Source organism: Diceros bicornis, chromosome 4, assembly GCF_020826845.1.
Source record: "Diceros bicornis minor isolate mBicDic1 chromosome 4, mDicBic1.mat.cur, whole genome shotgun sequence".
NCBI lineage: Eukaryota > Metazoa > Chordata > Mammalia > Perissodactyla > Rhinocerotidae > Diceros > Diceros bicornis.
In genome coordinates, this window is record NC_080743.1 from 71,956,969 (window position 1) to 72,029,057 (window position 72,089).

At 42.4% G+C, this 72,089-nt stretch overlaps 2 protein-coding genes and 1 long non-coding RNA gene across 5 annotated transcripts in view; 1 reads left to right on the forward strand and 2 right to left on the reverse strand.

Annotated features, from left to right (window-relative positions):
* Positions 1-16,823, forward strand: part of MGST3 (microsomal glutathione S-transferase 3) — a 22,183-nt gene extending 5,360 nt beyond the window's left edge. The window contains exons 2-6 of the mRNA XM_058539719.1: positions 10,640-10,763; positions 11,988-12,061; positions 12,929-12,986; positions 15,227-15,299; positions 16,583-16,823. Coding sequence (XP_058395702.1) covers positions 10,647-10,763; positions 11,988-12,061; positions 12,929-12,986; positions 15,227-15,299; positions 16,583-16,719 — 459 coding nt within the window. The 5' untranslated portion in view covers positions 10,640-10,646 and the 3' untranslated portion in view covers positions 16,720-16,823. The remainder of the gene's footprint in view (positions 1-10,639; positions 10,764-11,987; positions 12,062-12,928; positions 12,987-15,226; positions 15,300-16,582) is intronic.
* A 6,248-nt stretch (positions 16,824-23,071) lies between these two features.
* Positions 23,072-53,190, reverse strand: ALDH9A1 (aldehyde dehydrogenase 9 family member A1). Of its 2 annotated transcripts, none has more exons than XM_058539720.1 (11): positions 52,971-53,190; positions 51,037-51,182; positions 42,213-42,342; positions 41,331-41,465; positions 40,082-40,278; positions 39,018-39,158; positions 34,122-34,310; positions 33,128-33,215; positions 28,916-29,057; positions 25,985-26,097; positions 23,072-23,854 (listed from the first exon to the last, which is right to left on the reverse strand). In XM_058539720.1, exons 1-11 carry the CDS (start codon positions 53,149-53,151, stop codon positions 23,760-23,762), a joined length of 1,557 nt encoding a protein of 518 aa, XP_058395703.1. In that variant the 5' UTR covers positions 53,152-53,190; the 3' UTR covers positions 23,072-23,759. The 2 variants fall into 2 exon arrangements, with proteins under 2 accessions (XP_058395703.1, XP_058395704.1); XM_058539721.1 differs by lacking the exon at positions 52,971-53,190 and adding an exon at positions 52,683-52,830.
* Positions 53,191-62,889: 9,699 nt separating this feature from the next.
* The window catches only part of LOC131404726 (uncharacterized), a 12,909-nt gene continuing 3,709 nt past the window's right edge, over positions 62,890-72,089 (reverse strand). For both annotated transcript variants that reach the window (XR_009219837.1, XR_009219836.1), the window contains 2 exons: positions 67,440-67,584; positions 62,890-66,874 (listed from right to left, as the gene is read on the reverse strand). This is a non-coding gene — a long non-coding RNA (uncharacterized LOC131404726). The remainder of the gene's footprint in view (positions 66,875-67,439; positions 67,585-72,089) is intronic.

The following is a 72,089-nucleotide window of genomic DNA, read 5'->3' on the forward strand; positions in this document are numbered from 1 at the left end:
TTCTTAAATTTCTCCATTGAGCTTTATATGGGCTCAGGAGGGTCAGCTGCCCTGCCTGGAGATAATTTTGAAGACTGCTCCTTTGTAGAAAATCTGGAGGCAGAAATGAGGCTGGGCAGCTACCTGGGGGTGCTTTAAGCAGGCTAAGGAAGCCCCCGGCACAATCTCAGAGCTTTCTCAACTACCTCCCAGTGTTGGGAACTCACAGAAGTCCATTTGATATAATCAAATCAGCCCTTTAAGTTACCATCCTTGTTACTCTCATGTACATTTACATGAGAGTAACATCCGTGTTACTCTCATGAAAATACTGGTTTTTGCCATGCAAAATAAGGGACCGTATATAAGGAAGATTGGATTAACAGCACAGGCAGCCAAATAAGGAATTTAATGAAACGGTATGGAATGGCTCCAAGTGGATCTGTGAGTGCTTTATCATTGTCCCATTCCTGGATGCATAAATAAAGACGCCGCTGAGAAATTGCAGTACAATTTGAGGAAAACAATCTTGCAAATGGAAGTAGGGGTTACCATTGCCCAGGCTTGCTTTTATTTGTTTGAGGGCGAAGAGAGAGCTGAAGGGTGAAATCCTCTCTCCCTTAAAAAATCTAATCGATTTTAATTTAGTAAAAGATAAATTGTCGTAACTTCATGGCTCAGAAGTAATAAATTATTTGAGGCAAGTGCCCGAATCCATAAAGCCTGCCTTTTGTTCCATTTGTGCAATGTTGATTGTGCCCCAGGGAATTTCTGTTGGCAGCCAAAAGGGACTTGAGTAAATAGTGAAGGAGATCTTTACCCTGGGAGTATTCCGTTGAATGTAGTTCAGGAAGTTTTCTGGGTAATCTTGTATAACTGGAGGAACCCTGCCCCAGTGAGATAAAGTAAGTGGTGGCAGAAGCAGGAATTGGAGGAAAGGTTAAGTGAAATGTATGCACTGGAGTAGTTATGTTTCCAGGAGAATCTGTCAGTAAAATCTCTAGAGTACCTGAGCCAAATATCATGACACTCCATGTTGCTAATTCAGGCTCTGGAATGGAACCTATCTTCCAGGGTGAGACCACCACTGCCTCTTTTAAGTCCAAGCTTGATCACTCCTAAAGTGAGACTTCGCAGAGGTGCCTTGAAGCTTTCTTAAAATCCACCGAGTGTCTACTCACTGGCTGCACTGAAGAGTTGTTTCCTCAAGTCCTGTTCCATCCTCCCATACTGTCCCACAGACCTCGAGGCCCCTGCTGGTGACCAGGGCATCATTGTTCTCTGAGGTCCTCCTAGAAACCCACCGTGGCCTGGGACTTTTTCCTGCCCCCATGTCCCATACCCCACATGCTTCAAAATACTTTTCCTAGTTTTCTTCCCCCGACCTGATATGTCCTCAAAAAATCACGTTTGGCTAGTAATAAATACTTTGATTAAAAAAGTTACAAATAGAAGTGCTGCTGTTTAAAAATATATGTTATAGAAATAATTCGGTTTCTAAAGTATTTTCAAAGGGGCCATCTATAAAAAACCCACAGCTAACATCATATTTAATGATGAAAGACTGAATGTTTCCCCCCTAAGATGGGGAACAAGGCAAGGATTTTTGCTCTTGCCACTTCTACTCAACATTGTATTGGCTCTAGCCAGGGTGATCAAGCAAGAAAAAGAAATAAAAGGCATCACATTGGAAAGGAAGAAATAAACTGTCTTTCTTTGCAGATGACATGATCCTGTGTGTAAAGTATTCCAAAGGTCTTGGACCCAGCTCTACCCTCACCTCAGCTCTTGTGCCCCACCTCTGTTCCTCTACCCCTGCTCTTGGAGTAGAAGCCGGAGTGTAGCTACTGTACTGCTCCCAAGCGGGAGCTTTGTGGAGGTGTTTCTCCTCATTGCTCTCAATGCTGGGGATGGAGTAATCTAACCGCTGGGTGACGGGCTAACCCAACAGAGTGGTGTAGTAGTGAAGAGCATGGACATGGGTGTCCATCTGCCTGCTTTCAGACGCCAGCTCTGCACTCACCAGCTGTGGGGCCTTAGACAACTTACTGAACTCCTTTTTTGCCTCAGTTTCCTCATCTGTAAAATGGGGATGATAATAGTAACTGCCACATAGGATTATTGTGGGCATTGAGCATTATTTATGTAAACTCTAAGACATGCCTGACATATAAGAAGCACTCTGTATGTACTAGGTCTTATATCAGGTGTTCCATATGTAGTGGTGATATTATTTCCCATTTTGCTATTTCTGCCAGATGGGATGAAAAATTCCATGAGTACTTAGTTGAAGGTCACATTGGATCCTTAAGTAGGCCTTTCATTTGAAGTCACATTGCTGATTGTTCAGAATTTGAGGAACACTTGATATTGGAAATGATCGTCTCAAGAGTTCACCCTGTTGCGTAATGAGCATCACTTTTGAAGGAGGAAAAGCCTTATATTCTGACTCATTTGATTGGTGGGAAAATCTGATTTGGTGAGTGACCGTGACCATGAAGAGAGATCTGGGAATCCAGTGGCTGTCGCAGGTTAGGCTCACAAGCTAAAGTTTCAGAAGATACTGAGCTATCTTACCTACCTGTTTTGTTTTGTTTTGTTTGAGCCCTCTATTAAAGCTGAAGGAAGAAACCAGTCTCCTGGTCGGCACACCCTCCGTGTGTAATTGTGAAGGGCTTAGCCGGGGCCGGTTCTGCACAACAGCCTCCTCTCTCATCAGCCTCCTTGTGTTTTTGGGGTGCTACAGGAGAAGGGGCTCCTCGGGAGCTTCTAAGGATATTGGTAGAATGTGGATCGCCAAGACAAAACTATGACTGTGGTTTTTAGATGGGCTAAAATCAACACCCCCTGAAGATTTTCTTTTTGCCTGGAACTGTGGTTCTTAAAATGCAGTCCCTGACCCCGCATCATCAGCATCACCTAGGAACTTGTTAGAAATGCAAATTCTGGGCCAGCCCCGTGGCTTAGCGGTTCAGTGTGCGCACGCTCCGCTGCTGGCGGCCCGGGTTCGGAACCCCGGGCGCGCACTGACGCACCGCTTCTCCGGCCATGCTGAGGCCGCGTCCCACATACAGCAACTAGAAGGAGGAGCAACTATGACGTAACAACTACTGGGGCTTTGGGGGGGACAAAAAGGAGGAGGATTGGCAGTAGATGTTAGCTCAGAGCCGGTCTTCCTCAGCGAAAAAAAAAAGAGGATTAGCATGGATGTTAGTTAGCTCAGGGTTGATCTTCCTCACACACACACACAAAAATGCAAATTCTCAGGCCCCACTTAAGACCCACTGGATCAGAAATTCTCAGGGGGTAGGGTGTGTTTTAACAAATACTCCTGGTAATTTTGGTGCTGCTGATGTTTGAGAACCGGTGACCTAGAACATAGAACAGCAGCGCTCAACTGAGCTTCTGTCTTCATCAAGTTACTATAACAAATATAAGTAGGAGACATGTTCTCTGTCCCCAAAGAGCACGCAGCCCATTTGGAGATTCATATTACTATTTCATTAATCAGAGTTCAAGTGCATGTTATAAAAGCTAACTGATCAGTGTGAAACAAGTGTGCAAACATTCAAAGGCAGAGCCTGTGGCCCGTGTGGATTTAGTCAGGACTAAAGGCTCCAGGGAGGAAGGGGTAGGACTTACACTGGGCCATCCTGGCAGGCTGGGACAATGTGAGCACAGTTAGGAAGTAGAACTGCCTGACACACGTTAACTCACAGCCCACTTATTTCTTAACCCTCAACACATGGGCTTCTACCTTCTACCATTCTCCAAAACCTGGCTGTCAGAGGGTCCCCCTCACCAAAGCCAAGAGCATATTCTTAGTCTGATCATGCATCTTGGCAAAGGTGTCCACTTCTTCCTTTTCAGAACTCTTTCTTCCTTACATTAGGGTCTGGACTGCTCCTGGTCCCTTCATACCTTGTAAGCTCTTTCCATGTATAAGAGTTGAATGCACGCAGAGGGCTTTCTTGGTTAGTGATGGTGCACATTTGCTTGGTCACACACCTTTCCCTTTGGGAGTGATGCTGCTTCTGCTAACACTTAACCACACCTTTTCCTCCTCTCTGCCTCTCATCTTAGTGCCTGGAGGGAGAAGCAGGAAGTGTTGACTATATTGCCTGTATAGTCCCTCTTGTAATCTGGATCTGTCCTCTCTAACCTTGTCTCCTACTGTTCCCACCATTTGCTGTGGTCCAGCCACACAGACTGCCTTTCTGTCCCTGGAATGTACCAGGCTTTTCCTCACCTAGAGCCTTTGCACTTGCTGTTCCCTCTGATTTGAATGTTCTTTTCCCCAGAGTGTTGTGTGGCTGTTTCTTCCACATTCATGTGTCATTGCAAATGCTGCCGCAGCAAAGAGACCTTCCCAGGTGCTCCTGCTAGAGTAGCCCCCACCCGTTCCCTCTACACCATTCCTGGTCTGTCCTCCAGAACAGTTAACATTCTCTCAGGTGGATTTTTGTTTGCAGGGTTGATGTCAGTCTTCTGTCATCATGAGAATGTCAGCACCTTGAGGGCAGGGACCTCATCTTGTTCACTGCTGTATCCCACCCCACTCTCCCACCTCAGCAGTGCCTGGCAGATAGTAAGCACTTTATATACTGTGGTCAAATAAATGGATTAAGTGTTCTTAGACTCATTATGCTAGCCAAGCAAAGAAACTAACTCCCTTTGGAAAACTCCCAGCCTTTTGCCAAATTTGAATCTGTTTTAAGCAGTATCAGAACTAATTTCTAAGTCAGAGCACATTATTGATTTGTAGAAAAATTAATATCTCCTTATTTAGGAAGTATTACAGATGTGGACACATATGTACACTTACCAGTATTTACAATATGTCTTTGTATTTGGACCAACATTTATGAAGTATTCATCAGATGCTTGTCTGATTTATCTCATTGAATTCCTCAAACATCCTGTGAAGTAAGTAGTTCGTTATTTTCCCCATTTCATAGAGACATTAGACAGTACTCCCAGGCTCACAGAGGCAGTGTGTGAACACAGGTCTCTCTGACTCCAGAATTCCCGCCATCTGTACTTGCATGGATTTTCCCATAGGAAAAGACGAATCATAAAACAGTACTCAGTTCTGCTAGGAGTAAAAACATTTCCAAAAGGATCTCTCTTCTCAAATAAGTGACAAGGATTTTCTAATTAAAAAAAAAGCTAGTTTCTTTTGAACCTTCAATTTAATGTTCTCTCAACTGAACTTCTTTGACTCAAGACTGCCAGGAAACAGTTAACTAGGAGCATATACCTATACAATTTCCTAATAAGGGAGGAGAGAACAGAAACACTTGTGTCCTGTTTCTGCCTTTCCTTAACCCACTTAGTTTCATTTTTGTGGGACTTTTTTTGTACCCAGTTTCTGATCATTGCCATGAAGGGAAAAATCTGGAATTGGGTATCTGTTTACTTATTTGCCTGCTTCTCTCACTAGAACATGAGCTTCGCAAGGGCAGGGACCAAAGTCTGGGCTGTTCCCCTCTTCATCTCTGGCTGCGATGAGAGTTTGAATGACCGTAGTTTGCTGATTTCCATAGTCAGCACTAGAAACCTGCTTCCTCCTGAATAGTCCTGCTTTTCAGATAATATATTTTAACATGGATGGCTACTAAGAGTTCAGAAAAGGATGAGAATATATGTAGTTCTAAGCTTTCTTTGCCATTTTAAAATGCTAATTCTAAACTATAAGTTCTTAAATGTATTTCATTATCATTTATTCAAACATCCCCTTTTATAGTTGGATAGGGCAAAGATAGTTAACAGAACATTAACATACATAGTATTGCTTGATCTATAACATTATCAGCTACTTACTGTGTATCAGGCATCATGATGGGTGTTAATAGACAGTGCCTCCATTTAATCCTCACAATGACCGTAGGGGTAGGGTAGGTGCCATTGTTGGCTCCATTTAACAGATGCGGAAACTGAAAGACATTGAGTAATTTTCTCAAGGACACGCAGCTAGGAAGTATGAGAACCAGGTATGGAACTCAGACAATTCGATTCCAAACTGTACTCTTAACTGCAGAGCTGTCTCGGGTCCTGCACATAGTGATAAGTGTCAGGGTTCCCGCTAGCGGTCAGGTCTGATTCTTTGGTCCCATCCCTACATACTGCCTGTTCCTGTCTTCTCAATTGCTCGTCATTGTCAGGCCACTTTTTACGTAACTTTTTTTGATATGTATTTTCTCATTTTGGAAATTATAGAAAAATACAAAGGAAAATCTATGATTCAGCCATCTAGAAATAACTATGCTTATGATTTTCATATTTTCTTCTTTAATTTTTTTCTCTTGTTGAGAAAACTAAGATGATATTGCATATACACTTTTTGTTTTCTTTTTTCTTCACCTAACATGCTATATATTAAGCCTGTTTCAACATCTTTACCTTTTATACACGTCATTTTTAATGGTTACATAGTATTCTATTTTATGAGTATACAATTTACTTAATTAGTCCTCTTTGCTTGGACATCTCTACCATTTCTGGTGTTGCTATTATAAATAGTGCTGAAGTGGATGTCTTTGAACCAAATCTGTTCGCATTTCTGATTATTACCTTAGGATAAATTCCCGGTAGAATTAATGAGCCAAAAAGTGTGAACAATGTAAAGAATATTACCTGTTCCCAGGCTGTTCTCCACATGGTTCTATTTTACACTTCCCCCAGCAGTGTGTAATAGTGCCAACTAGGTACTTTTAAATATGTACCTAAGTAAATTTGTATTTATACAAATCATAAATTTTAATATCTACAGCTGGTATGTGACTAACCTTGAAAACTGCATGGTGATTAACAAATGTGTCATACAACAAAGTGAGTTGCAAAGTTATCTACACCTGTATTTGAAAAGTTCAGCTCTGAAAGGACAGTTGGAGTGTGTGCTGTATGTCTAGTACCATGTAGAAGACAAAGTCTAGGGTAGAGTTCCTACCTGCAAAAACCTTATCTTGTTGGGTCAATAAAAGGGTTGCTGGTGACACAGAGCAGGTATGTAATCAGCAAAATTTGGTGTGCAGCCTGAATGAGTGATCACGCCACAGAGAGGTTATGTGCCAGTTATCAGCTTCTCCAGCCTGTGCCCTAGAAACTGTCTGCTAGCTCCGGGGCTGGCACAGCCTTGACTGTGGCTGTGGCTGCCTGAGGTGCGGCCCCTGTGAACTGAGCTGCCTCCCTTTTCCAAGTGCATGCACCTGCACCCGAACCCACGAAGGCCCATCTCTAAGGGCTGGGAGCATCCATCTCTTTGCCGAGGATTCCTCAGAAAATAAGGTTTCAGCAAATGACAGAGTCTGTTTTTGAACCCTGAGTGAATTAAGCTGATTCTTTCCTTAAAGGACAAGCCTTACCATTTTCAGTCCCTACTGGATTTATGTTTTCAGATCTGTATTCTGATCTCCTCTTTCTCAAGTAATCCATACATCCAGTTGCTTCCATGGTTTCAATAGATACTTTTGAGGGAAAAAAAGGAAACTGAAATTGGTTAGGCGCATACTTTATGCCAAGTACTGGGCCAGGTGACGAACATCATCTCAGTTGGAGGAGTCATTCCTGAAAACCACCTGGACTTGCAGCTTGCTTCATTTATTCCACAGGTAGCTCTAAGCACACTCTGTGCTTGACATGGAGGATGCCAGGCAAACACAGTCCCTCCCTCATGGGAGCTTAGCAGCTGATGTAATTGGCTGCTCTCTCTGCTTTCTCCCTGATCACACCAGCTAGGGAGTGCTGGCCGAGATGGTGTATGAAGCAGGACTCCTCAGCTGGTGGGAGTGCAAGGAGGTGTCAGGGAGGGCTGTCCAGGCTTTGTTCCTGCCCCTATGCAGGTGTGTCCACCCTGCTCCTGCAGGGAGAGCCTCAGGGAAGGCAGGCACCCTCCCCCTGGCCCCAGAACTCTTGCTGATTGTGCAGTCCTTTGCAAACCACCAACTCCAGCGTCAGACTTTGATCCCCCTTACTGTAGTTTCTCTGCCCTTCACGGGCACTTATGCTTCCTGGCTCTGCTTGCCCCACCCAGATTCCTTTTCCCTCAGTAGTTATCACCTTAGCAAAGTGTGCGGAGAGTGACTTTCACTAGGTGTGAGTGCCTAATGGGTTTAACCTCCCAGATTGCGTTTATACTTTGGAAGAGGAGCTCAGTAGTAAGACCTAATTTCTAACGGTAGATTTTTGAGCAGTTGCTTTTGAGTGTTCGTTGCCTGCAATAGAAACATCTACTCAAGAGACACTTCTTTGTCTTGCCACTCTGCTTCTCCTACCCCAAGACCTTATCAGAAAAACAGAGGTCAATGACTAAGCCACCAAATTCTAATGTCTTACCTGGGCTAGTTGGAGTATTTGGGGAGGAATTCTAAAATCAGCTCTGGTCTTAGCTCTGCCTTCATCTAGCTGAAGTTAATCATTTCTTTATCTGTAAAATGGAGGTAATGGGATATTGTGAAGATTAGAAGTGCTGAAAAGTGCTGTGTAAGCACACGGTGGCCCCACGCTGCCAGGGAGCCGGCATCTGGTCCAAAAATGAGGGTCGGGAAGCAGACTCTCGACTTGCAAACTTTGACCTCAACCGAATATGCTTAATTCTATTGTCCTTAAGCAGGCAGCTGACAGAGTTAGACACAGCTTCATTTTAAATGGGCTATTTGGCCCAAATTTGTTAAATTCCAAGGATATCAGGTAGGTTGGAAAGCTTAGTCATTTATTTTCAAAGATGTGTTCAAAATTCACTCGTTATTTTTGTTTTAATAACTATTACTGAAGCTTCCTCCCCGAGCTGATTTTCTAAACTTGGGAAATGGCTAACTCTAGAAGAGAATGAGGGCAGGGAAGTTTGGAGGGCAGCCAAAGACTCCTTGCTCTCTTGAGGCCTCACAAGATGGCCCGGGAGATGTTGCCCAGGAAATAATTCGGTGTTGAGTCATGGAGGTGGCCCTTTGCAGTGTAGCCCCCATCCGGGAGGAGGGGCAGGTGGGCAAGCAGCTCAGGGTGGAGAATGTACAAGGGGAAAACTGGTGAGTATCCTTGTGAACCATGGTGGGGGAGGGGGGAGATTTTTAGGATTTTGGCCCCAAATGTTATTTTTCAGACCTAAGGAAAACTTTTACTTTTAAAGAACTGAGCTGCTTGCACACCCCCAATTCCACACTGAGAAAGATGCTGTGATCCTGATGTCAGCTCAGCTCTAAATTTTCTCTAGAAAACACGGATATGACCATCTTGTTGGGTTGTGTCTGAGGATGACTAGAAACCTTTTGGAGCAAGGTAACCCTCCCTGGCTTACAGGAGAGATTGCAGCTAGATAGTTATGAGGGATAGAAATTGTAAACTGAATGCAGAACACACACAGGAGCTGCTGGCCTGTGTAGTCCTTGCTCACGATGGGCCAGTGGCTTGGGCTCTCTTGAAGCATCATCCTGCCGTCCTCTCACCCTCCTTCTGTCTGATCAAGGCTCAGAGAGGTTGGAGGGGCAGCACTAATTTACCTTGAGATTATTAGGGCTTCCTCCCACCTGCCAAGGTTTCTTCTCCTTGATGCCCAGTCTGTTTCTTTCCTTCTCTCTTATTTCCTTCTTGGGCAGGACAAGAGCTAAAATAGCTGAAATTGCTCAACACTGAAAAATGCTGAGATCAGCTTTTTCTCCAAACATTTATTATGAAATTTTTTGAACATATAGAAAAGTTGAAAGAACTGTACATTGAACATCCATATAGCTACCACCTAGATTCTGTAATTAACATTTTGCTATATTGGTTTATATCATTTTTGATACATTTCAAAATAAGTTGCAGACATCAGAACAGGTCATGGGGCTTGTTTTGAACTGATGAGTTAATGAACAACTCGGGTCCCCAGGAACTGCCCAAAACTGTCTGTCTTGGCAGCGTGACAGGCTCAAGAGCCATGCCCTGCTTTCAGAGCACTAGAACTGGGCCTTTCCCAGCTGTGTATTCCTGCTGCTATACCAGCACACCCCCAGGGTCCAAGAAAGGCCCCAAGGTTCCTGCCCTCAGTGTCCTCCACATATAAAGTAGGGGAAGATGGGCACGGATGTTAGCCTGGGGCCAGTCTTCCTCAGCAAAAAGAGAAGGATTGGCAACAGATGTTAGCTCAGGGCTAATCTTCCTTATCAAAAAGAAAAAAAACAAAACAAAACAGACATACAAACAAACAAAAAAAGCTTGGAATCATTGTGTACTTACTGTTTTATATCCTGTTTCTTTCTTTCTCCCTCTCTTTTTTTTTTGTAATTTAATATGTCCTTTAGCATTTTGCCACGTTAAATATTTTTTCAAAAATGTGGTTTTTAGTGGCTGTATCATTCTATAGCAATGACTACTGCAATGGGATAGATAAATCTCGTGAATATAATGTTGATCACAAGAACAGAACCCAGGCACAAAAGAGAACCTATGATATGATCGTGTGCTTTTTTGTGTGTATATCTCATACTTGAATAATTTTTAAATTCTGTTGTGTGATATTTAGTAATATCTCTAACTGCCTCTTAGACACATCAGATGTACTCACACCTCTTTTTCATCTGCAGGGAGACCTTTGCCGATAACAAAGCATCGTGCTCCTTCAGGCCTCCTACAGTGCAGTGCCCACAGTGCCGGGCGGCATCCTAATGTGTTCTTTCTTCCACAGAGCCAAGATGGCCGTCCTCTCCAAGGAATATGGTTTCGTGATTCTGACTGGTGCTGCCAGCTTCATCATGGTAACTCATCTAGCCATCAACGTGTCCAAGGCCCGTAAGAAGTACAAAGTGGAGGTGAGTGGGAACATAGCCCGTGCTTTTGTAGGCTTGTCCGGGGGCAAGAACTTGTTTTCAGTCGTGCAAGGAGAGGTGAGAAGCCAGTGGTCAGAGGTGGCAGTTTCAAGACTGCACCCATTAGAAATTCTGCCCCTTTCTGGCCAGAGGAAGGTAAGAAAATGGGCCCCCACTGGGGAGCAGTTTCCATCTTGTTTTACTTTGTCTCCTCTGTAGAAAGACCAGGGGTGCTGCAGTTAGAACAATGTGCTTTTGCCTGGAGCTATTTGCTAGGAAGAGTGTTATTTTCTAAAGAGGGTTAAATGGCAACAGTGTTTCCTGGTGTGCCACTTTGAAAATGATGTCTTAGGTGATTTTCCTGTTTCCCAAGTAGAGAAGAAATACGTGATGCAGAGGTCAGCCTGGGCTTAGACATGACACGTAGGCAGAAGGTCTTTTAATGCTTCCTTGAGTGCTTACTGATCTAGAAGGGGTAATTACTGAAGTCGTCCCTGGTGAGCAATTTTATATATCTATTTCTGTGTAGCAACTTCTGTGTACACCTGTGTAGTAGAGCTTCTTTTAAAGTTTTCATACCTCATTTCTGTTTCTTTTGTTTTATTGCTGAGGAAGATCTGCCCTAAGCTAACATCTGTGCCAGTCTTCCTCTGTTTTGTATGTGGGACACCACTACAGCAGCGCCACTGATGAGTGGTGTATGTCTGCACCCGGGAACTGAACCCAAGCCGCCAAAGCGGAGTACACCAAACTTAACCACTAGGCCACAGGGCTGGCCCCTAGTTTCTGTCTTTTTAATAGACACATCCATTAAAATTCTCATATACTCCATTTCTGTTCCCCCATGAAGGGAAATCTTAAAAGGATGTGGTATTTGATGACCCTTGAGAAGGAGCTGTTTCCCTATGATATCTGTAATGCATCTGAAAGCCACCAGCGATGGCATAACATCAGTGAAAAGCACTGAGTTGAGCTCGAGCTGCCTCTATCCCCTGTGCAGCTACAGCTCAGACGTACATTCTCATTACTGGATGTTAATAGAAATAGATTGAATCTGCCTCTGAGAATTGAGACCCTTGTCACTGCAAATATTTAAGCAGAAATTGATCATCTCGCAAGGGTACAACAGAAGATGCTATGGGATCGATTACCTTTAAGGTTGATTTTAACTCTCAATAGTGAATGCTACTCTTCACCACTTGATCAACATGCATTTGGTTTTCACAGTATCCTACCATGTACAGCACGGACCCTGAAAATGGGCACCTCTTCAACTGCATTCAGCGAGCCCACCAGAACACGTGAGTGTCGGCCCTACTGGGCACCAGGGGCATCTTCAGGGGGTGGGATTCTTTTTTTTTTCTTTTCTTTTCTTTTTTTGGTGAGGAAGATTAGCCCTGAGCTAATATCTGTTGCCAATCCTCCTCTTTTTGCTGAGGAAGATTGGCCCTGGGCTAACATCTATGCCCATTTTCCTCTATTTTATATGTGGGACGCCTGCCACAGCATGGCTTGATAAGCGGTGCATAGGTCCGTGCCCAGGATCTGAACCTGTGAACCCCAGGCCACCGAAGGGGAGTGTGTGGACTTAACCACTGCGCCATTGGGCCAGCTCCCTGAGGGGGTGGATTTCTGTCCAACACCTCAGACTTTGGTTCTTTGTTTCTGACTAATCGCGATGATGACAATTATGATACGTTAAAAGTATCATAGAAAATATGTATGTGAAAAGATTGAATATTAAGCAAAATTAAGAGTTGTTAGAATGGTGGGATTCTGGATAATCTTTTCTCAGATGTCTTTAATGTTGCATTACCCTTCCACAATATGTGCAGCACGGCCCATCAAAATTGATACTGAGTCTCCCAGCCCTAGGGACGGAGAGGCTTTGACCTCTGTGGGGAAATCAACTCTAATTCGCCAAGACCTTTCTCCTCGGTTGGTTAGATTTGAGGTCTTTTCCTCATTGTGTTCTGAGTTACCTCTAATCCCAAACAGAGCAAAAGAGGGTGGATCTTAGTGGCTGGGTTTTCCTCATCCAGTCAATGTTTATTTTTACTTTCAAGTTTACAACTTGGCGAATAAGAATATAAAGGGCTCTTCATTTTACATAGACATACTCAAATGGGGGCACTTTTTTTAAAAAAGTGTCTTTCTGTCTATTCCAGGTTGGAAGTGTATCCTCCCTTCTTATTTTTTCTAGCAGTTGGAGGTGTTTACCACCCGGTAAGTTTTTGCAGGGGAGTTTCATCTATTTGGCTTTAGTTCACTGAGCTATCAGAGAGGGAAGAAGGAAATGAACATTTAATAACATCTTCAATGTCTACTACCATGTGTTTCAAAGAATTTCATTCAGTTACTTCTTACAGAGTTCTTTAAAGTAGGTAGAATTTTCCTCCTTTCTTACAGATAGAGGGAAACCTCTTGGATACTATGTAACTTTCACAAGGTCAAATAGCTACAGAGTAGAAGAATCAGAATTTGAACCCAGGGCTGTCTAATTCTACAAGGTTCACGTCCATTAGGGTTTCCTTTGCCATATTCACTCATTCACGCAAAAAACATTTACTGGTCACCTGAGGTTACAACAGTAAACAAAACAGGCAAAGACGCCTGGTTTCAGGGAGCTGACTTTTAGTTGGGGTCACAGACAAAACCAACCTGAGTGCATTAGGTGGTACTTTAGAAGGCAATGCGTGCTACCTAGGGGAACAAGGCAGGGGAGGTAGGAAGGGAGTTCTAGAGCGGGGAGACACCTGTGAGTCGGAGGGTCAGGGAGGAGGGCCTTGCTGAGGAGGTGATAATACAGCAAAACTTAGAAGCTGAGGGAGCGGGTCTCTGGACATCTTCCAGGCAGAAGAGTGAGGGTGAGGCCTTGAGGCAGGAGCTGCCTGGTTGGTTTGGTGAACAGTGAGAAGGGCAGTGCAGCTTCAGTGGGAGCAGGAGCTGAGGGCAGAGCAGGAAGAGGACAGACCACAGGGCCGTGTAGGCCATTATAGCCCTTGTGGGCCTAGATTCGGTCTACACTATACCTTATCTAAATAAAGCAAGTTTATCTAAATTTGATTAGTTGCCATTTGGGTCTTGCCTTGGACAGAAAGCATTTCCTTTTCAGGGGCCAGACTTTCCCTTAATTGAGTTCTGACCATGGGGCTGGCACTTCACATTTCTGCTTCTAAGCCTTTCATAAGCCTCTGGTCTGTACCTGAATGGCCTGTGCTTTTGTTATCAGCTGTCAGAATGGCACGTCTATAGTTCATGACCTTGAAGACTTGTATTTTTTCAAAGAAACATCTGCTGATCTCTTAGAGAAGGTATTTCTTTCTTGTGCCTCTAAAGAGCCCCAATCCTAGCAAGTGACTAGACTAGCTGGTGTCTCTAGATTAGGCTTCACCTGCTGTCTCCCCCCCATCCTCTTTCCTGTCCCACTTCCCTAGATCCCATTCCTTGTGCTTAGTTCTTAAAAGTACTCTAAGAACCACCCTGAGGACAAACACATAATATTGTTCCTAGGTTGATGGTAATCATGTAACGTTACAGTAAAGAATGGCCTGGCAGAGACTACAGAACATGTAGATAGTGACTTATGGACCTGGGGATTTTATTTTTGGTTGTTTCATGCACTGATATTTAACTTTACCCAAAATCAACTAAACAAGCAGAAAAATATCCTAAGGTAGTAACCTTCCCCCCACTGATGCCACTACTAAGTTGGAAAGGCACTTGGGGACAGTGACGTGTAATGTATCATGTTCTCACACACCCTCTTTCTTTATTCTTCTCCCCTGACTCCTTTTGACCAAATGGCTTACCCAGGATGACACCCAAATAGAAGGATTTTTCATCTTGCATAAGTTATTACTCTCTCTTCTCTAGGGTGTTGGGAACGGGGAGACTTCCCCTCAAGACCGCATATTCTGGGGTTCAAAACATGACACTCTCTCCCCACTTTTTCTAGTGGAGCCCCACACCTGTGTGCGGGCCGCAGCACAGCCTGCTCAGAGCCCCTTCCCGTGGGGAACCTCATTGAGACAACGCAGCACACAGCAGCAGGAGTTCACAGTCCGTCTCCTGTTCAGAGGCCCATTGAGACAACACGGCTTCTCCTCTAGTCTTAACTTTCTCTGTTTCCTCTTCTGGCTTACCCTTCCACCCCCAGGCCTGCCTCTCCTCTTGTGTAGCACGTTGAGTTCCCCAGGGCAAGCTGGGAGGTTCCTTCCCTCCCACCTAGGAGAAAGCCAGCACTCACCTTCCAGGTTAATGAGCAGTTCATAAAGACTCACAGATCTTTAATTTTCCAGACTGAAACAAATAACTTAATTCTACCCTAACTTTGGTGAGGAGTATTATACCATATCCATGAAATTAGTAACTTTTTGTTAAAACATTGGGTAATCAACCCTAGATGTTCATAAAGATTTGCCTGTTTCTTTAATGCAAATACTAACCTAGCCCTTTTATTTTAGCGTATAGTTTCTGGCTTGGGCTGGGCCTGGATTATTGGACGAGTTCTTTATGCTTACGGCTATTACACAGGAGGTAAGTGCATGTTGACATCTGCCAAGGAAACAGATTTAAAATCTGATGCTACTACATTTTTCTTCTTAGCAGGGCTTTAAGAAAAGGGGAAGTAACTTGATATTTAGGTGAAAGGTCTGTTGTCTTCTTTCTCTTTACTAACATTTGAATAGTAACAAAACTTACTTATTTTTTTTTGGTGAGGAAGATTCGCTCTGAACTAACATCTGTTGCGCATCTTCCTCTTTTTTTGCTTGAGGAAGATTAGCCCTGAGCTAACATCTGTGCCAGTCTTCCTCTATTTTGTATGTGGGTTGCCACCACATAATGGCTTGATGAGTAGGTCCTCACCCAAGATCCAAATCCTCGAACCTGGGCCACCGAAGCGGAGCACACCAGACTTAACCACTACGCCATGGGGCCAGCCCCAACAAAACTTATTTGTTTATTTTTTTGTGTGAGGAAGATCAGCCCTGAGCTAACATCCATGCTAATCCTCCTCTTTTTGCTGAGGAAGACTGGCCCTGAGCTAACATCTATTGCCAATCCTCCTCCTCTTCTTTCCCCTTTTCTCCCCAAAGCCCCAGTAGACAGTTGTATGTCATAGCTGCACATCCTTCTAGTTGCTGTATGTGGGACGCGGCCTCAGCATGGCCGGAGAAGCAGTGCGTCGGTGCGCGCCCGGGATCCGAACCCGGGCCGCCAGTAGCAGAGCTCGCGCACTCAACCACTAAGCCAGGGCCCCAAAACTTATTTTTATTGAGCATTTTCTGTGTGTCAGTTGCTGTTCTAAGAACTCTGCACATGCTCTTCCACCGTACAACAATCCTATGATAATAGATAATATTATCCTATTTTATAGATGAGGAAACTGAGGCTTGGAAAGATGAGGGCTCCAGGTCACAGAGCTACTAAGTGTAAGCTGTGAGCCAGGATTCCACCCTGGGCAGTCTGACTCTGGAGCCCCTGCTCCTAATGCCACTATAAATAGTGGGCCCGAGAGAGAAGGGGGAAAAAGACATTGGGGGCTGTACTTACTTCTTTGAAGAGAAGGAAACACTCCCAAAGGTCCTGGAGCAAAATTGCTTTAATTATTACCCTATAATTTTTTTAAGGTCCAAGCAATGCTGTGACACATTACTTTGCATGCAGTATCTGACATACTGACAGCTTTAGGCTAAAGAGTTGGTTGACCTCTTAAGACGAGATAAGGACCCCATGCCTTGATAGAATGGCTCATGGATGTTGAAAGCTTTGTCATTCTGGAGCATCCCAGGTAACTTCTGTTTTTTCTTCTTTTTCAGAACCCAGAAAGCGGGCTCGGGGAGCCCTGAGTTTCATTGCCCTCATTGGCCTGATGGGCACCACTGTGTTCTGTGGCTTCCAGCATCTTGGTTGGGTTAATCCTGGCTTGGGCCAAGGGTCCAAAAGCTGCCATTAAAAAATGATAGGATATTTAAAAACTCTCATTCATTTTGAGTGACTTACTTTTATTTCCAGTTATATTTTTTTTCTAGATATAATAAAAACTTATCTGGCATCAGCCTCATACCTAACCCTGACTCTATCACTTATTTCTTTTTGAGTCTTTATCTAAAATAAGTAGCCTGTTTCTACTAAATGGGAGAGGAGCCACGGTAGTGAGCACCCCTCCTCACCCTGCCAGCAGATGCTTACTTAGTGTGTGAAGCTGGGAAAATTCTAATTAATTCTAATTAATTCTAATTGTGGTACTATGTTCATAGTCATGCCACAGCGGTGAAAAAAATGGGACTCAAAGAAGGAAAGTCTTTTAGCTCTAGTTAGGATATAAGATTATCTTATCACTTGCTACTAATATGTAGGATGACAATAAGGATTTTTAAAAATCTCTTGAAAATTGCTTTTATTGCTTACAAACTGAAGTTATAGACTCAATTTAAGATTATGAAACCTGATAGAGATGAATGTAACTTTCTACATTTGGATACAAAATCGGATTGCATAGGTACAAATGGGGAAGGACGCCTTAGCCACCAACTATGGAAGACTGACAAGGTTTTAGTTGACCTGGAGAACAATGCGAAGCAGTAGAATGAGATGGCTGCTCCAACAGTGACTGTGACCATAAATGACACTGACAGAAATATGTCAGGACCTGTGCTGTCCAGCACAGGAGCCACTAGCCACTGGTGGCTATATACATTTAAGTTAATAAAATTTAAATAGAACAACAGAAAAAAATCGGTGCTTTAGTTGCTCTGGTCACATTTCAAGTGCTCAGTAGCCTATGAGGACTGAGGAGATTTGAACCCAGGCCTGACTCTAAAATCCATGCTTTCGGGGCCGGCCCGGTGGCGCAAGCAGTTAAGTGCGCACGCTCTGCTGTGGCAGCCCAGGGTTCGCTGGTTCGGATCCCCGGGCGCGCACCGACGTACCGCTTGTCAAGCCATGCTGTGGCGGCGTCCCATATAAAGTGGAGGAAGATGGGCATGGATGTTAGCCCACGGCCAGTCTTCCTCAGCAAAAAAGAGGAGGATTGGCAGATGTTAGCTCAGGGCCGATCTTCCTCACAAAAAAATAAATAAATAAATAAAATCCATGCTTTCTCCTTTGTCTCCCTGTGCCACTTAAACAACTTGAGTTATTTATGGATAGAATGTTCTGGCGGGCCACTAAGATGGTCAGCCTTGGCCAGATGACCACCAGGAGCCCTCGGGGCATTTCATGAGGAGGTTGGACTGGATCAGTATAAACCCCAGTGTTAGTTTGTGAGAAATTTTCACCAGTGTAGAGAAAAATAAGGCCTCTTTTCATAAAGCTTTAATTTACATTAAAATGTCCCCTATGAAATGACGGTGATGATGAACATTAGGGTTTTTTGTGGTCCTGACTTGAAACAATAACAAACATAATTAAGTATTTGTAATAAGCTAGGGTTGTGGTTTGGGGGAGTTTGATGATAAATGCGCCCAGGGAAATAAGCCCTTGTGGAGGTCTCGTTTCTCGTCTACAGAGCGCAGGCATCAGTGAAGCAAGGCAGGGGACCTGGAGACAAAGCTGGGTTTTCACCTTTGTTTGAAGTCTTAACGGGGTGTGCTTTCAAAGTCTTGTGACCCATCGTCGTCATTTTCCTATTAGAATGGGCTCAAATGAAGTTTTATAAGGAACCCAACACATGAAAGGGCTCTGTGACAGAAGTGGGGAACCGGAAGCTCTGCCATTGCATCTCCCTGGTGCCCCCGCTCACGGCACTGCCAGGTCACTGAGGGCTCGGTGGGATCCAGTGTGAGATCGCTGCTGTAGAGAATAACCCTGTCTGGCAAGCTAGTTTCTGCTCAATTCCCTTGTCTCATGAAAAGAAGATTGGCATAAGTACTGCTACCAATCACTGCTAATCGGGCAGTGTACATTCCAAAGAGTCGGTTTATTTCTATAGAAAAACACATCCTGAGTTGTGTTACAGATGGAAATGAGAGCAACATCCCACTCTACAATTGCTCCACACTGTACCTCAGTATCCCCCACCCCCTGCAGGTCGTTGCGTGCCCTGGGCAAGTTTACTCCCCTCCCTAAGCCTCAGCTTGCCCAGCTGTAAGTTGGGGACAGTGATAACACTTACTGGATAAAGTTCTTGAGGATCAATGACAGTGCACGCCCAGGAGCAGCACCACGCTCCCGTGGCCAAGTGCCAGCTCAGGTTCCAGCACACGGTGTGGTACGCAGCGCGGGAGCCGCCTGCTGGTGACACTTCATTCATCAAAGGTCAGCAACCAGGTTACCTTCTTATGTTCTCAGGACCCCCGAATCTGTCCCGCTTCCCTTTTCCTCCCTGATAGAACTTGCCTCCAAAGATGCTCTCCTAACCCAACAGAAACTGCAGTCTCTCAGTTCCTTCCCTCCTAAGCAGCATTGTCCAAGGGGACTTTCTGACGTGATGGAAATATTCTACATCTCTATTGTCCAAAATAGTAACCACTCCCCATGTGTGGCATGGAGTAATTGGAATGTGGCTATAGCAGCTAACGAGTGGAATTTTTATTTAATGTACATTTACGTAGCTACCTGTGGCTAGTGGCTACTATACTTGGAAAGCACATCTCTAAACCAGTGGTTCTCAGCCTCAGCAGCCTGTTAAGTTCACCCAGGTGGGACCTTTTAAGAATCCAGAAGGCCAGGCCACCCCCCACATCAACTAAATTAGAATCTCAGATTTTTAAAGCTCTCTGGGTAATTCTCATGTGCGGCCACAGTTGAGAACAATTGCTCTAAAAGCAGTTTGGCAAAGTATTTTGCATAAGAATCACTTGGGGATCTTGTTAAACTGCAGGTTCTGATTCATAGGTCTGAGGTGGGAGCTGAGATTCTGCACGTCTGACAAGCCATGCGGCTGGTCCTGGGCCACACTGGGGAGCAGGGCTGTCACCCCGCCCTCTAACCCGTTCCCTTCCAGAACAGGGAGTACTCGCTCTGAGCCCAGTGGCATGACTGTTCTGGCTTTTAGAGTTTATATTCTAGTTGGAAAAGATTTAATAAGCACGTAAACAATTTCAAATAGCGATTAATGGTTTGAAGTAAATAAAATAGAGTAGTGGGATGAGGGGTGTGTGTGGCCACTGTAGCTTTCAGGAGGTAAATTTTTAGCTTTCGGCTTTAAGAAGCCTACACAGTGAAGATGTGGGGAAAACGTGCTCCCAGCGGAAGAGGGGACACCAAGGGTGAGGTTCTTGAGGCAAGAACAAGCCTGGCAGAGTAAGGAACGGGTGAACAGGGAAGTAAGAGAAGAAGAACTGAGAGAACACTGATGGTCACAGTAAGGAGCTCAGATTTTAGTCTACCTGTAATTAAAAGCCACAGTAGGGCTACAGCAGGAGCGTGATGAATTCTGATTTACTCTGAAAAGATCACTCACTGCTGATCTAATTTTTTGATAGTTTTTCACAGCATCATTTAACTGCTAAGGTTTGGTCTCCTACACTTCCTTTGCTGACTTCCCCTCTCAGACCCTGAAAAGAAAGACAAAGATAGGTCTTTAGGTATAAGAAAAACCAAGGAATCATTTTTATTTAGAGGAAAGTCAAACTCAGAACTAAGCATTTCAGAGAAGCTAGGGTGGAGTCTCTGCCACGGTGAAAAGCAGGCAAGGGCTCGGGATGCTTCCACTTCTCTGGAAGCTCCTATTGGACGACTTCGATGGATGGCGTCAGCAAACTTTAACCAACTTTCAATCTGTAAGATCCTAGGCAGCAATATGATCTATGATCTATCTATCAAGAAATAAAGGGCCGTGGGAGGAAAGAAGGAGCCCAGTGGCTCCTTTTCTACATAAAAGACCTACCCAAATATGAGACTGCTTCTATGGGGTCAGTAAAAAACCAAGTCAGAGATCAGGATTCTGAGCTATTGCAAAGGAATGAGCCAACGTGAGACTTCATTTTTTCTTCTTTCTTGCATTAATACAATTCCAAAAAAATTTCAATCAACACCTTTAGCACAGGAATCTGTCAACCAAAGAACTCTTAAAATGTATATAAAAGGATATGAGCTGAACCTGACATGGGGCCTCATCAGGATATAGGGTTAATTAGCAGTTACTCCCATTAAGAAAATCTGAGGGAATATATGTACCCAAATGTTAACAGCAGTTACCTCTGGGAGCTAGGATTAGATGAGAGAGACAGAACATGGTACCTACTGCTTCTTAACCCTAAAAAGTAAATCAAGAGAGTAGTAGGGAAAAAAGACAACTTCAGGAGAATTTAGCTAGATGACACAATTTCTCCCAAATCAGAGGAAGGCTTGGCCTCTTGGTTAAGTCAATGTTTCCTTAAATGTGTTTTGCAGATAATATAAGAGTATATTATTACTCTTATAAGATGCTTCATTAAGAAACGAGGTTTTTGTTCAAGTAAATGTGTGAAATACAATAGCTGATAACATCCTGGAACCACACTGGGTGTGGTAGGCCAAATAATGCTGCCCCCAAATATATCCATGTCCTAATTCCCAGAACCTATAAATGTTACCTTATATTTGGCAAAAAGAGACTTTGCAGATGAGTAAAGTTCAGGATCTTGAGAGGAGAGATTATTATGGACTATTCAGATGGGCCCTAAATACAATCGCAAGTGTCCTTATAAGAGGGAAGAAAGCGAGGCTTGACTACATAGAGACAAAGAAGGCAGTGGAAGCAGAGAGAGATTTGAAGATGCTAAGGTATTGGCTTTAAAGATAGAGGAAGGGGCTGTGAGCCAAGGAATGCCGCTCTAGACGATGGAAAGGCAAGCGAAAGGATTCTCTCCTAGAGCCTCCGGCAGGCATGCGGCCCTGCCAACACCTTGGTTTCTGCTCAGTGAAACCATTTTGGACTCCTGACCTCCAGAACTGTAAGATAATAAATATGTCTTGTTTTCAAGTCACTAAGTTTGCAGTAAATTGTTACAGCAGTCACAGGAAAGTAATACTCAGTTAAGTTCCAGGAACTGGGGAAGGATTGCAGAAAGCACAAGACTCAGAGTCCCACATACCTAGGTGGGAATGCTGCTCCTCAACTAACTGACTTGACTACGACCAAGACTTCTCCATCTCTCTTTCTGCATCTGAAAACCAGGGCTAGTATCCTCCTTATGCTTAGTGTGAGTACTGAATGAGAAAGGATGTAGCAGTAGGAACACAGTGAGTATTCGAATGTTGGTTCCCTTTCCCCTGCTGTTTTCGCTTTAGAGGAATTGCCAGGAACTCATCTTCTCCCAGATAGCTGCCACCATTTAAGTCACACGAGGCTCCCCTAGACGTGGGTGAGACATTCTGTTGGCCTTGCTCAGTATCATATATGTGCCTTCTGCAAATAAACACCAAGAGAGGTTGATTCAATTGTTCTCATCATCTGAAACTATAGTATTTGCCCAACATAATACATAAATAGATGTAGGTCCAGTAACAAGAATCAACCCTTATAGCTGACTACTAAATTAGCTTCTGTGATGGTTAATTTTATGTGTCAACTTGACTGGGCTAAGGGATGCCCAGATAGCTGGTAAAACATGATTTCTGGGTGTGTCTGTGAGGGTGTTTCCACAAGTCATTAGCATTTGAATTGGTGAATTGAGGAAAGCAGACAGCCCTTCCCAATGCGGATGGGCATCATACAATTGGTTCAGGGACCAAATAGAACAAAAACGCAGGGGAAGGGTGAATTCACTCTCTCCTTGAGCTGAGACATCCATCTTCACCTGCTCTGGGACATCAGCACTCCTAGTTCTTAGGCCCTAGGACTCAGACTTACACCACCGGCTCCCTGGTTCTCAGGCCTTCGGACTCAGACCGGATTACACTACCAGCTTTCCGTGGTCTCCAAGTGTGCAGGTGGCAGATTGTTGGCCTCAGCCTCCACAGTCACGTGAGCCAATTCCTATAATCAATCTCTTCTTAGACACATCTATCTATCTGTCTGTCTATTTATCTATCTATCTATTCTATTGGTTCTGTTTCTCTGGAGAACCTTGACTAATACGGCTACTGATATAAACCATTGCCCTGAAAGGAAGAGAAGGAGGCAGGGTGTGGAGCACAGCAACAGTCTGAAAAGTCACCGTGATCTGACAGCTCCTCAAGGACAGGGTGCTTATAGGGTGAGCAAGAACATGGAGCCTAAATGTTTACATGCGCCATCAGAAGTTCATGGCAGCAACCAGAGCTCACTCTTGTGGAGTTATTGCAAAGAAGGTCAAGTCCTCTGCCTTGTACGTTTAACTTCAGCCCTATCCTGTGTCCTACTATAACCTTGAGATGTGTTTAGTTTCAAAACATCAAACTGAAAGGATTAACTGTGATTTATTTAATATCAGTATACTACAGTAGCCAACAAATAACGTGTACATTTAAAAGGTAACTGTTCTGTCACAAGAGAGCATGCTGTGGTTCAAGGACTGGAGACAGGCTTCCTCCCCCGCAGCACTGGATGGAAACCAAGTGCTCACTCTGACAAGTCAACATTCACACAGAGCTGACCCCGTCCACTATCTAATCCCCTCTTATCCCAACAGTCGGCTTTCTCAATGGAATGACAAGGGGAGAGAGCTTAAAAAATGTCAGGGAGCAGAAATCATCTCTCCTGATTCCACCAGGACCCTCTAAAGGAATAAGTTCTCTCAAGGAAGCTAGAGAATGAATGTCGTCAGTGGGTCAAATCTGTGGAAGAAGTATAATCCCGGTCCCTCTCTCTGTCCTCCCGAAATGTGTTACTGGCTCTTAAAGATTTCACAGAAATTTGCTTTGAGGAAAATCACAACTTTCTTGATTAGTATCTAAAAGGCACTTATGCACATTTTCAATTAGGAAGATGATTGAGCGATGAAGAATAACACTGAACCATTCTCTTAATCTGACTGACCAAAATTCTGGATTTAAAATGGCATGGATTTTAAATGGCACTGCCTCTGTCGAGAGCTGCTTCTCATTAGTCCACAGCCTGGCCATGTTGACTGGCTCCACTGCACGTTTTCAAAAAGCAGATTCCACATCGCCCATCTCCACGCACACAGTCTTTAGTTGTGAGTAATATTCGATTGTGACACGGCCATTCTCTCTGCCAAACCCTGAAAGGAAGAGAAGGGGTCAGGATGAGCGACCACCGCCAATAGTCTGAAAAAACACCATGATCTTCAAAGACAGCCTTTGCTTCTCAGGGCTGGAGAAGAACACAGCACCCAAAAGTTTTGGGATAAAGGCCTCAATTGCATATATTATCTGTGGAATTAGAAATGGGAAAAGTGACCCTCTGGCTCTTGGGGATAGGGAGAGGGAAACATCCAGGTCTCATTTCTTAGCAATATGAATCTTAACTTCAGGTATTTACCACTCTAGGTTGAGGTCTGAACATGTTCAGACTTTCTTTTGTAATTTTATTTATTTATTTATTTATTTCCCCGAAAGCCACAGTAGAGAGTTGTATGTCATAGATGCACATCCTTCTAGTTGCTGTACGTGGGACGCGGCCTCAGCATGGCCGGACAAGCCGTGCGTCGGTGCGCACCCGGGATCCGAACCCGGGCCACCAGCAGCAGAGCACGTGCACTTAACCGCTAAGCCATGTCGCCGGCCCCAGACTTTCTTATCAAGCTTTAAAGCAGTCTCTACAACAATCAACCTGATGCCTTTGAAAGTTGGTGTTAACTTAAAACTTAACTCTACATAATAGGCTTATTAAGCTTGTCTTACACTAAACCTGTAAGAGCAGCCTGCTACTCACACCCTGCCGCTCATGTGGAGGAGGCACTGTTCAGGTCCCTGAGATTACTCCAAGTCCCAGACACTGCCCAAATGCTAGTCACATGTTAAAAGGACAGCATCTCATGCTTGGCCTCTCTCGTGCACCCTGCCCCAGGGCTAGGTAGGCTCCGCCTCTTCAGGGCAAGGCCCAGTCCCCAAAAAGGCATACCCCTAAGGAGCACCATTCAAAAGGTGACAGGCACAAAGGTCGGGCAAGGCCTCGTTGTCTTTTATTCCTTCCCAAGTCCTCTGACACAGAGCTGGCTGGGCATATTAGGCCAGGTACCGCTCTGCAGGTCTGGTCTTCTTTCTGTCTCTCTCTCATCCTGTGTAGCCATGTCTGTGAGCACAGACCTGAAGATTCAGATTTGAGGGAGGGGAAGCTGGCCGAGGAGGCCTCACCGAGGCCTAAGCTGCAGATTCTCAACAAAAATTCCCTGCACTGAGGGTTGTGTGTTAATAGAACAGTGCCCTGGTTCCCACTCTGCATCTGGGCCTGTGTGTACAGCTCCTCTGGGTACCCAACAGGGACGAGGATGATCAGTGGAGTATGATTAGGGAATGCCAGGATAATGCTAAACAATATACCAGATAATACTGCCACATTAACACCCACCATCTCATCAGCATTCATCAGGGTTTATACGTTTGCCAACACCGTGATGGTCACAAATATTTGCGAAGAAAGGTCTGACTCTTAGAATGGTGCCTCTACAAGGTCCAAACCAATTTCCATACAGAAGAGTATGAGAAATTAGTGAATACTGACAGGCAACAAACTCCAAAGAAAGAACCTCAAGGTAATGGCTATATTCCTGATGCTTCAAGTCTCCTCCTAATATGCTAGACTTATAAATTTGCCATATTTTGGTAACATGTCTGATTGTCATTACTGAACGAATGACATGAATGGGCAGTGGCTTCGGGAAAACATTCCTACATGCCATCTAGTGTAATAATAATGACTATAATTGATTGTTGGATGTTAGATTAAAGGATTTTTACTAATTTGGCATAATAGAGAAAACAAATTAATATACCCTTTCTGAGATATTACTTTAGAGACACTTCATCTCAACTGAATCTACAAACTCCACAGTGGATGGTGATGAGCACCCTGGTATGGAACCTCCAGGAGTGGTTTTATGCTTACAATGATCACAGACTGAAGAAAAAGTAATCTGACCCACAAGATAAACCTTTTTGAGGTGTATATCAGCAGTTCACAAGCCAGGCTACACATGAGAACCTTCTGGAGAGCGTTTGAAAAAAAAAAAGATGCTTGGCTTCCACCCCCAGAGACTGATGCAGTGAGCCTGGGGAGGACCACGAACCTATATTATTTCCCCAGGTGATTCTGATACACAGACAGGTTTAGGAACCTGGTCTATAAGGACTGAATTATGACAAGTAATGCCAGAGACCCGGGTTTGCTTTGACAATTCCCATCTCCTCACCTGATTTCTTATATCCACCAAAAGGCAACTCCACTGGGCTGACATTATAGTTGTTAATGAAGCACGTTCCAGCCTGAAGCTCAGCCGCCACTCTATGAGCACGCTGGATGTCCCTATGAAGGAAAACAACTGTGTTGGTTATTCATAGTTTCTTTTGCTACTGCTTTAACAGGAAAAGTTAGACTGCCAGTTCTAAGGGTCTCAAAATATTGCCAAATTCTTATTTCTTCAAAATGTGTTTTAAAATCTTGTGCCATCCAGGCAAAATAGATAAGAATTTGAGTTTTACAGTCTCACCCTACAAAATAAGCATCCACAAAATAAGTAGCAGTAATAGGATGCCAAAAAAATTTAATGGGGGAAAATAGTCTTTTCAACAAATAGTGCTAGAACAACTAAATATCCACATGCAAAAGAACAAAGGAAGATCCCTCTCTTACACCATATACAAAAATTAACTCAAGCAGATCACAGACCTAAAATGTCAGAGTGAAAACCATAAAACTCTTCCAAGAAAACAGGAATAAATCTTTATGACCTTGGGTTAGACAAAGACTTCTTAGACATGACACCAAAAGTAACAGATAAAAGAAAAAAATAGAATAGACTTTATCAAAATTAAAAAAATTTGTGCTGCAAATGAGACTATCAAGAAAATGAAAACAGAACTCACAGAAATGCAAACCAAAACGACGAGACACGACTTCACACGCCCTAGGATGGCCAAACTCAAAAGGACAGACAATAACGAGTGCTGGCTAGGATGCAGAAAAACTGGAGCCCTCAGATATTGCTGGTGGGAATGTAAAACGGTGCTCCCACTTTAGAAAACAGTTTAGCAGTTCCTCAAAAAGTTAAACACAAAGTTACTGGGACTGGCCTGGTGGCGTAGCGGTAAAGTGCGTGCTCTCCGCTTCTGGGGCCCAGGGTTCGCCAGTTCGGATCCCGGGCGCGCACCAACGCACCACTTGGCGAGCCATGCTGTGTCTCATATAAAGTTGAGGAAGATGGGCACAGGATGTTAGCCCAGGGCCAATCCTCCTCAGCAAAAAGAGGAGGACTGGCACGGATGTTAGCTCAGGGCAGATCTTCCTCACAAAAAAAAACAAAAACAAAAAACATAGAGTTACCATAAGATCCAGCAATTCCACTCCTAGGTATATACCCAGCAGAAATGAAACATATATCCACATAAAGACTTACACTCAAACGCTCACAAGAGCAGTATTCATAATAGCCAAAAAGTAGAAACAATCCAAATGTCTATCAACAGGTGTAGCCAAAAAGTAGAAACAACCCAAATGTCTATCAACAGGTGAACAGACAGAAATGTAGTATTATTCATACAATGAAATATTACTCAGTAACAGAAAGGAGTAAAGTACCGATACACTACAACATAAATGAACCCTGAAAACATTATGCTAAGTGAAAGAAGCCAGTTGCAAAAGGTCACATACTGTATGATTCCATTTACATAAAATATTCAGAATAGGCAAATCTATAGAGACAGAAGGTAGATCAATGGTTGCCAGGGACTGGGGGTGGAGAGAATGGGGAGTGACTGTGAATGTTCTTGAGATGATGAAAATGTTCTAAAATTAGATTTGCTGCCAGCTGCACAACTCTGTAAATATACTAAAAACCACTGAATTGTACACTTTAAATGGGTGAATTGTATGATATGTAAATTATCCCAGCAAAGCTGTTTAATACAACAGCAACAGCGTATGGGAGTTACCCTCCTTTGTGCTGGCCTTTGTCTGTATTTCAGTCGTAAAGCAAAGCAAAAGCGGAGACAACCCATTCAATCCTCAAATCTAAAAAGCAGCTCCCCACAGAGGATTTTTAGGGCAGTGAAACCACTCTGTAAGACACTATAATGGTGGATACATTTCATACATTTGTCCAAACCCACAGCATGTGCAACACCAAGAGTGAGCCCTGATATAAACTATACACTTTGGGTGGTTACGATGTGTCAATATAGGTCATCAGTTGCAACAAATGTACCACTCTGGTGGGGGATGTTGATAGTAGGGGAGGCTATGCATGGGTAGGGGCAGGGGGGATATGGGAAATCTCTGTACCTTCTCCTCGATTTTGCAGTGAACCTAAAACTGCTCTGAAAAATAAAGTCCACTAAAAAAAAAAAAAAGCAGCTCCTCAATCTTTGAGAAGCTACTACATCAGGTCCTTAAAGGAGGCTTGGGTCTTCCTTCCCCGGTTCCTGATCACAAAACTACAAAAAAATTTAACTCTGTATATCACCAAAGAAACAGCATAATCCCAAGGGTAAAGCAGTCTTAGAAAACTGCCTGCTACAGCCAAAGACTAATCCAAGTTTATAAATAATCAAGCCATCTGCAATCATTTTCAAAGAAATTTCGCTCCCAAATCACTTTCTGCTTTTATTATAGTGGTTAAAGTTTATGTACAAACACATTACTTACAATAATTAAAATCGGAAACAGCACCCTAAATATACAACAACAGATAAGAGGCCTACATGTGTTATAATGCATTCCGACTAAGAACTACTATAACGCCACTAACAATCAAGTTTTTGAAGAATACTACCCAGTATTTATATGCTTACAGGTTTCTAAATTTCTTGCCAGGTATGTTTGTAATAGGCAACAACTCGATACTCTACATAGATTAGAATCTTAAATATTTATCCAATGAAGAATGAAAAAAAGTAGAATTTTCATCAATAAAGTTTATACTTCAATTTAAACTCAATAGCAGTGTTCTCTGGCCATTCAGGGCTAACTAGAAAATGCTACTTTGGCATCTTCTGACTTGACTGAAGCAAACAGAAAATGCAGTGAGGCAAACTCCAGTGAGGGAACCAGATAAACTAAATATCCAAGCAGATCCTGCAGCCCCATTTCTTCAAAGCTGCTTGGGGTGTCCTTCCCCACATACCTGGTGAAGACACCAGCTGCTAGTCCAAAAGTGGTATCATTGGCTCTTTCCAGAACCTCAGCTTCAGTGTCAAATGATAAAATGGACATCACTGGTCCAAAGATCTCTTCTTTCACACAGGTCATGTCATCTCTGCAATTAGCTGCAAACATCATAAAAAACCAAACATCAGTGAAGGAATTATTCGTCCTGGCACTTGAAAATGTCATCTTGTTCATAGCAAACAGTGAAACACACAGCTTTAAAGAAATGTCCATATGACATTGCCAGTGTGAATATAAACTGGAATATCCTTTCTACATGGCAATTTAACATGTATTTAACATGTATTTAACATGTATTTAACATGTATTTAACATGTATTACAGAGCCATAGCCATTCTGTGGCTTAAATCCACTTTTCTGAATTTATCATAAGGAAATAGCTAACAGGGTAAACAGGGATGTATATACAAGGACTTGCATCACAAAACTACCTATAATAGTGAAAACTAGCAGCAACAAACTAAACATTCAAAATAAATGGATGATCACATGAATCATACATATCTCAATGATGAACTTTTACGAAGCCTCTAAAAGTAATGTTTTTGAAGAAAATTTAATAAGTAAATGCTCACGATAAAACATTCACTGAAAAAGATACAAGCTGCATATGATATTGCCCCAATTTCTGTTAAAATGTTACACGATTAATATTTTTACACTTTTCCACATTTTCTTAATAACTCTGTGATATGATTAGAATTAGAAACAATATTATAAAAAAAGAAAATCCAATATTTAAACACAAACAGAAATAATTGAGGGGGTGTTCACTTTTTACGAAAATGTACTTAAGTTCCTTTAAGTGGCTAATTCCCTAAAATGATTTAATTCACACTTGACATTTTAAAATATGTATATCTAGGGCCGGCCCCGTGGCTTATCGGTTAGGTGCGCGCGCTCTGCTGCTGGCAGCCTGGGTTCGGATCCCGGGCACGCACTGATGCACCGCTTCTCTGGCCATGCTGAGGCCGCGTCCCACATGCAGCGGCTAGAGGGATGTGCAACTATGACATGCAGCTATCTACTGGGGCTTTGGGGGAAAAAAAATAATAATAATAAAAAAATTATAAAAAATAAAATAAAATATGTGTATCTAAAGAAGCTCTTATATGTAGATGTCCAATACTGAGCCCCAGTGATTCTCAAGGGAGTGGTGCATTTATTTGCACCGTAGCTGAAAGACAGCTTATCTCAAAGCTGGCAACCACTGCACGGAGTGAGACACGTTGTCTGTGAGGTTGTTATACACGTAAACAACGTGGAGGCAGAAAAACAGCTTGAGACCCTGCCGTCAACACCAGCTCTATATTAGCTGAAGTCTACACACCAGCTACCCACATATTTACCAAGATGACGAGTCTAAAATCTCTTGAGCTTGTGTACACAAAGTAAGAATAGCACACTGGTCACCTGTGTGTTATTTGGGGACATCTAAATTAAATTTAATAAATTAATTCCTAAATTAATATTAAATAATTCTTAGGTTGTGTTTAAGGACAGTGCCTTATGTTCCAATTCTTTGAAAACCAGTAATCCACATATAATTTTTAGGAAAACCGTTAGCCAGAATGTTAAATTACTCAAGACAATTCATTACCCAATTAGTCCCCGAAAATATTTTATTATCTTATACCAGTTGATGATACCATATGGCTCTGTGTGCAGTGAGTTCTAGGTTGGAGAGTCAAATGAGACGAGGGGATAAAGTAGCAGCAGACATGAGAACAGGAAAGGCTCCTGCCTGACACAGAACACTCACTGTATTTTAGGCCCCAAATTTCAACTAAATGAAAGATCTAAAGATCTAGACTCTGAAGTCATTTCCAAACTTTAATGTGCATAAAAATGAATTGGGGACCTTTTAAAATGCAGATCTCGGGCCGGCCCCGCGGCTTAGCGGTTAAGTGCGCGCGCTCCGCTACTGGCGGCCCGGGTTCAGATCCCGGGCGCGCACCGACGCACTGCTTCTCCGGCTGTGCTGAGGCCAGTCCCACATACAGCAACTAGAAGGATGTGCAACTATGACACACAACTATCTACTGGGGCTTTGGGGGGGGAGAAAAAAAAAAAAGGAGGAGGATTGGCAATAGATGTTAGCTCAGGGCCAGTCTTCCTCAGCAAAAAGAGGAGGATTAGCATGGATGTTAGCTCAGGGCTGATCTTCCTCATAAATAAATAAACAAACAAACAAACAAATAAATAAATAAATAAATAAATGCAGATCTCTTGGTCCCATCCCCTGAGAGTTACACTGAGGGGTCTAGGGCAGGGACCAGGAATGTGCCTTTTTAACAGGTCTTCCAAGTGATATTGATGCCATAGACCAGAAAGCAGGCTTTGACTCACTAGAAGAAAGTTAAGGTGGTTAGCTCTCTGTTCTTTGCCTCAAGTCACAGCTTGTTTAAAAATAACTTGTTTTCCTAATTGTAAAATACATGTTCTCTGCAGAAAATCTGTAATATTCAGAAATGCACAAAGTATAATAAAAATCACCTTTAATCTCAGCATCCAGTGAAATCTACTATTAATATTATGGTGCATGCTCCATTCTTTCTTTTTACTATGCACGTATTTGATTTTTAATAGATTTAGGATAATTTGATATAATTATTGTTTGACCTATATTTTTTATTTAAAAATATATTGTAACCTTTCCTATTCATCTAGTAACTACAAGCTAATCCATAGTATGGGTGGTGGGTTCTCGGCTTTTCAACCTTAGTGGATCTTTCCTTGGCAAGGGGTAAAGGCCCAACTGCATCAAATATCAAGTGTTGAAAACTGACACATTTATCGGCTTAGGGACAAAAATCAGCTAAATCTACCTTCACGATAAGATAAGGTGTAAGGAATTATACAACATAATTCAACCTATATATAGTTTTTTTCTATAATTAATAACCATTGTTTTAATTTTATAATAGTAATTATAATAATTTTATAAATATTATAGTATAAGTGTATAATTTAAAACTATAGTTTTTTAAGCCTACAAAACTACAGTATTTTATAGGGGTACTAACATACATTATAAAATGATGGAGAAAAGCACGAGAATGACAACAACCATGTCTAGAACAGTAGTCCCCCCTGAGGTAGGAGTGAAGCAAACGCGTTTGAGGACAGAAGGATGACCATATACTTGATTGTTCAAATTGGGAGATTTTTAAGATTGAAAGGAGGTGCTAAAAATTATTAAATTACATAATTTTTAAAAATATTAACATTGACAAATTATTTTTATTATATAGGTGACCTATAGCTCAAAGAAAAACACGTTCTTTACTAACTTTCTTAAGAAATGAAATTCATGACAATTTTTTTTTTCTGGTGAGGAAGATTGGCCCTGAGCTAACAGACTTTGCCGATATTCCTCTTCTCTTTTTTTTTTTTTTTTTTTGCTGAGGAAGATTAGCCCTAAGTTAACATCTGTGCCTATCTTCCTCCACTTTGTATGTGGGACACCGCCACAGCATGGCTTGATGAGTGGTACGTAGGCCTGCACCCAGCGTCCGAACCCGTGAACCATGGGCCGCCGAAGTGGAGCATGCAAACCCAACCACTACACTGCTCGACCAGCAGTGTTAATTTTTAATCAAACACGCACTTTCATTTTTTTGAGCTCCTTGCTTCCAAAAAAACACGTGAATACCCAATGAGTCCCAGGTAAACTAACACACATTGTCGTCCAAGGGGAGGGGCGGGCACATAGGAGGTTTCAAAGGTAATGGAGGTACCTTTGAAGGTAATTTCTACCTCTTAAATCTGGGTAATGGGGCACACAGTTTGCCAACCCTTGTTTTACACATATACATAGTTTATAAATATTCTTTCATATCTGACATTTAATTCAAACTGTTTAAAAGCAAACAAGAGAGGGGCCGGCCCAGTGGCACAAGCGGTTAAGTGCACGTGCTCCACTTCGGTGGCCCGGGATTTGCCAGTTCGGATCCCGGGTGCACACTGACACACTGCTTGGCAAGCCATGCTGTGGCAGCGTCCCATATAAAGTGGAGGAAGATGGGCATGGATGTTAGCCCAAGGCCAGTCTTCCTCAGCCAAAAAACAAAAAAGAGGAGGATTGGCAGATGTTAGCACAGGGCTGATCGCCTCACAAAAAATAAATAAATAAATAAAATAAAAGCAAACAAGAGGACGACATACTTAATATACAAGGTGTCATGTAATATCCATCCTTTAATTTGGGATCTTCAGGTACATACAGGTCTCCACCACACAACACTTTAGCACCCTGTCAAAAAACAAAAACAGTAAGAAAAATATGATGTATATTTTATGTTAAACATACAACCCTCAAATGCATTTCTGAAATGTTAAGTGTGTCCTGAACAAATGCATATAGCAGTCCTCCCTTATCTGTGGTTTCACTTTCCTTGATTTCAGTTACCCGCAGTCAACAGAGGTCTGAAAATATTAAATAGAAAATTCCAGAAATAAATAATTCATAAGTCTTAAATTGCACACCATTCCGAGCAGCATGATGAAATCTCACACAGTCCTGCTCCATCCCACCCAGGACGTGAATCATCCCTTTGTCCAGAGTATCCACTGTATATGTTACCTGTTCATCAGTCACATAGTAGCCCTCCCGGTTATCAGACCGACTGTCACAGTATCGCAGTGCTTGTGTTCAAGTAACCCTTATTTTACTTAATAATGGCCCCAAAGCACAAAGGTAGTGATGCTGGAAATTCTGATACACCAAAGAGAAGCCACGAGGTGCTTCTTTTAAGTGAAAAGGTAAAAGTTCTTGACTTCACAAGGAAAGAAAAAAATCACATACTGACGTTGCTAAGATCTATGGTAAGAACGAATGTCCTATCTGCGAAATTATAAAAACGGAAAAAGAAATTCATGCTAGTTGTGCTGTTGCATCTCAGGTATATATAGGAAAAAAACTTAGCATTCATAGGGTTTGATACTATCCGCAGTTTCAGGCATCCACTGGGGGTCTCAGAACATATCCCCCGCGGATAAGGGGAAACTACTGTATTTAGTCTCTCCAGTGCAAGTATAAAGCAGAACACTGCTTAGCACACGGAGAGCCAAGTAGATATTAACATGAAAAGGGCGTACTGCAAGGAACTTAGGAGGATTTACCCCAGCTCCTCGCCCCATCCCATCTCCACTTTCTCACCTGCTCCTTTGCCACTTTAATAAATCCAAGGACTCGCTCCAGGTGTGGTCGGTTGATCAGGGGACCCATCCTCGTATCTTCCAGAAGGGGATCTCCAATTTTTATCCTTTGGGTCTGTTTCACCACTTCCTCCGTGAACTTATGAAGAATTTCCTTTTGCACAAATACCCTTGTGCCATTACAACAAACCTAAAGGACAGACAAAAATTTATATGTGTGTAAGGAGGAAAAATGGGAAAGGGGGAAAAATCCAATAGCTTTAAATTTAAAAGAGACAGTATACTTTTTTAAAAGGTTAGTCCCATTTCTCAAAATTATCCCCATACTGAATAGGACCACACGTGTAATTGTGGACATACCACTCTGCAATCACAAACTGTCTGCCCTTTGAGATTAAAGTTATATCTTTTTGTTTGTTTAAATTTTCTTAAGGCCATTAATAGATCCATATGACCCACAGGACTTCTCCTAGTTCCTCATATCAGCTGCTCAATTTGGCTGCATATTTAGGAGTAGGAAGTGAGAGTGGGAGGGGAGTGAAGCGTAAAAATAGATTAAAAACTGACGGCTTGAGCCTAATAAAAACCCGAAGCACTTCAGAGTCAATGTCTGTCTCTAAAATCACAAATTATGACTATTTAGACCCTTTCCTAAACATGAACATAAATACTGTTCAAATGCTATCAGAACAGTAGAAAAGAAAAGAAAATCCAGAAATAGATCCAAGAACTCATGGACATTCAGTTTACGATTAAGGTAGAATCTCAAACCACTGGAGCAAAGATGAACTAGTAACAAATGGTGCTAGAACAACTGGCGGAAAATAAGATACAAATCTCACATCAAACACAAGAATAAACTCTAAATGTTTCAGACATCTCAATACAGAATATCAAACCATACAATTACCGAAAGAAAATACAGATGAATTCCTCTATAACCTAGGGGCAGGAAAAGGTTTTCTAACTAGTACTCAAAATCTAGATGCAATGAAAGAAAAAGACTGATGAATTTGACGAAATAAAATCAAAAATCTTTTGCCTGACAAAAACACCCTAAACGAAGCCAAGACAATTGACAAACTGGAAGAAAATATTTGCAATGTGCATCACAGATAAAGGGTAGTATCAGTAATATTTAAATAACTTCTAAAAATAGAGGGAAAGCCAAAAATAATAGTATAATACATCAAAAAGTGAACTTTACTATATGTGAACAAGAAAAAGAAAACTTTAAAAAATTGAGAGAAATGACCAGATGTTCAATATAAAACTGGACAAAAAGTATGGACAATGTACATACATACACACACGTTAAGTGGTCCTTACACCTAGAAAAGATGTTCAATCTCATTCATAATTACAGAATTGAAATTAAAACTACAATGAAATACCATTTCTTACCTCGCGAGGAAATAGGCACACATATATTGTTAACAGGCAGGAACACAAATTGGTCCAACCCATTTGGAGGAGCATTTGGCACAATCTTACAAAATTACATATGCACTCAATGTCAGTAATCATTAGGGAAATACAAATCACAACCACAGTGAGACACCATTTCACATCCACTATGACAGCTACTATCAAAAAAACAGAAAATAACAAATATTGGCAAGGATGTGGAGAAACAGGAACCCTTGTGCATTGCTGGTGGTAATGTAAAATGATATAGCTGCTGTAGAAAACAGTACAGCAGTTTTTTAAAAAATTAAACATAGAATTACCATATTATCTAGCAATTCCACTTCTGGGTATATAGCCCAAAGTAGTGAAAGCAGGGACTTGAACAGATATTTGTACCCCAATGTTCCTAGCAGCATTATTCACAATAGCTGAAAGATATAATAGCCTAAAATGCCCACTGGTGGATGAATGGATAAAGAAAATGTAGTACACACACACAACGGAATACTATTCTGTCTTAAAACGGAAGGAAATTCTGCTACATGCTACAACATAGATGGACCTTAAAGACATACTGCTAAGTGAAATAAGCCAGACACAAAAGGACAAACACTGTATTATTCCACTTATATGAGGTACCTAGCACAGTCAAATTTATATAGACAGAAAGTAGAATAGTGGTTACCAGCGACTGGGAGAAAGGGAGAATGGGGTTATTGTTTAATGGGTACAGAGTTTCGATCCTGTAGGATGAAGAGTTCTGGAGATGTATGGTAGTGATGGCTGCACAACAATGTGAATGTACTTAATACCACGGAACTGTACACTTAAAAATGGTTAACATGGCCAATTTTATGTTATGTATATTTTACGACAAAAAATGGCCACAAAAAATTACATATACATTTACCACTTCTAGGAATTTACTCTGAAAGTATATCGCCAACAATATGAAAATACACATGCATGAGGTTATTCACTGCAGCACTGTTTGTAATCACAAAATACTGGAAACAGCCTCAATGCCCACACAAAAGAGTAGTTGGATAAATTATAACAGCTGCACAATGAATTATACCATGCAGCTGTAAAAAAGAATGAAGAAGTTTTCTACGAAATGAAATGGAGTGATTTACAGGATACAGTAGGTGAAGAAAGCAAAGCACAAAAGAGTGCCTCTAATAGCTATCTTTTGTGAGTAAGAAAGAGGGGAAATAAGAAATATACAAGTACTTGCTCATTTGTGTAAAAAGAAACTCAGGCAGGAAAATCAGAAACAAATTAGGTTGGCTACGTACAGGACGTGGATAGGAATGGTGAGAAGAAAGAGAATGGGATTGGGGTAGAAGGAATGGGGAGGACTGCCATTTCTGTGTGCCTTTTTTGTAAAATTCTGACATTTAGAACCATGTTAGTATTTCACCTAATCAACATAAATAAATTTTTAAAATAAGCCAGGATGGGGGAAAATAAACCCAAAATGAAATACACATAGAAACAAATTTGTTATTTAAAATGAATATCATAACCATATTGCAGGGGTGGCAAAAGAAGAACTAACCCAAGTAACTTATGAACGTAGAATTTTAACTATAGTCATTCACCACATGATGATGTTTCGGTCAACGACAGACCGCACATACGACAGTGGTCCCATAAGATTAGTACCATATAGCCTAGGTGTGTAGTAGGCTACACCATCTAGGTTTGTGTAAGTACACTCTATGATGTTCACACAATGATGAAATCACCTAACGATGCATTTCTCAGAACGTATCCTCGTCGTTAAGCAACGTATGACTGTATACCCCTCAGACTAAAGACAAAAAGAACTGAAAAGTCTTTGAACTCTAGTCAGAAGGCTTATTTTTCACAGAGGTGTAGGTTCACAAATCTGAAACTATTATAAATGGGATTGAGCAATTAAATACATATATTGTGGATAATGGAAGCCAAATTTCTGTCAGAGAAGGAAATTATAAACATGAAAGGGAGGAGGCTAAAATAAACTCTGTAGTATTGGAATGATTGGAAATATCTGTATGAACTTGAGGTTATTAATATAGACAGATACAGAAATAGATGTGTATGGGGGGGTATGTGTGTGTGTTTATCCACGTACATACACATATGCAAACGTATTTCCTAGCTCTGGCCTTTGAGAGGGCCTAGAAGCAGTGATACCCCAGTAGCAATGAATATACCTGGCACCCAGATCTTGGTTGTGAAATACTGTTTACCACCAAATGGAACCAGGGCTCCTTAGAGAAATGGCTGATTCCGAGCTTGGCCAGGAAGAGTACAAGATGTGTCTAGAATACCTTGCTGTTCTAGACATGTGCCAGGAAGTAAAAAAGTGCTCAAAGAATAACGATACATCAAAAGGTCACAGAAAGGCGCTCCCACTAGCAAAATCTGCAATTATTTGAGCATCAAAATAAATAATGATAGTAATGGGTTATAACCCACAGAATAAAATAGGAATCTATGGGTCCATACTGACATAAATAAACTAATGAAAAACAAACAGGGAGAAGGGAAAGTTCTTTCTTACAATAGATAGTGAACTAAATAAATGTAGAAGGAATAACAGAATTGGAAAATCACCATTTGGTGACCACCGTAATAAAAACTGTTTCCAGCAAAAATCATCAAAGGATGTTAAAAGTGGTGGGTGAAAGTTTGATGAGAACAGGATAGTCTCGCACTATCTCCATGATACTTATTAACCACAAAGGAAGAAACAGTAACTTTGCAGTCAAGACACAACCTAAGCAAGTGATCAAAGTTAACACAGCTGAGACGGACAAAACACTGCTTTTGTGCTGTTTTTGCCAAAAATGCATAACCTGAATCTAATCAAAAGGAAATACCAGACAGACCCAAAATGAGGGATATTCCACAAAATAAATGACCTGTACTCTTCAAAAATGTCAAGGTTCTGAAAGATAAGAATGACTGAAGAATTGTTCCAGAGTAAAAGAGATTTAAAGAGACATGACACTAAATGTACTGTATCTTCCTGGATTAGATCTCGGACCAGAAAAAAAAACCGTTCTCTCTACTAAACGATATTAGTCAAGCAAATAGGAAAATGTGAATAAGGACTGTGGATTGAGTAATAGTACTATGTTAAGTTATTGATTTTACTGAGTGTATTGCGCTTATGTACGAGAATGCGCCTGTTTTCAGGGAATACACATAAGTATTTCAAGGTTAGGAATCTTACACCTGCAACTTTCAAACAGTTCAGAAAAAATTTAATATGCATGTGTACACATAGACAGATAAACAGAATGACAAAGTGAATGTGATGAAATGTTAACATTTGAGGAACCTGGTTCAAAGGTTCAAAGGGAATTCACTGTATTATTTGTGCAACTTTTCTATAAGTCTGCAATTATTTCTAAATAAAAAGCTTTAAAACAGGCTGTTGGATGAATGGGTGGAGATTCTTTTTAAACTATTTCCCCAGACAAGTACACACCTCGCCTTGTGTGAGGAAGTTGGCCATCAGTGCCCCCTTCACAGCATTCTCCATATCACAGTCTGAGAAGATGATCAGTGGAGATTTGCCTCCAAGTTCCAAGGTGACAGGCTTGATTCCTTTAGCTGACATCTCTATGATCTTATAGAACAAGAACAAAAGCATTCAGAAGAAGTTTAACACAAATGAGATGACATGCTAGGTTAACTAGACCCTGAGCTTCCACAGTCATCTTGAATTATGAAGCCTTGTTCTTCTCAATACACTCTGCCCTTCATCTATTTAAAATATTCTTGGGCCGGCCCCGTGGCTTAGCGGTTAAGTGCACGCGCTCCACTGCTGGCAGCCCGGGTTCGGATCCCGGGCACGCACCAACGCACCGCTTCTCCGGCCATGCTGAGGCCGCGTCCCACATACAGCAACTAGAAGGATGTGCAGCTATGACGTATATACAACTATCTACTGGGGCTTTGGGGGAAAAAAAATAAGAAAAAAAAAAAATTAATTAATTAATTAATTAAAATATTCTTTTCTGGGACACTGAAGAGAGTCCACAGAACTGCACTTGACATTCTGAAGAGGGAATTCATTTTAAAAATACTGTCAATTCACCTGACAGTCATGGGCAGAAACTCTTTCGAATTACTGTTCCTGTGTTCAAGGCTGCCAGTGCTCAGAGCACAAATTAAGATCAAAACAATGAATCTGAAATAAACTGAGAAAACACTCTTCTTTCTGAGGTGGCTGCTATAGATGAGGTAAGTCATCAAACAAAAGAAGTGGCCGCCCAGGCCCTGCACTCTCAGACACAGGGAGGAAATGATGACTTCCATCCCCACCGGGCCTAACACCAGTCTGCTGCGCCAATCATCCCCAGTGTGTTCCCCTCCCCCCTTCACACTTTTAAAGTACACTTCAGCCCTTTGCCCAATAATACCTATAGACCCCTCCCAGAACAAGCTAGGTAAGATCAGAAGAGAAGCCTCCAACACATACTCTGGGTAGGCCTGACGCTGCCGTATCTAGATGCCATTTGTGTTAACCTATACTGGGTTTATCTTCACCTTTGTGCCAGTGGGCACACTTCCAGTGAAGGAGACTTTGGCCACATCATGATGCTGACACAGAAACTGGCCTGTGGCAGCCCCTCCTTGCACCACGTTGAAGAGCCCAGGAGGCACACCAGCCTCGGTATAGATTCCAGCCAGCAGCAGTGCAGACACAGGCGTGAAGGGAGAAGGTTTAAAGACCATGGCGTTACCTGGATAAACCGAAGACACAAACACAGAAAGATTTTCTAAGACTGGTGATCCCCTGAGGACAGAGCTAGAGGACAAGTCAAGAACAACTCCAACTGTTTCCTGTCCCCCCATCAAATCCTGGGCCAAAAATGTTACTAATAAGTGAATGTATCTTGTTCTTCCCACCTTGGTTTCTCTCATTAAACAGACCCCAAGCCACACACTTGCCCGTTCTCAACCACTGACACCTTATGCTTGCACATCTAGACCTTTTCACATGGATCATCCCATTTGGCACTCCCCACAGCAGTATGAAGAAGGTGTGATTAGCCCCATTTTATAAAAGTTGAAACTGAAGACCAGAAAAGTTAACTAATTTGATGAGAGTCCCCAAAGCTAGTGACTTAATTCTACCTCTCCTCTATCACACAGGAATATGCAAAACGAAGAAGAACATGAAGTGGCAAAAAGAAAAAAGCTTACATTTCAGTACAGTGTCATAATAGTAATGCTTTTTTAACCTTACAGTTTTTTCTGAGATATAATAAATCATCTTTTCCCACAGATTCTTCTCTTTAAATAGGATGAGAAAACTTTTTAAGTCAATCAGCCAAAGCTTCTCTGATGGAAATCTTGTTTATCATCTCTCTTAAGACACAAATGAGGGAGGAAGTTTGTCTTCTGCTTTCTAAAAGTCAAACTTCTGTGCTACCTCTACACGGAAATTCATGTCCAGAATTCTTGCCCAGAAAGGAAGAGAACTTACGAGTAGCAGAAATCTAATTCGATTTGACAGTAAAAAAAATAAGACCTCCAATATCAAAATTAATGTTCTCCTCTCCACAAACAAAAATAAATTAGATAAATAAAAACAGGAATATACAGACATGATCTGTGTGCATGACCTACACAGTAAGCTTCCTAAGGGGCAGGGCAGGAATGAAACCATGCCCTCTGAGGCTCTGTATGGCCACGGCAGGCCCCTTCTGATGTGAAATATACGTGTGGGGGGAGAGGGAGGTGAGGGAAGGAGAATGGATGGCTCACAAGTGGAGGAATAATTCATTCTTACCACAAGCTAAAGCTGGAGCAGACTTCCAGCAGGCAATCTGGAAGGGGTAGTTCCACGCTCCTATGCCCACACACACGCCGAGTGGTTCTCTTCTGGTATAACCAAAGGATCCGCCTGGGAGCTGGATATGTTCACCTAAGGGGAAGAGAGGAGTCAAGAAGAATGCAGTACTGCTTTCCTAAGACTTCACCAACCCCTGTACTCCAGTCGAGCAGCCTCCTTGCTGCTCCCAGTACAGCAGGCTCCCCTCGTCTCCACTCTCTTGTTCATTCTAGTCATTCTGACACTGCTTCTGCACATTCTCTCCACATAAAGAATCCTATCTAGCCTTCAAACCCATGTCCATTCAACTTAATATAATTTTCCAAAAATCTACTGAGCGTCCAATAGGTAACCTAGATGAAATGAAATGGAAATGATGGGAGACTCAATAGCAGAAGAGTCTGAGGACCCCAAAACCTCAGACTTCTGGCTCCCAACAGCCCTCCTGGACCCTGCTAAGCCATCCAACATGAACTGTTGTAAACTTCATAAATAGTCAAAGAAAATTTCTTGCTAAATAGGTAAAACTAGTAAATATGATGCACTCACTGATTCTTACAAGAACTGGTTTCTCAACAACTTGGTCTAAAGCTCAGGTACCAGGCTAGGTGCTTCATATACCTTATCTCATTTAAGCCTTATAATAATCAAGGAGATAGGGATTACTATCTCCATTAAATAGGAAAGATAAAGTAACTCCCAGGGTCACCCAAGCAGAGAGTGATGAACCTAGAATTTTAATCCAGGCCTGTCTTAAACCCAAATCTTTACCCTTCACCATTAGGCTTTGCTCTTCTGCCTCCTTGTCAGCTGCTCACAGAAGGCCAGGCGAGGGCTTACCAGCCATGGATCCAGCCAAGCCTGCATAGTACTCCAGGCACTGCCAGGAAACGTCAATGTCCAGGCGGGCCTCGAAGATGGACTTGCCATTGTTGATGGTCTCCATGGTGGCGATGTCATCCCTCCGTTCCTTTGGGTAAAACAGAAGACTAGATTTAAGACGTATTACCATACACCTCAACATATTCAACACTCAAACAGAATACACTGCCCAATTTTAAAAACAGAAACAGCCTGCATTTTAAATGAAAATAAAAGAAATGGTAGGGTTACATTTGGAAGAGAGATAAAAGCTTATTGCTAAACAGCAGCCCTGTTCTCCCTCTCATGTTAATTGTCACGGATTTAAGACCAATACCTCATTTCAAGGTCTGTTAGAAAAGGCGAGTTTTGAGAAATGAATATTATATATGTATATGTGTATAAACATGTATATATATGTGCACATATGCTTTCATGTATACAGTAAGAAAGAACAGTCCTTAGGGAAATTACACAAAATAGCCAGACAATTAGCATTTAAGAGCTTATATACATGCATGGCTTTAACTCACCCAAAGAAAAGTCATCACTAAGCAATTTTAATTATCTCAAAATCATAAGATAATTATTTTCTAATGCTCATCAATTCTCTTTTCAAATACTGTTTCCGACTGTAGCCTACACAACTTAGAGACGCTAGAGATGGTCCAGGGAACAACAAAAAGGTTTAGGAAATTAGACCTAAAAGAAAAGCTAAGTAATGCCTCTTTTACCAACGATGACGAAAGAATTGAATGTAAAGAATTAAATATATAAGAAATAGATATTTGCTCTTATGGATCTAATTTAAAATAAATATTAGGGTCAATATCTGAACATACATATAAGATGAATCAAACAATTGACAGGAAGAAGCATTCTCTTCTTAAAACCAAGAAGCAGCAAGGCTGACCAGAAGCAAAATGAAATGGCAACAGAAATTAACACAAGCATCTATCCACAGTACAAATCTCAGAAAAGACGGGAGTAGGCAGATAAAAATCAATATGAACTATAGGCAAGGACAGTTTGATAGTGAGATTTGGAGATGCTCTATTTCTACAAAGACCAGAGGTATAAAGTGCTTTGATTCATTCATTCCACATTCATTACTAAGGAAAAAAAGTATAGAGCCAGTCTCTGCCTTCAAAGAATTTACTTCTAAAACAGGAAGTTAGTAAGTTCTAAATAAATTACTAAATAGTCATGTTCCTTCAGAAAGGATAATTTTTTCACATTCAAAAGGGGTCTAGGGCCAGCCCCGTGGCTTAGCGGTTAAGTGCGCGCACTCGGCCCGGGTTCGGATCCCGGGCGCGCACCGACGCACCGCTTCTCCGGCCATGCTGAGGCCGCGTCCCACATACAGCAACTAGAAGGATGTGCAACTAGATGTGCAACTATCTACTGGGGCTTTGGGGGGAAGAATAAATAAATAAATAACAGAAAAAAACAAAAGGGGTCTAAATTAAATTGTCTTTTAAACTCAACTCACTTTGTCTTTCCCTGATTCTATACTCACCAAAACAACTTTTTAACAATTAACTTGTTTCCCAGTTATACTGATACCGGAAACAGGGTACCTAGAGGGGAAACAAGCATCAGTTCTTAAACCAGGTATAAATTCTTCCCCATCCTTGAATTTGTTGAGTACGATTAACATGAAACAGTTTTCCAAAGGCGGGATCAACCATGAGCGGCTTAAACTTCATTTCTAGAATGCAAGAGGGGAACTAGAGCCTAAAGAGGAAGTAAGTACCGATTCATTAACCGGCATGAAGAAATTCATGGAACAGTATACTGCATTCCAAACACACGAAGAAATATTAAACTGGCAAAAGTGAAACGCTGCTGGCTTCCATGTGACACACGATGAAGACAGGAAGTAACCAGTGACGATCACTGCAAAACCTTGGACTATTTACTAAGAATAGGAAGTTTTATTTTCTTGAGATTTTTTTTTTTCCCTTGGTAAACAATGGATAGGCAATTAGCTTTGAGGACTATTTCAAGGTTTCAACTCTCAGAGAAAATTCAATTGACTGGCTGGTCTCTTGAGATTTTTCCTGTCTCATTCTATCATCCTTTACCTTCACAGAAAAGGTCTTTTGGTATATCATAAAAGGATCATTAAAAATGTCCCTGACAAAAACTAACAAGGAGTCCAAGTGGGTCTCTAACAACAGTTAATATTGCTTTAGGGAAAATGGGATTCCTTTACCCTCCTGGAATTAGGAGGGCAGAGGGAGAAGGGGTAAACAACATACATTTCCTGCCCTAATACTACAAGAGCAATCACAGAATAAGATTGTCCACCACACCACGTAGTGCTACAAGTATTTCTTGGGAAACACGTGCCTTGTGTCTAACCCTGTCCTCCTCTATACCACCCTCCTTCACAACGTGACCCAAGCAGGTGTCCACCTGGATAAAAGATAAGAAACAAAGGGCAGGCGCCTGGCCTCCCGCCTTCACTTCACACCCCTCAGCAGGCCCAGTGTCTAGTTTTTATAAGATAGCCATATGAGCAAAGACACACTCATCAGAACCCTGACAAGCCCTAAGCCCCTGCTTGCTTCAAGAGGCAGAGCTGAGTAAGAAAGTCACAGGCTTCAAAGCCTAACAGACCAGCTCTTACACTTCCTAGTGACATAATACCTTAGACAAGCTATTTAACCTTTCTGAGTTTGCTTCCTCATTTGTCAGCTAAGTAAAATAACAGCTACATTTCAAGATGTTTTTGATAATTAAATACAATTATGTATGAAAAGCATTTTGCACATAGTAGAAATTTTTTTAAAAAGGTAACCCACTTGTATTCAGTACTAACTGCATAAAGCCTTACACCTGCTTACAAGCAATGGACAAGCGTTTGTTTCACCTTTGATAACTTCACAACCTTCACTAAGATCCTTTACTCTGGTCTCCCCACCGTCCTGAAGTGTGCTACACATTCTCCTTATATCTAACTCATTTTCCCCTTCGCCCTCAGAGGAGGAACGTGCTATTGGGAGAGAAATAGGGAAAATAATTGTTTTATGGGAGTAATGCTAAATTTCAACAAAGGAGAAAGGTTATCATCAATTATAGTCTAAGGCTCACATCCAACATAATCAATGGAGATTTCAAAAACGAAAAAAGGGAGAGAGGGAGGAAAGAAAGAAGGAAGAAAGGAAGACAGCCAGGCAGGCCATTTGCTCAGGGACATTAAGAGTCTGAAGGGCAAAGAAAGCAACAAACCAATAATAACAATACAACCTATTAAATGCTACAGATATAAGTTTGTGGGGCAAGAGAAACAAAGGAAAAGCACCAAACTCAGCCTAGGAAGGTGAGGGAAAGTTGGCTAAGGATGATGAAGCTGGAGAACCCTCCAAGGAGCACAGTGTCACAGCATGTACAAAAGTCTGGGATGTGAGGGAACACACACGGCAGAGGAAGAGGAGCCGGCGGTGCAGGACCACTGGGGCTCATGGTGTGCGAGAAGGTGAAGGAGACGAGGCTGAAGAAACAAGGGTCTGATCCAGAAGGGCCTGATGGGCCATGTAAGGAGGGGAGGGCCATCGGCAGTTTTACCCAGGGAGTGCCGCGATCAAATGTGCACTTTTAGGAAGATCCCTCTGGTGGTGGACTAAAGATGGACTGACCCACGGTAGGGCTGAAGGCAAGTGGATATTCTACATACACAATCTTTTCTTTATGTAAATAGTGTTGTCATAGTTTTAAATAACATCTTCTCTCTCCTTTTAAGCCAAACAATAGCTACTCTCATAAGGAGACTCCAAGGGAGAAATGATCGGGGCCTGCCAGTAAGATCTTTATAATCTGGCAAAAGTACCAAAAGACTCAGAGTAAAAAGGAGAACATAAGACTAACGAACATACAAAAAAAATGTTCATTTTCACTAAGAATCAATGGGCTTCCAGCTAAGGTGGAGTAACAGGGACCAGATTTACCCCGTGCTGTAAGCTACTGAAAACACCAAATACAATACATGAAACAACAATTTTCAGACACTGGACATCTGGCAGCTCAGGACAGTGATCCCTGAAGGAAACAAATGAAGCGAGCCTTACAACTGCGCCATCTTACTGCCTGGAAAGGTCACAGAGCAGCGAGGAAGCCTTAGGTGGGGTGCAGCAGATACCCTGCATTGAGGAGACAGCTTGGGAGATTGGGGAGTGTATGATCATGACAGTCTGCAAGGCTGAGCATGGGGAAGAAGAGAGTTGCACAGAAAGAGAACCGCAGAGGTCCCCGTACTGATCAGCGTGAGGAAACTACCCAAGGCCAAGAAAAGAACTAACCAAGCAGAGAAGGTGAAAAAAGTCCCCAGAACTCACATAGGGCCAGGAATAGTTCATGTTCTACCAGCCAGGGAGAGAAAAACCTCACTAATACACAGAGCATCGGATTAAGTATTCAGAAGGGTACTCAGTAGTGGGGCAAAATTAGCTGCTCTGGGCACACCTAATAAAGGATAAAAAGCAAGCCTCGCAAGGATCACACTGATTCCAAGTAACTTCACTGTGTCCCAGAACACAGCTTAAGAATATTTTTTAGGGGCCAGCCCGATGGTGCAGTGATTAAGTTCACATGCTTCACTGAGGGCAGCCCAGGGTTCGCAGGTTCGGATCCCGGGCATGGACCAACACACTGCTTGTCAAGCCATGCTGTGGTGGCATCCCATACAAAGTAGAGGAAGATGGGCACAGATGTTAGCCTAGGGCCAATCTTCCTCAGCAAAAAGAAGAGGACAGGCAATGGATGTTAGCTCAGGGCTAATCTTCCTCACACACACACACAAAAAAAAGAGGAAGATTGGCACAGATGTCAGCTCAGCGAAAATCTTCCTCAAGCAAAAAGAGGAAGACTGGCAACAGATGTTAGCTCAGGGCCAATCTTCCTCACCAAAAACCAAAAAGAATATTTTTTAAAGTACAAGAATATTCAGCAACCAATAACATAAAATTCACGATATCTAGTGATCAAAAATTATCAGGCATGCAAAAAGTAGGAAAGTTATATAACAATTAACCAGGAGGAAAAACAAATCAATAGAAACAGATCCAGAAATGATAGATGACAGAATTAGTATACAAGAAGATTAAACGTTATTATAACTACATTCCATGTGTTCAAGGAGGCAGAGGAAAACCTGAGCATGTTAAGCAGAGACATGGAAGATATAAAAAAAACACAGGGCCGGCCCCGTGGCTTAGTGGTTAAGTGCGCGCGCTCCGCTGCTGGCGGCCCGGGTTCGGATCCCGGGCGCGCACAGACACACTGCTTCTCCGGCCATGCTGAGGCCACGTCCCACGTACAGCAACTAGAAGGATGTGCAGCTATGACATGCAACTATCTACTGGGGCTTTGGGAGGAAAATAAATAAATAAATAAAATCTTTAAAAAAAAAAAAAACAAAACACAGAAAGACCCAAGGTGAACTTCTAGAGATGAAAAATACACTGGATGGGATTAACAGCAGATTGGACACTTTGAAGAAAAGACTGGTGAACTTGGGGCATAACAATGGAAATTATACAAAACAAAACACAGAGGAAAAAAACTTGAAAAAAAAAAAAATGAACAGATGGGGCTGGCCTGATGGTACAGTGGTTAAGTTTGCACACTCCACTTTGGCGGCCCAGGGTTCTCGGGTTTGGATCCATGTGGACCTACACACCGCTCATCAAGCCATGCTGTGGTGGCATCCCACACACAAAACAAAGGAAGATCGGCAAGATGTTAGCTCAGGGCCAATCTTCCTCAAGCAAAAAGAGGAAGACTGGCAAGAGATGTTAGCTCAGGGCAATCTTCCTCACCAAAAAAAAAAAAAAAAAAAAAAAAATGAACAGAGCTGGGCCGGCCCCGTGGCTTAGCGGTTAAGTGCGCGTGCTCCGCTGCTGGCGGCCCGGGGTTCGGATCCCGGGCGCGCACTGACGCACTGCTTCTCCGGCCATGTTGAGGCTGCGTCCCACATACATCACCTAGAAGAATGCGCAGCTATGACAAACAACTATCTACTGGGGCTTTGGGGGGAAAATAAATAAATAAATAAAATCTTTAAAAAAAAAGAACAGAGCATCAGTGAGCTGTAGGATAGCTTCAAGCAGTTCATTATCTGTGTAATTGGAGGTCCTGAGGGAGAAGAGATAGAAGAGGGGGCAGAAAAAATATCTGAAGAAATAATGGCAAAATTTTTTCCAAATTTAATGAAGCTATAAATTTACAGATTCAAGATCAATAAACCACAAACAAAACAAATGTGAGAAAAACTGCATCAAAAGACATAATAATGAAATTGCTTAAAACCAGTGATAAGAAAAATCTTAAAAGCAGCCAGAGGGGAAAAACACATTACATACAGAGGAACAAAAATAAGAATGACAGGAGACTTCTCTTCCGAAACAACACAAGCCAGAAGACAGCAGCATAACATATTTAAAGTACCGAAAGAAAAACTGTCAACCTAGAATTCTATACCTAGAATCCTTTGAAAAATGAAAGCAAAAGACTTTTCTGACATACGAAAGCTGAAAGAACATGCTGAAGAAATTTCTTCAAGCAGCAAAAAAAATGATACTAGATGGAAATCTGGGTCTACTCAGAGAAATGAGGAGCAGTAGAAATGGTAAAAATGTGGGGAAATCTAAAATATTTTTACCTTATTTTAAAATTCTTTTAAAAAAATAATTGACTGTGTATAGTAAAAAAAAATAAAAATAAAAAAATAAAAAGGAAGAGGTAAAGAACTGTAGATCTTGATTAACTAGAAAAATCACTAAAAGAAATACCTGAGGGCTATGACTGTAGGTTGTGGTCAGAGGACGGGATTTGCTCATTATGGAATGATTTTGGGTGAAAGCAGAGCCAGGGCATGAGTATCAGACAGCAGCTTTACAGAAAGGTAGTAATACACCTTTGACTAATAAAATAATATATAGATCTTAAAGGAAATGGCGAGGGGCGAATTAAAAGGCAAAGAAAATATCAGACAGAGTCCATTTCAGAGCAAAAAAATATTATTAGATATTATTCAGGATAAAAAAGTCATTTCAGGGCTGGCCCAGTGGCGCAAGCGGTTAAGCACGAGCGCTCTGCCACGGCAGCCCGGTGTTCGCCGGTTCAGATCCCAGGCATGCACCGATGCACCACTTGTCAAGCCATGCTGTGGCGGCGTCCCATATAAAGTGGAGGAAGATGGGCATGGATGCTAGCCCAGGGCCAGTCTTCCTCAGCAAAAAGAGGAGGATTGGCAGATGTTAGCTCAGGGCTGATCTTCCTCACACACACACAAAAAAAGTCATTTCATAATCATAAAGGGGCCAATTCTTAAGAAGAGACAACAACTCTAAATGCTTATGCACTAGGAAAAAGTAAAAGACAAAATCAAAATAAATTATCAGCTTTGTTATCACTTTTGGTCTATCAAATTAAAAATAAATTTTTAACAATAGAGGAAAACGCTTCGTTGGGAGAAAATTCTCCACGTATACTTTGACATTTCTGCGTGGTCCAGGCTTTCGAAGCAAAGGACACTGGCAAGCTGATTGAAAAGCAAAGGCCTTAGAAGGCAGAGCTAGTGTCTCCCCATAGATAGAGACTCGGGAGAGATGTGGACATATAAAGCTCTCTTCTTCCCATTCTGGAGACATTTGCTTACATTCCAGGGTAATATACCTAGTGACACCTTACCCCCTAACCCTGGAAGAGATTTGCTTCATGAGTAATCTCTCTCTCCAGAGGAAAGGATGGGCAGATGTGACAGCAGCTCCTATATAGGCTGAGTCTCGTAATTTTAGGGCTCCTCTCCTGCTGTGCAACCCACAGCGTGCAACAGGGTAACACTTGGCTCTTACTGCATCAACCCGTTAGGACTGGGGCTCAGAAAACTAGTGCCAAGGTATTGCTCTGGCCGCTGCATCATGCTGTGAGTAATAAACCATCTTTTTCTCTAATCCAGAAAGCCTCATGTCTCCTGTCAGAATACAGATACACCTTTGCAAGTAGGGTAACTCTCACTCTTCACAGTTTCTGATTTAACACTTATGAGAAAAAAAATCACCACAGTCCCACCATCAGAGATATTCATGATTCATCTTTTGGTGTATATCCTTCCAAATTTCCTAATTTTTTGTAATAAGCATCTAACACTTTTGCTTTTTTTTTTTTATAATTTTATTTATTTTTTCCCCCAAAGCCCCAGTAGATAGTTGTATGTCATAGCTGCACATCCTTCTAGTTGCTGTATGTGGGACGACGCCTCAGCATGGCCAGAGAAGCAGTGCGTTGGTGCACGTCCAGGATCCGAACCCGGGCCACCAGCAGCAGAGTGCGCGCACTTAACCGCTAAGCCACGGGGCCGGCCCTACTTTCGCTTTTTAAAACTGCAAAAAGTTTAACTTTGTTTTTTAAGAGGGATACATCTAAGAATCTACGAAATCTTCCCAGGCAATTAAGGTACAAAATAAACCTGAAAAAGAAAGACAAGAGTCATCAGAGAAAAAATAAAAAGAAACAAGGACGAATAGTTAAAAAGAAAAGGAGACAAGCTACAAAGGATACCTTATAACTCAGACAAAGATGGAAAAGAAAAACCGCCACGGTGAGGTCACCAAGAGCCAAGATCCATACGGGAATTACTGAATGAAATGTTTTATATACCAAGGTGAGTATATGGAAACGTTTTTTGATTTCATTAGGTATAATCTAATAGTGCATAAAGTGTAACTGCAAGTCATCACCAAGAACCCTCAGAGCAATGCAAGAGGACTCTTCTGGAAGAGAATAAATTAAAACATACCCTTATGATCCTGGCAGCCTCCAAGAGGACTCGACAACGCTCCATGCCAGATTTTTGACTCCATATTTTAAAGGCAGCCTTTGCCTCTTGAACAGCCAAATTTACTTCCTTTTCTCCAGAACAGGTGAAAGTAGCTATCACTCGGCCTGTAAGGATGGGGAAAGTCAGTTTTCTCAAACTGTTGTCACACATTAAAGTATTTCGTATCCAAATTTCCTTTTAGTAATCCCCTTCTTGTTTCTAAGTATGGTTTGATTTAGTAACCACCCCTATACCAGCAGTTCTTAACTCTATTTTGGGGTCATTGACCCCTTTAAGAATCTAATAAAAGTTGCACACTTCTCTCCAGAAAAATGTAGTTAACCATATCACAGAATTACAGAGAGATCATGTTCCTTGCCCTAAGCACACCATGAACTTCGAGTTAAGAATCCGTGACCTCATCTATTTTATTTACAGCTGGGTTTACTAACATTAACTTCCTATCAATTATTTTCCAAACTTCCTTAACAATGTTTGAGAACGTCAAGGGTCTTGCACAATCAAAGTTGAAAGTACTCAGTCTCCTGGGTTATGAACTCTGATTTTTAATCCCTGGTCAATGTTCTATATAGGCTATATCAGACTACTAGTACTTGATGAATATTGGCTAATAAACAGCAATATCAGGAAAACATATCCTAAAAGCAAGAAAAATTTTTTCTCAAATATAAAAAAAATCCAGTCTCTCCTTTTCTTACTCCAACCTTATTCCCTATCCCTATTCTGGGGCAAAATATGAAATGATCAGGTCTTCTAGACCTGAGAGTTGTGACTGACTCTACCAACAAAAACTCCTTAAGTATGTAAAGTCAGCAGTCCCTTTCCCCCTCCCACAACAACTCCTGGGGCTCTGCATTTTCCAGAGAGATTTCACAAACCTGCAACTTCTGTTACAAACTTGAACAGCCAGTTGGTAAAGGCAGTGGCTAAGGATCACACACATTGTAGGTAATTAAAATAAACAGCATTTTTTCTTTCTCTTGTATCAGTATGCGGCTGGGAGACAAAGAGACTGTCTCCTCCTCAAGGAGAGCGGGGAGATCTCTGAGGCCCTGCCTGCTCTGACAAGTGACTGCTCTCTGGTTTAGTATGATGGGTCAATCCTAAATTCTCCAGTTCTGGTTTGCACAAAACATTTACATTTTTCTCCCCACAAATATTCCATAAAACTCTGCAAAACAAACACAAAACCAAATCAAAACAAAAACCACTTTCTCCTTAGCTTTGTGATCTTCAGAGTTCCCAGAGCAGATCCAGGGCCTAGGGTGCTTGGCACACACTAAGCACTGGATAAAAGTAGGGTTTCTTTTCCCTTTCCCAATTCTGATTCATGTACAGAAATATTTTAACACTAGGGGACGGCAACAAAGCCTCATTCCTGCTCCTTAGAATCTTCTGTGTGCGCTCCTCCGTTCTCAGCACAATGTTTATTTTCACCCGCGTCCTTCTGGAAATCCTCTTCCACGCACACGGTTGAAGACATTACTGCAGTCCTAGCTTTAAAAAGTAATAATTAACAAAGGCACAACTTCATGCACCAGAGCTTTGCGGACTCGCTGTTAAGGCCGTTGTAAAATTACCCATAACGCCACCACGCAACTCACTAGCTTTTCCAGTTTTCTACGACTTCCTTCTGGTCCCTGTCCACACGCATCGGTGCTTGCACAGAATCGTCAGCTGCCTACGCAGACAACTTGACACTCTACACGGCCACTTATCTGCGTTCAAGAAACGTCTGCTGAACGCACCACATGAAGGTTCAGGGCGGAGAAGACGTGCACCACTGCGCCGGCGGAGCATCGAGCCGCGCCCGCCCCCGCCCCTACCCCGGCCCCCCGCCGCGTCCCCCGCCCCGCCGCCCCGGCCCCGCCGCCTGGTCTCCGTCCCGTTACCGGTTGCCGGCTCGAACGCCTTCTCGGTGCCGGAGGAGTCCACCGGATCCACGCGGGCCCCGCCGCGGTAATTGAGCGGCTGCGACACAACGAACGTGCCAGTTCTCATGGCGGCGACAGGAGCAGACCGAAGAGCGTGGAGAAGCGGGGAGAGGACAGCCCCACCAGCGCGGAGAAACATGGAGAGCCAAACGCGAGCCGAGATGCAGGGGCCGCGAGGAGGGGCGGGGCCGGAGGAGGGGAGGGGAGGGGGAGGGGCGGGGCCGGAGGAGGGGAGGGGAGGGGAGGGGCGTGGCCGGCGGAGGGGAGGGGCCGGCGGAGGGGGAGGGGCGGGGCCGGCAGGGGGGAGGGGAGGGGGGAGGGGAGGAGGGGGAGGGGGAGGGGCGGGGCCGGCGGGCCGGCAGTGCCAACCGCGAGCTGCGGAGCGCGGAGCTGTGGGGCCAGAGTTAAGGGGCCTCCAGGCCAGGGCGAGGCCTTCCGAGGCGGGGTCTGGCAGACTTTGGGGGCGGTCACTCGGCTCCTCCGCGGTTCTGGCCAGGCCCTCGCTTAGCCAGAAGGATGGGGCGACACCCCGGGTCCTACACACACACACACAGGCGCTCTCTCTGGTTCGATCCCGTGCATTCTCCGCCCCCCCCCCCCCCCCCCCCCGGGGCGGGGAGGAAGGGGTTGACACTTTCTTCTTCCAGATCTAGTTGCATAGTACTTTACAAGAGTTTTCGGGTACATCATTGCATGTAATCATCTTAGGATCCTACTCTTGATCCTACCTCCTAAAGAAAGCAGAGGATTAGAGTGCCAGGAATATTACTTTGGAGGTTACTTCTCTCTTAAGCTACCATTTCTTCATATGTATAATAATACTTTTAAAAGGTTACTGTAAAGATCAAGGGAAAGACTGTCAAGGAGACATAACGATATTGTGATGTGAAACTGCTTTTTAATTCTAAAAGAGCTATGTAAATGCTATTAGTGACAAATAGTGGCACCAACAGAAGCCTACGGTACAGGGTATAAAGAGCAAAGTCTTCGTGAAAAGGTGTGAGGAAGAAGGGCCTTCTGTACCGCCACTTGGAGGCATCCCAAGGTCCCGGTCAGCTAAAGGAGCTTGCACAAAAGCAGTCTTGTTCATTTTTTCTAACTGAACTCTCATGCATCTGTAGCAGAGACTTTTATGAACAGAAATTAATTGGCAATTTGGACATTCTGTTATTTCCTGCAGGCTTATTTCTCTTCCTCAATGTTCTTTCCTTTACCTGCCAGCACAGTATGAGGGATGTGATTTTCAAGTTTAGAATAGAAATAAACTACTCTGGTCAGCTTTTCCAGCATCCTATACCAATTTGTTAGCCCTCTCAATGCTACTGAGATTTGTGGGTCTTAATCCTCAAATGGAAACAGCAGTTCTCAAACTCAGAACACCTGGGGCCAAACTCGGCTACTTACGTTTGTTATTATCAGCGATTGGAAACAGAATTGAAACATATTAGGCGTTGGTGACCAGCCCTGTAGATCTCCAGGATCATTGGAGCAAGGATGGTCATTTATGTGTACAGAGACCATACATCGCAGATTTTGGGGGGCAGTTCCTATTTATAATGATCTGCCCCAACAAATGCATTTTGTCAAATCATGACTCCTGATGTTTGTTTAAAAATGTGGTCATGATGTGTGTTGATATAATTAACAGATTATAAAAATGACAAACCTCCTCCAAAATATCTAGCTGTTCCTCTTACTTATCTGTACTTTTATTATTAGTGTTATTAGTATATTACTATTAGCAAAACACAATGGTACCCAGCCAGGTTCATTTTTGCCTGTGGCCCAGAAAGCTGATGAACGAGATTGCAGCAAAGAGAGGATTTAATCACAAGGCAGCCGAGTGAGGAAACGGAAGAACAAGTCTCAAATCCGCCTCCTCAAAAATGGGGACTCAGGGATATTTATAGGGTAGGGGGCAAGGTAGTCTGAAACGGAGATAGATGATTAGAGGCGAGGAGAGGTGAAGTAATTGATGATCTGCACAAGTGTAGTCAACCTTCATGCCTCTTCATAGGACGCATGTTCACAAAATAGTGGCGTTAGTGTGATCTGAGGGTGGAGTTTTTAGCCTCTTGATGTCAAAAAGGTCACTTGTCCAGCATTTGCACAGGCCCAGTTGATGGGTTGGTGGTCTGAACCAGCCTGAACTGTACAAGGGGTCCTAATTCCTGAAAAACAGCTCAAACATCCATTACAATAGTGACCTGGGTGCCAGGGAGATGTTATCTGTAGGAACCTAGTGGGAGTCAGAGAGTATATTGCCTAAGCAGCACAGTTAATGATGGATGGGTAAACAACTAAAAGCTATACTTAGTAACTGCAAAAAAAAATTTAGTTATTAACTACCTAATCATCACTGGCTAACTGTTTACCAGTTTCACCAACATGTAGAGAGAGCTTTATAGGTTGCAAAGCCCTTTCACACTTCTTTTCTCACTTAATGCTCATAATAACCCTGTGAGAGAAAAGGAGACTGACACAGTTTGAGGTAGGAGTAACCATGTGGCCCTTTCATAAATATCTCAGTGGCAATTCTGCAAGATAGGTTTCATCATTCTGTGTGCAGATGAGGAAACTAGCCCAGAAAGGTTATGTGCTCCCCCACAGAGGACCTGGGATTGGAGTCCAGGTCTGCGCAAGTCTAAAGCAAATTTATTCTTACTGCAACCAGGCCCAGATGTTGTCCCCATGAAGGTTGCCATAAAAATTCACTCTTATTTGGGTGGTCATTTATCAAAGAAAAGGGGGAGTTTGAAACTCATAAAGCTGGCCCTGGAGAGAAGATTTAAAGGATATTAAGTTTCCTGGGAGGAGCTTGTTAGCAATCCTCCCAAAGTTGCTGAGAAGATGCAGAGGGTGTGGGCCAGGTGTCTAAGTTCAGGGTGAAAATTCAGAGACAAAATGGGCCACGAGGAGTGGAAAAAGTGCGAAAGAGAAGCGCACCTGAGAGGGGTGCATGTTGGAGGGCAGAGGGGGGAGAAAGACATCAAAAGGAAGGAGTGGAATCATTGCTACAGGGGGAGGAGAAGCTAAAGAGAAACTGCCTACCTCACAATTTGCTTAAAGCCAAGCTTGGGTGCCACTAAAAGCCCCTCCATTTCCTTCCCCAAAGAATGGAGGTGAAGAAGAAAAGCAGGGGCCAGCCCTCTGGCATAGCGGTTAAGTGTGCCCGCTCCGCTGCTGGAAGCCCGGGTTCAGATCCCAGGCGTACACTGACGCACTGCTTGTCAGGCCATGCTGTGGTGGCATCCCATATAAAGTGGAGGAAGATGGGCATGGATGTTAGCCCAGGGCCAGTCTTCCTCAGCAAAAAAAGAGGAGAATTGGCACAGATGTTAGCTCAGGGCTGATCTTCCTCACAAAAAAAAAAAAAGAAGAAGAAGAAGAAAAGCAACTGGAGGGGCCAGCCCCGTGGCTTAGTGGTTCAGTGCACGCACTCTGTTGCTGGCAGCCTGGGTTCAGATCCCGGGTGCGCACTGATGCACCGCTTGTCGGGCCATGCTGAGGCAGGGCCCTACGTACAGCAACTAGCAGGATGTGCAACTACGACATACAACTATCTACTGGGGCTTTGGGGAAAAAAAGGAGGAGGATTGGCAATAGATGTTAGCTCAGGGCTGGTCTTCCTCAGCAAAAAAAGAGGAGGATTAGCATGGATGTTAGCTCAGGGCTGATCTTCCTCACAAAAAAAAGAAAAGCAACTGGATCCTCTTCCCCCATCTCCAGGCCTCTCAAAGGAGGGAGCCCTTGGGAACCCATCCAGGGCCCTTCACTCCCCCCTCACCCCCAGACTTCCAGCGGCCAGACTGTTGCTTTGGTTTAGATTCATCATTAGTAGTACTCGATTCTTGGATACATCTTCCAGAAGGAAAAGAAAATGTCTTTAGGGAATAGTCAGCTCTTAGTCCATCTTCTAGAACTACACTAAACATACACACACACATTTTTATTTCCTGGATACAACAATATGTCTATTACTCTTATAATTCCTTCAATGAGGAAACAGAAAACCATCCACACAAAAAGACAGAAAGAGGAAAAATTATTCAGAATCCTGTTCCTGCCCATATATTTTTTGTGTGTGTGTGAGATCAGCCCTGAGCTAACATCTGCCAATCCTCCTCTTTTTTTGCTGAGGAAGACTGGCCCTGGGCTAACATCCGTGCCCATCTTCCTCCACTTTATATGGGACGCCGCCACAGCGTGGCTTGCCAAGCAGTGCGTCGGTGCACACCCGGGATCCAAAACAGTGAACCCCGGGCCGCCGCAGCGGAGCGCGCACACTTAACCGCTTGCGCCACTGGGCCGGCCCCATGTTCCCGCCCATATTTACAGGGACTTTCTTTTATAATAATTTACAGATTGCATTCCATTTTAAGTCATTCTTCATATATAGAATATAATTTTCTCACTCAAGTTCTAACAGGTTTCCTGATCCAGGCACCCTGACATTAGGATTAGGTCTTTAAGGAATATTTGTTGAATGAACAAATGAAGAGTAATTGAGTCGCTGTTATAGATCTGGATTTGGACATCACCACCCTGATAAGGATGTCCCCTGAAGCTAATTAGGTATGTCTACTTGGAGAATCCAGTCTTTTTCATTTTCAACGTATTTTTCAGGGTGCAATAGTCATATTTTCAAAAATAGGTTTCATTTATAAATCTCAAATAGTATGAAACAGAGTAAGTGAAAGTGGTCTAAAAATTGGAAAGCACGATACAATTGTTATCATTATAACCATAATAATACGTTCATAGTTTGCAGTGCCTTACTGTTTTATTCAAATGCAAATCACAGTCATTGACTTTGGAATTTGTTCTTGGAGCTAATAATCCCAGGAAATGGAAGACTACTTATTGCCAGAAAACAGCAACCTTGTCACTGTAGCCGAGTCATTGAACACAATGACAAGGGATTTAGGAAAAGAAAGAGTAATTTTTAATTTTGCGGAGAAAATGAGGCTGTGGTGGGCTTGTGCCACAAAACCCACAGTCTTCCTGAACTGCTAATAGCTAGGGTTTTTAAATGGAAATCCATGAGAAAGAATGTGTTGTATAAGGTTTTAGATAGGGGAGGGGGAGCTGTGGCTTTGTAGGTCGGAGCCTTTTTATCAGCCTGCCTTTTTATCAGCCTGCGTTTGGCCTTGTGAGGCTGTTTGCAGGGCGGAGGATGGTGAGATAGGGGAAACCGCAGCAGGGTGTCCTTACTTGTCTGTCTCCATGATGAATGGTGGATTTTGGCACCAGGAAGCCAAGGAGTTGGGATCTGGGTAGCCTCATCTTCTTGATATTCTCTGGATATCAGTTTCCCTGTAGCTAAACTTCTAAGGAACCATAACTGGCCAAACTTCAGTGTGAGCCCCAGCATGAGGCCACCTGGGCTTTAACAATTTGTAACTTCTATTTGCTTGTGAAACTCAGGGATACAAAGGTTAAAAAAAAACAATATTTACATGTGAATGTAACTTAGAGAAGCAGGGAAGGGAGATGAGTGCTTTTGGTTTTAACCCCATATGTGCTGGGTTTAACATAGAGGAACTAATATCAGGGCTGGCATCATACTGACCTTAGAGAAAAATTTAGAACCTATTTGTATCTAAGAGAGCAGAGTTATATAGGAATTGGGTCAATTCTTTTAGATGTATAAGATGTATCAGTTGTTATGTTAAGTGTTTTTTTCTAGAACATAATAGAACTTTGATTATCTGCATGTATATAATATGTAGTCACTTAAAAACAAAATTTAAAAGCTATGGGGACGGCCCCATGGCATAATGGTTAAGTTTGTCGCATTCCACTTGGGCAGCCCGGGTTCATGGGTTCAGATCCTGGGCACGGACCTACACCACTTGTTAGCTATGCTGTGGCGGCGACCCACATATAAAGTAGAGGAAGATTGGCGCAGATGTTAGCTCAGGGCTAATCTTCCTCAGCAGGAAAAAAAAAAAAAGCTTAAACAAGGACATCTCTGTACTATTTTTCCAATTTCTTGAGAGTTTATAGTATTTCAAAATAAGTAGTTTAAAAAATTAAACAAGGGGGGCCGGCCTGGTGGCGCAAGCAGTTAAGTGCACGTGCTCCGCTGCAGTGGCCCGGGGTTCGCCGGTTCGGATCCCAGGCGCACACCGACGTACTGCTTGTCAAGCCATGCTGTGGTGGCATCCCATATAAAGTGGAGGAAGATGAGCATGGATGTTAGCCCAGGGCCAGTCTTCCTCAGCAAAAAGAGGAGGATTGGCAGATGTTAGGTCAGGGCCGATCTTCCTCACACACACACAAAAAAATTAAACAAGGGAGGACCAGCCCAATAGCATCGTGGTTGAGTTCGCGTGCTCCACTCCGGCAGCCCAGAGTTCGCAGGTTCGGATCCCGGACATGGACCTACACCCTGCTCATCAAGCCATGCTGTGGCAGCATCCCACACACAAAATAGAGGAAGATTGGTACAGATGTTAGCTCAGGGGCAATCTTCCTCAAGCAACAAGAGGAAGATTGGCAACAGATGTTAGCTCAGGGTCAATCTTCCTCACCAAAAAAAACAAAAACAAAAAACAAGGAACACATGCTCATTATTAAAAAAATTAAAAGTAGAGATTTTTTTAAAAAGAAAATTAAAACAATTATTTTACTATCCAGAAATAATGTTAATAGCTAGCCACCTATTGCATATTACTGTTATACTTTACTATGTTTTACTTTATATTATCTCATTTATTCCTCCAAATGAGGTAGGAACTATTAACCCCATTTTACAAATAAGGAAACTGAGGTTTGGCAAGATTGAGTAATTTGCCAGAGGTTAGATAGTAAGAGATAGAGCTGAATTTGCTCACGTGGCTTAATTGTTTTCTCATGACAGAATCCTAGAAGTGGAATTGCTAGGTCTAAGGAAATGTTGTAAATCTTTTGAAACCAATTTACAGGCAGCTTTTTTTTTTTAAGTTAGAGGTATTGAGGTATAGTTTACAATAAAATGCCCTCATTTTAAGGGGACAGTTCAATAGTTTTAACAAAGGTGTACACCCTTATAACCATCACCTCACTCAAGATATGTGGGCAGTTTATTTTTTATTATGAGAATGTGTAAATATTAGTCACCATTGAGCCAAGTAGCATATTTTAATTACATTTGCTTTATTGTACAATTTTTTTGTTTTTCCTGGAGTTTATAATTGCTTCTAATTTTCATTTGTTTACTTTTCTGTAAACACTTGACTAAATCCTTCCACACCCTCTAGCAGTTCTGTAAAACAATGCTCCATGCAATTTCTACATGGTCAAACCTATTAGACAGTGTGTTTGTTTTGGTTTCCCTTGAAGATATCCGTGTTGAAGCCTTCTGACCTCATTACCTACTCTGGACTGCTTGTCTTCTCAACCTGCTGCCCTGCTGTTGCCCTAGGACTCCCTTTGCTGTCATCCTAAGCATCCATTCCCTGTGCCTCTGCCCTGTGGTATCCTGTTTCCTGTCTTCCATGTCTTCCTCTTTCTTGGTGTACTTCCTTATTTTAACAAAGACATCTTTGAGTAGTAACTTCTTGAGAAAGGATACAGGGAAGGTAGATTTTTTGAGATTGCCTGCCTGAAAAATATTCATTCTCACCTCATACATGATTGATGATCTGGGTAGTATAGGTAAGTCTAGAATTCTAAGTTGAAAATAATTTTCACTTAGAATTTTTAAGGTAATACTCTATTATCTTCTAGTTTACAATGTTGCTATGAAAAAGTCCGATATGCAGGCCATTTTTCATCTGCCTTTCTTTTTTTTTTCTTTTTTTGGTGAGGAAGATCAGCCCTAAGCTAACATCCATGCCAATCCTCCTCTTTTTGCTGAGGAAGACTGACCCTGGGCTAACATCTGTGCCCATCTTCCTCCACGTTATATGGGACGCCGCCACAGCATGGCCTGACAAGTGGTGCGTTGGTGCGTGCCCGGGATCCGAACCCGGGCTGTCAGCAGCGGAGTGTGTGCACTTAACTGCTACACCACAGGGCGGGCCCCTCATCTGCCTTTCTAACAAGCATTTTTGGAGGACCTGCTATGCACTAGATATTGAATTAGATGTTGGGAGTATACAACAAATAAATCGGAATAAGTCTTACTTATTCAGTAAGTACTTATAGTAGTCCTGAATATATAAGATAGTATTATCTTATCTAGTAAGAACTTAGTCAGTAGCTGTTTGTGTAGCCATCTCCAAGATGGCCTCAGATAATCCCTGCCTCCTGGTATTTACACTTTTGTGAAGTCTCCTCTCAAACTGTACCAGGGTTGGTCTCTGTGACCAATAGAATATGGCAGAAGTAGTGGTATGTCACTTCAGGGATTAAGTTATAAACGACATTCCTCCTGGCCACTTTCTCTCTCTGATCACTTTCTGGGGGATGCCAGCTGACATGTTGTGAGGTTGCTCTGGAGAGGCCCACGTGGCGAGGAACTGAGGCCTCTTGCCAACAGCCACACTAGTGAGTTTGGAAGCAGACCCTCCAGCCCCAGCCTTCAGATGATGCCAGCTCCAGCCAACAGCTGGACTGCAACCTCCTGATAGACACTGAGCCAGAACCACCCAGATAAGCTGCTCCTGGATTTCTGACTGAACAAAGCTGTGTGAAATAATAAATGTTTGTTGTTGTCAGCTGTTAAGTGTTGGGGTAATTTTTTTTGCAGCAAAAGATAACTAATAAACTATTGAATTAATTGAGGTCTTCATGGTTCTCTGCCTTCAAAAAAATCATATCTTTGGCTTTTTTACAAGGTAAATACATTTAATAATAGTTTATTTCAACCTTTATGTTAGTCAATGTCCTTTAGAAATCCATTTCAAAAGTTCTATTCATCTGTTCATTTAACAGAATTTTATTGTGTGCCAAGCGTGAAGTTAATAGTGATGAATGAAACAAACGAAGTCCCTGTGCTCATGAAACTGAGATTTGAGTAGGATAAGATAGATAATAAACAGGTAAACAAATAAGTAAATATGCAATTACAAATTTGGAAAATGCCACCTGATATTTATGGAAGTAAATGAACAGAGCAGTCTGGCAGAGGAGGTGATGATTAAGCTGAAATTGAAAGGAAAAGAAGAAATTAGGCAAGGAAAGTGTTGATGGCAGAGCATTCATGACAGAGAGGACTGAATGCATGAAAGTTCTCAGATGAAGAAGAGCTGGGCATGGTCTAGAAACTACTAAGAATCCAGGGTGAGTGAAGCATAGCCAGGATGGATGAGAGTAGCTCAAGGCAAAGCTGGAGGATAAACATGCCAGCCATGGAGAGGAGTCTGGATTTTATCTTTAAAGCAATGAGACAGTCATCAAAAAATTTAAGCAGGGGAGTGACATGATCCAACATAAATCTTTAAAAGCTTACTCTGCCTGCTGTGTGGATAATATGTTGGAGGGGGCAAGGCAGGAAGGGAGCAGAGTAGGGACCTGATTAGGAGGGGTTTTGCAGCCATCTGCAAAGAGGTGATGGTATCCTGGACAGACTGGAGTAGCAGAGAAGTGAATGAATCCAGGATATATTTTAAAAGTAGAAATGGTAAGATGATAATGGATTGGATGTGGGGCATTTAGTGTTGGATAGGGTAGAATAAAAAAGGTTATATATTGTGATTTATGTTAGAAATTTTCCAAAGCACTTTCACTCAACCTCTGCAGAAGAAAGACAAGAAACCAGATTAAACTTTCAAACACCAGAAATTTCAGTGCAAGTTTTATAGTGTTGTATAAAAGATTAATTCTAATGGACAATAATTTTGTAAAATAGGATTCATTTTCCAGTTTTACCTGAAGTTACTAACAATAGGTACTATTTATAAATTATCAACATCTTCTATCTGGCATGTTATAACTTTCTTTGAACACTTACTTTGAAAAGAGAGTCCTTATCTTTTATACCTTGAATAGCAGAAAAACATAACTGAAACATCTATCCCTTTTGATAAACAACAGAGAACAATTAATCTCACCATGATTAGGCAGAAAATAAATTCTCTGTTTCTCTCTGAATTAATTAGATTTCAGGTTTGGTTGCATCACCAAAGCAAAAATAGCAGTGGCTTATATAAGAAAGACATTTATGTCTCTATCATATAACAGCCCATGCTAAGCAGTCCAGGGATAATATGGTGGCCCTAAAGTGTTAAGGACCCAGACACCCTCTGTCCTATGCTCTGACATCCTCACATGTTAACTTCTCCATGCTCCTTCAAAGGCCATTCTCATTTAGCTTCTGATAGAAGAGCTTCTGACATACTGAGACATAGCTACCATCTTTCATAGCAATAACAGGCATCCCAGGTGATTCTAATACAAGCATCCTTGGACCACACTCAACTAAGCACTGTTTCCCAAATTATGTCTCTCAGAACATTGATTTTTCAAGATGATCCATATAAAAAAGGATTACTATATCCTCCTCTTGGAAATCACAATGATCATGGGCACATTTAGAGCTCAAATAAATGCTGCAGTAGAGAAATCTGTGCAATGTTATAACCCATGATTTTCCAATTTATTTGAATGCAGCACTGTTTTTTTCAGGTGACACCCATTAACCACACTGGGAAATACTGTTTTAGAGTCAAAAGACTAGACTGTTTTGGGAGACTAGACTGTTCAAGTTTATCAAGTAACGGAATCTTTAAATAGAGCAATCTCAGTTGAACACTGAGAAGGAGCTAGACTATAAGTTACAGAATGAACCAGAGGTGGAGTGGATACAGTGGATGTACAACTATACTGTCAAGAAGTATAGTGAAAGGAAGAAATGTTCAATATAATTTCAGGAAGAGGGAGAGCTTGCAAATCCAAGAGAAAGAAGGGATAATTGATGGAAAGTCCCAAAGGAAGCAAAAAAAGAAGTGGCACCAAGAGAATAAGTAAAGATGTGAAGAGAAGTAATACTGGTCTTCTTTTCTCAAAAAAAGAGAAAAGGTAAAAATATGGGTGTAGATATATATGTTTGGAAGTGAAGGAGGGTAGCTGAAAGGGAGCTGTTTTTCTCTGTGAAGTAGGAAACAAAATCACCTGCTAAACATGAGGAGAAAATAAAACGGTTTTAAGCTTCAGATGGGAGATAGTTACAGGAAATCGGAAACATTGCTAACTAAGAATTAGTAAAAAGGTATTGAGCAGAACTCAATTCTGAGTTGCGTATTGAATAGATCTTTCTCCATCCTGACTCAGTGGTCCAGGAGGGGAGAAAGTAAGTGTTTGGATTCATCTAGGGTTAAGGATTGATGGGGCAGGTAAAAAGGAACCAGGGAAGGAAGGCCCTTGTGAGAGTGTTATTGAGTGATAACTTTACTGAGTTGATAAGAAAAGGAAACTAGAAAAAGAAAACCAGGGGGAAAGATTAAGGTTTGAGATTTCTAAGATGTGGAAGAGCGGAAAGGATAATAGGGTGTGTTCAAATGAGAGTTCTCTGTGCAACATTTCAAAGTTTTAGGTGGTGATTAGATCGATTCATGGGAACGAATTGCTGGAGTGAACCGGAGGCGAAGGTTGCTGCAGGAGAGGATATCTAGGAATTGTAAAGCTAATTGACAGGATGTATGATGTAGTAAAATGAGCAATAGTTATCCTCAAATTTTGTTCTGTCCCTTAATAACAAATGAATTTGAACAAGTTGCTTCACCCACTCAGCCTCTGTTTCCTTATTTTTTTTTTTTAAAAAAGGGAGAAAATAATACTTATCTTGTAGGAGCAATATGAGAAGACAGCATATGTAAAGTATCTGGCACAGTGGGCTCAATAAGTGGCAGCTGTTATTATTGGGTTGGACAGCTATGAGGATTTTATAGATGCCTGGAATGATGGCAGAAACAGGATAAAGAGGACAAGAATAGGCCAGGTGATGATGTCCTCCCTGAAGCCGAGGAACTGACTTGTAGGTTGCTAAAGGAGAGTGTCAGGATCTGAGAGACTGCCGAAGGGGTGGATCTTAGGAGTTCTCACCACACGCGCACGCACACACACGAAAAGAAAATGGTAACTATGTGAGGTGATGCATATATTCACAATTATTTCACAATGTACATGTATATCAAAATATCAAGTCATACACCTTAAATGTGTACAATTTTTATTTGTCAACTATACCTCAATAAAGGTGAGGAAAAAATATTTGAGAGAACCCAGCCAATGTTAAGTCCCAGACTGTGGTACTTTCTTATGCACTCTCCTCCATAACCTCATCTGAAGTGGGTGTTGAGACTTCTGCTTCCAATGATGATGGAATAACTAGGACAAGATATACCTTCCTGCCTTAAAAAACTAGGAAACTGGGCAAAATATAGGAAACAACAATTTACAGATATTGGACAACAAGTAACACAGGACGGTGACCTCTAAGAGAAGAGAACCAAAGTGAGCCCTTCAAGTTTCTCAGCTGTCTACCTAAAAAGAGTTTCCAGGCCACAGCACAGGAAGAGGAAACCCGAAGAGAGCCCAGCCACCTGAGGAGACGTAATTCAGAGTTCAAGAAGGTCAAGGGGGCTAGAAGGGAAGGAGCTATACAGAGAGAGCTTTGGAGATCTGCAGGGAGTCCTTTGATTTGAAGGCTGAGTACTGATCTATAGTACTCAGTAGTGAGGAAACTCGTCAGCACTGAGGGAAAACCCATCAGAAAAGAATAAGCAGAAAAATCCGTTGAGCTCACATATGACTGGGAATTGTTTGTGTTCCCACCAGCCAGAGTGGAAAGACCTTGTAATACAGGGCACTATGTAGGGTCCTCAGACGGGTATTGCCTCAATAGTGGGGCCAAATCAGCCCCAGGCTAGTGCCTGCTCTGTGTCTGTCATAACAAAGCTTAACAGCAAGCCCCAGAAGGATCAAATCAATTCCTGTGCCCCAGAAGAAAACCTCCCAAATATTTAAAAGAATACAACAAAGTTCAGCACCTAACGAAGTAAATTCACAACGCCAATCAAAAATTATCATGCATGCAAAGAACCAGGAGGAAAATCAGTCAAAAGAAAGACCCAGAAACCACATAGATGATAGAATTAATAGACAGGGATGTTAAAATAGTTATTATAAAGGTACTCTGTATGCTTAAGAAGGTAGAGGAAAGCATGAACATGATGAGGAGGAAAATAGAAGATATATAAAAGACCCATATCAAACTTCCAGAGATTAAAAACATATCTGAAATTTAAAAATACACTGTATGGCATTAACAGATTAGATACTGTAGAAGAAAAGATTAGCAGATTGAAGACATAGCAGTAGAAACTCTTAAAATGAAACACACAGAGAAAAAAGCCTGAAAAAGACAATGAACAGAGCACTAGTGGGCTGTGGGGCAATATCTAGCGACCTAACATATGTGTAACTGGAGCCTCAAAAGTGGTGGGATTGAGAGGTGGAAAAGACATAATGGTCAACATTTTTCCAAATTTCATGAAAACTATAAATTTACCAATCCAAGAAGTTCAATGAACTTCAAGCAAATGATACTTTCAGAAAACTACACTAAAACACATCCTAATTGAAATACTAAAAACCTGTGATAAATAGAAATTCTAAAGTAGGTACTAAGGAGTATGCCTTCTTCAAGGACGATTCAGCTTTTACAGCCTGATGACTGCAAGTCTGGGAGCCCAAGATTTGTTTTATTTTAACAAAGACTTTTTTTAGACCAGGCTTCCTATGGTTTCTTCAGGAATACTCTCACTTCAAAAACTTACAAGGCATTTAATCTATTTGCTTCTATCCAGTTCCACATGCCAGGGGCCACACCCAGAGTTCTCTTCTGGACAGAGTCCTTAAGCCTGTTTCATTACTTTGCTTCCTTGCCCCTAAGCTTCTCTTTCTCAATTTAGTGGCAGCTGCCTTGAAACCATCTGAAACAATTGGGCAAGACTGAGATGAGATCTTTGTCTGCCTGAGATGTCTTAATGAGAGGCTTCTGAGCTACAAGTCTTGTCTCTTGCTATTGATGCTATTGAAGCAGTTGGCTTTTCACTATCTAGAAGGTCCCAAATTTCTGGTCTCTTTATTCCCTTCTTATGCTTGCAAACCAGCAGATTCTGGTCTGAGCTCATCTCTTTCTTGTAACACCTAGCTAAAAACAGCAAGCAGCAGCCAACTCATATACGCTGGCTTGTTCCAACCACCATCCCTAGCACAATAGGAATTGTGCCTGCCTTTCAAATTACCACAGCAACAGTTCTACCAAATGTTCTGCCATGGCATAAGAGGAGACTCCACTTTTCAGCCAATGATATCAGTTCCTAACCTCTTTCTATGCATCTACTAAGCCAATACTTATATTGTAGGTGTTTGTGTTAAATAGCACTCTACTTCAAGGTACCAATTTCTGTATTAGTCAGAGTACGTTAAACTAGTTTATTAAACAAATCCAAAATGTAATAGCTTGAACACAATAGAAATTTATTTACAACTTACCTAACAGTCCAGGGGCATCTAGGTTAGGATGCTCAAGATCTGTGGGACCAGGGGCAGGGAGGAGAGTGCTCTGCTCCATATAGTTACTGACGCGCTTGGGATGTCATCTTCAACACATGGTTCCAGGGATGCTCTTGGTGTCACCCTTCCAATCATCCAGAAAAGGAAAGGCGCAAAAAGATGTAATGGGTCGAGCATGGAAGTGGCTCATATCACTTCTCTTCCTGTACCAGTAGAAAGAACTTAGTTGCATGGCCACACTGCATTGCAACTTATAGTTAGTTAACTAGGAGAGCTAGTATGGATTTTGAAAGACAGCTCTCCATCTCCACCAAAGATATTCTAATAGTGTTCTCCAGAGAAACAGAATCAATGGGATATATTTATATAGACAGAGAGAGTGAGAGCGAGAGAGAGAGTTCAAGGAATTGGCTTACACAATTGTTGGGGCTGGCAAGTCTGAAGTCCTTGGGGCCGGCTGGCAGGGGGAAATTCAGGTAAGAGTTGATGTTGCAGTCTTGAATCCAAATTCTGCAGGGCAGCAAGCTGGAAACTCAGGCAGGGTTTCCATTTTGCTGTCTTGAGGAAAATTCCTTCCTATTCGGGAAACCTGTCTTTGCTCTTCAGGCCTTCAACTGCTTGCATGAGGCTCCAGCCACATCATGGAGAGTCATCTGCTTTACTCAAAGTCTCCTGATTGTAAACGTTTATCACATCTAAAAAATACCTGCACATAAACATCTAGAATGGTGTTTGACCAAACAACTGAGCACCATAGCCTAGCCAAGCTGCCACATAAAATAAACCATCACAGACACTCGCATATTAACGGTGGTTATTTTGGAATAGGCAGTAAAGGAAGGAGTAGGAGGACAGCATGAGGGAAAGAAGCATAGATTTTTGCTTTTTTTTTTTTTTTTTGTGAGGAGGACTAGCCCGAGCTAACATCTGATGCCAATCCTCCCCTTTTTTCTTGAGAAAGATTGGCCCTGAGCTAACATCCGTGCCCATCTTCCTCTACTTTATATGGGACACCACCACGGCATGGCTTGACAAGCGGTACGTCGGTGCACGCCCGGGTTCCGAACCTGCGAACCCTGAGCCGCCACAGCAGAGCGCACGCACTTAACCATTTGCACCACCTAGCCGGCCCCAGATTTTTGCTTTTTTTATGCCCTTATAAATATTTATACTTTTACCATGTGTATATATTACTTTTTTGTGTGTGTGTGTGAGGATGATTAGTCCTGAGCTAACATCTGATGCCAATCCTCCTCTTTTTGCTGAGGAAGACTGGCCCTGGGCTACCATCTGTGCCCATCTTCCTCCACTTTTATGTGGGATGCCACCACAGCATGGCTTGACAAGCCGTGCGTCGGTGCACACCCAGGATCCAAACTGCAGGCTGCCGCAGCAGAGAGCGCATGCTTAACCACCACACCACCAGGTCGGTGTATATTACTTTCTTTTAAAAAAAAATTGTTATTTTTAAGAAAGGAGATAAAATTTTATAGACTGATGATATAAAAGAAGAGAGCCTTTTTGAAAAACAGAGGATGAGGCAATGGGTGGCTAAGAACGTGTCAACCCTGCCTCTTTGCTCTCAGATAGACTTCCCTCAGAGAGTCAGGAAAAGGCAGCCTCTACTCAAGAGGGTTGTGAATTACCATGTATTATCAGATATACTTGTGTAACTGTATCTATATTTCCCTCATGTGAATGTCACGTGTTTAGTTAAAGTGGCAGGAATATTCCGTGATAAAATTGAGGATGTAGCAAAATCTCAGCAAAGACCAGGGGCTGCAGAGGACTCAGTGGAGAGAACTAAACCCCAGAGGAAAGGTGCAGCAGGGAGGAGGGATGGCTGGGCTGGATGGAGATGTACAATAACAGGAAGGACAATGGTGAGGTGACCAGCAGGATAAGGGGCACAAGAGGGTCGAAAGGTATGCTAGAGAGACCCTCCTGTGTCCACCTGCTCTCTTGCTCTTCTATTTTTAAGGTTAGTTGCCATGTTAAGAGGGAAACAAATCTTTTTGATTGTTGTTTTTCATGGAAGGATATTGAGAGGCTTGAGGAGTGGCAGAAGGAGAGTCTAGGAATAGAAAAATGTAATAATACCTGCTGTGCATTTATGAGGTCTGTGTCTTCATGCTCAACCACAGGGAACCTCCCGTTGGCCCTATTAGAGTACCAATTCTAGAATCTTCTCAGTGTGTGGTCCACTCTCCCTGCCTCCCTTCCCCTGTACAAGTGGCTCCAAGAACAAAGCGCTTCATTCCCCTAAGGAATGGGCAGGGCTGATTATCATCACTAGGCGGCACACGCACGTAAGCAGTGGGTCGAGTGGGCTGGAGAATAAAGTTAGAAAGCTAGAATAAGCAAACCCATACTACAAAGAAGGAATTCAAGAATGAAGTCCACAGATTCCAATATCTATTGCATTTTTTAAATCTTTACCACCAAGTTGCCTTTTCTCGTGCCCCAATACTTGAGGCTGGATACTTGGTCATGACAGAAAGAAATATCCTTGCACCAGGTGGCAGCAAATAGCAAGATACAGAATAAGAGAGGCTGCCGACCCACCAAGGGCCTGATTGCCCCCTGAGGCAGCCCATTTCTACCTTGAATGTCCTCTCTAAATCATGGTCCATACCCCTTAATATTTGTATCCTACCCAAAAGCCATTTCTCCTTTTCCCAGGCTTGCAGAGCCCCGATTTTGCTGCAGTGTCTAATTCCCCCTATATAACCATAAATCATGAGTAGACTAAGCCACCCAGGGTTGTCTTATTCCCCTTGGCACTGAATGGGTTTAGGGTTGGGCATGTGACCCAGATCCAGCCAATGAGCACTGGAGAGGCTGGGCATCTGCTGGGAAAAGATTTCCTCGCTCTTAAAAAAAGCACCAATAAAAGAAGAGCCTTCAATCGTTTTCCCACCAGTGGGGAAAATAGGTTTGCCTAGGCAAGGAAGAGTTTCATCAGAAGGTTAGGGAGGGAAGGAAGAGTATCCTTTTTTCTCAATGGGTCGGGCAAGTGGTGAAAAATATGTGGATGCTCCCAAGTGTGGATAAGCTGCCCTGAAGCCCCCATGCAGCTCCAGAACTGAGTCTGAGGAGTGGCTGATGCCCTCTTCTCGCTCCTTCCTCCTCTATTCTCCCAGTCTCTCCTAAGGTGGGTAGCGGGGAGGATGCTGCAAGGGCCCCAGGCAGCCTCAGTACTGACTCAGAGGAGGCTGAGCAGGGGCCAAGCCCGAAAGAGCTCTCCTTGCCCCTCCCCTTTTCTAGTCTCTTCTAAGGTGCACAGTACGGAGAGACCCAGCTGTGCGGCCCCAGGTGATCCATGGGCCCAGACGCCACACATTAGCTCACTGACTTACTTAAGCTACTTCTTTAGCCTTTAAACAAATCCAAGTTCCTCTCATCTAAAAATAACAGTTCCTTTCCGCTCTACTCACATCTTCCTCTAGCTGCAGACCTATATCTTTCCTTCCTTTAGAACCAGGCTGTTAGGAAAATAGCATACCTGCTGTCTATACTCCTTCAACTCACTTTCACTCCCTAACCCATCGTAATCTCTCTACCACTCTAATGAAACTGCTTTGGATAAGGATATTAATAAGCTCCATATCGCCAAATCCAATGGATACTTTTCTGACTGATTTTAAGTTTTTTTGGTGGCATTTGACACTGTTCACCATTCATTCATGTGTTCAACAAATATTTATTAAGCCTCTACTATACACCAGGCATTGTTTTAGGTGCCGCAGATACATTAATGAATAAAATAGTCTCAAATATCTGTCTTCATGAAGCATATACAGTCATACATGCTTACCAACAGGAATACGTTCCGAGAAATGCACTGTTAGGTGATTTTGTCGTTGTGTGAACATCACAGAGTGTACTTACACAAACCTAGATGGCAGAGCCTACTGCACATCTAGGCTATGTGGTACCAATCTTATGGGACCTGTTTTATATGTGGTCCATTGTTGACCGAAACATCATTATGCAGCACATGACTGTATTGTAGTGGGAAGAGACAGAAAAAAAAGTAAATTAATAAGAAAACTATATGGTACATCAGAGTGTGTTAAGAGAAAGTGTTATGCTACATCAGAAGGTGTTATAGAGAAAAGTAAAGCAAGAAAGATAGAGTGCTAGAATGATCTGAATGTGGAGTGTTTTAAATAAAGGGGCCAGGGAAGGCCTTGCTGACATGACCTTTAAGCCAAGGCCTGAAGGAGATGATGGAGAGATCCATGCAGAAATCTAGGGGGAAGACTTTTCCAGGCAGAGGGAAAAGTAAGTGCAAAGGCCCTAAGGTAGAGTGTGCTTGGTGTACTAGAGGAACAGCCTGAAAGTCCCTTGTGTTAGGATGAGTGAATGGCAGAGAGAGAATAGTAGGGGATGCTGTCAGAGAGTAAAGAGGGGAGGAAGGCATGGGGGAATAAGCACATCTTACAGGGTCTTGTAAATTCTTAGAAAAGACCTTGGGTTTTTCTCTGAGTTGGGAAGTGTTATGGGTTGAATTGTGTCGCCCTGAAGAAAGATATGTTGGAGTCCTAACCCGCAGTACCTCAGAATGTGACCTTATTTGAAGATAGGGTCTTTACAGAGATATTCCAGTAAAAATGAGGTCATTAG

Coding starts and splice junctions, on each gene's coding strand:
- ALDH9A1 (XM_058539720.1), bottom strand. CDS start 53,151: ATGTTTCTCCGCGCTGGTGGGGCTGTCCTCTCCCCGCTTCTCCACGCT. Junction 42,343..51,036: donor AGGCTGCCAGGATCATAAGG/GTATGTTTTAAT, acceptor TTTTACCCAAAG/GAACGGAGGGATGACATCGC. Junction 23,855..25,984: donor TGGTGGATATAAGAAATCAG/GTGAGGAGATGG, acceptor TCTTCCTTTCAG/GGTTTGGCAGAGAGAATGGC.